General features: G+C 61.4%; 2 protein-coding genes across 3 annotated transcripts; both read left to right on the top strand.

Moving 5' to 3' along the window:
- Positions 1-13,891: 13,891 nt before the first annotated feature.
- Positions 13,892-32,522, top strand: ARHGEF19 (Rho guanine nucleotide exchange factor 19). Its single transcript, XM_039508575.1, has 15 exons — positions 13,892-14,520; positions 17,763-18,155; positions 18,818-18,914; positions 19,820-19,896; positions 20,409-20,659; positions 22,512-22,672; positions 23,138-23,290; positions 24,662-24,791; positions 26,593-26,667; positions 27,266-27,355; positions 28,116-28,279; positions 29,590-29,748; positions 30,426-30,505; positions 30,961-31,065; positions 31,172-32,522. The coding sequence occupies exons 1-15, from the start codon at positions 13,896-13,898 to the stop codon at positions 31,327-31,329; spliced, it is 2,718 nt and encodes a 905-aa protein (XP_039364509.1). The 5' UTR covers positions 13,892-13,895; the 3' UTR covers positions 31,330-32,522.
- Positions 32,523-38,046: 5,524 nt separating this feature from the next.
- LOC120387946 (rho guanine nucleotide exchange factor 19-like) lies at positions 38,047-50,889 on the top strand. 2 transcript variants are annotated; one of them, XM_039509371.1, is made up of 13 exons: positions 38,047-38,173; positions 38,737-39,017; positions 39,978-40,179; positions 41,664-41,740; positions 42,765-42,949; positions 44,574-44,734; positions 44,906-45,058; positions 45,957-46,086; positions 46,374-46,448; positions 47,965-48,057; positions 48,403-48,563; positions 49,051-49,212; positions 49,979-50,889. In XM_039509371.1, exons 2-13 carry the CDS (start codon positions 38,753-38,755, stop codon positions 50,076-50,078), a joined length of 1,764 nt encoding a protein of 587 aa, XP_039365305.1. In that variant the 5' UTR covers positions 38,047-38,173; positions 38,737-38,752; the 3' UTR covers positions 50,079-50,889. The 2 variants fall into 2 exon arrangements, with proteins under 2 accessions (XP_039365305.1, XP_039365304.1); XM_039509370.1 differs by having other exon boundaries at positions 42,765-43,006.
- Positions 50,890-67,922: the final 17,033 nt, after the last annotated feature.

Genomic DNA, 67,922 nt, shown 5'->3' with positions numbered 1-67,922 from the left:
GGTGGTAGAGCTGGGCCAGGACTCAGGCGTCCCCCGGAGCACCCTGGCTCGGCAGCTCTCCTGGCCTGGCGCTGCCCGAGCCTGCTGCCGTTTGGCTTTAGCGAGCTGCCCCTACCCTGCCGTGGGGCGAGCGCCGGGCTGCCTGTGGGAACGCGCGGCTCAGAGCCAGCTCCGGATCATGCAGGGCCTGGCTGTACCCAGCGCATGATCTTTTTCGCGGGTGTCCCTGGGCTCCCAATCCTGTTCTCCACCGTGCCGGGGCCGGCAGACGTGATCCAGCCCCAGGGCCGGAGAAAAGCAGTGAGCAGCCCCCCAGGGTGGCAGAGAACCCGGCAGCGCAGCTCCAAGCTGGGACCTGCGGGGACGGGGCTGGAAGGGCGCCCACAGCCTCAGCAAACAGGCCCCCCGCTGAGCAGCGTCCGTGGGCCGCGGGGGCTGCAGGATGTGCCTGGCCACGCAGCACCACCGAGGAGCTGATGTTTGCGCGGCGCTGTGCTGATCCCGCAGGGTGGCTGGGGACAGGGGCGGCTGCCCCGTCCTCTCCCCATGGCTCTGCAGGAGGCCAGATGGGCTGGCAGCGAGGGAACAGGACCCAAAGGGACATGATCCCAAGCAGCCCTTTGTCCCTGGAGTCCCCCTCCCGCCCCCCCCCATGGTGCTCCCAGCTCCTCCCTGCAGGGTTCCAGGAGCGCCCCCCCCCCTTGGGCCCGGTGGACAGCACATGTGCTGGCTGGGAGCCTGGGGCCGAGCCTGCTGCTCCCCGTGTTTCATGTCCTGAAAATATCCTGATGCCACTAGCTAAATCTCTGGCATGCCACAGCCCCCCCACCCCGGGGAACACTAATGGGGGGCTAGGATAGAGGGCTATGAAATCATGACAGGTTTGGAGAAAGTGGGGATCACCAATGAAATGACTAGGCAGCAGGTATAAAACAAACACAAGGAAGTATTTCTTCACACAACACCCAGTCAACCTGTGGAACTCCTTGCTGGGGGATGCTGTGGAGGCCAAAAGTATAACTGGGTTCAAAACAGAACTAGAGAAGTTCCAGGAGGATGAGTCCATCAATGGCTCTTAGCCAAGAGGGGTCGCAACCCCATGCTCTGGGCGTCCCTAAGCCTTTGACTGCCCGAAATTGGGCCTGGACAACAGGGGATGGATCACTCGATAACTGTCCTGGTCTGTTCATTCCCTCTGGGGCACCTGGCATAGGCCACTGTCAGAAGACAGGATACGGGGCTAGATGGACCATTGGTCTGACCCAGTCTAGCCATTCTTATGTGCCCCACGCAATGGTGGTGGCCACCCAGCTGTCCCCACAGTGAGATCCTGGACTCTGCAGCATCTCACCTCACTGTACCCTGCTGGGAGAGGGCCATTTTCTCTCCAAAGCCCAGTGACTGACCACCGCAGAACCACCTCCCCCAGCACAAGAGACGATCCCAGCTGAGCCTGCCAGACCCAGCTCACCCACCGCCCCGGGCTGAATTCAGAGCTCCCGGCATGGAGCTCCCCTGGAAGCCCAGGGCCAGAAATCTCCTTTGTAGCAGTGCCCCACCCCCACTCCCAGCCCAATCATGGAGGCGCGTCTCTCCCTCTCCCCAGTGCCCGGGCCGGTGCTGCCATCACCTCCGTCCCGAGGCCCACGTTAACCCTGCTCGGCTATTCCAGAGTGGGCGACAGGGAGGCGCTTTCAGGAGCACGTCCGTGTTCTGGCTTGGGGGCAGGACCTCGCCTCTTGGCTCGCCAGCCAGGCCCGAGCACCGTTAGCACTGGAAGCAGAGAGGCCTTTACCGCTCTGCACTCCAGGAATAACAGTCGGGTGGCAACTCAAACCTCCAGCACGTCCCTCTTTGGCATTTGCCATGATGATGGCAAATAACTCCCTTAGCTGGCGCTAAGAGGCTGGTATCCTTCCTCGTCTCGGAAACAGCTCGTTACTGTAGCGCCTGGAGAGCCTGGCTGAGATCCAGGGCCCCGACGTGCCAGCTGCTGCACAGGTAACCCACACACCTCCTGGGTGTGGTGTGTGTCCCAGCTACTGGCACCCAGACCACTTAGAGAGATTGATGAGTCTGGTCTACACCCTTAGCTAACAGCCCCTTGGCTATTCGCTCACAGAATCATAGACTCTCAGGGTTGGAAGGGACCTCAGGAGGTACCTAGTCCAACCCCCTGCTCAAAGCAGGACCAACCCCCAGACAGATTTTTGCCCCAGATCCCTAAATGGGCCCCTCAAGGATTGAACTCACAGCCCTGGGGTTAGCAGGCCAATGCTCAAACCACTGAAGCTCCTGCACTGAGGTCCCAGAGTCGATCCCGCCCACGGATGGCTGGGGTCTGTGGGTGTTACACACAGACAGAGTGAGAGCCAGTCCCTGCCCCAGAGCCCTGACAATCTAACTAGCCACGGCGGATGCAGGCAGGAATATCACTGCCGTTAAATAGCTGGAACTGAGGCCGGCCAGGATCCACAGAGAGATTTAGGCGCCTATCTCTCATTGACTTCAATGGGAGTTAGGCCCCCAAATACCTTTGAGGATCTGGGCCCAGGGAATTGAATAGAACGTATCTCCTGAGTCCCAATCCAGTGCTTCATCCACAGCCCAGTTCTCTCGCAAGCCTCTCCTGTGAGCCAGCCACTAGCGAGAGGGACGTCAGACTCTGAACCAGTGGGGAATAGCCAGGCTGCCCCCCAACGGGCCCCGTACAGAGCTGACAGGGGAGTTGAGCCTCTTTGCCCAGATCTACCCCCCAGCAGTTGCTGCCAGGGGTGGTTTTGTGGCCTGGGAACTCATTTCGCAGCCAGTCTGTCGCAGGAGGCTGTGGGGCAATGCAGTGCTCTGCCAGGGGAGCCGTGGCACCATCCGTGGGTGCAGTGACCCGCTTTGCAGGGCACAGGGCCACGGCTCCGTGCCACACAGGGCAGGCTGTGGGCTGCGCCTGTCGGGACATGGCCCCGGGGATGCCAGTTGCACCCACACAGCCCGGCTTGTTGGCAGGCCCTTGTATTCCCTGGCTGCATCGCTGGGCTCTGGGGGGAGGGGGGGCTGGCTATCTCCAGCGGGGCCAGGCTGTAAGAAACTTGCAGGCTGGGATTTTGCGGGTGGGGGGACTGCAATCTTAACATGCTGCAGTGGGTGCTGCAAACTTGAGCGGTGCAGCAACCCTGTGCGTGACCAGGTCACAACGCGCTGTGTGTGTGTGTGTGTGTGTGTGTGTGTGTGTGTACACAACGACCAAGAGAAGACGGCTGACTTTGTAAGTAGTGACTGTTCAGTTTGGCAACTGATCTTTCACTGCCCTTTTGCGTGTTCTGCATTACAGGTGGTGCAGTGATTTTTCGCTGCGTTTTGTGACAGTAACGCAAGGTGTGGAGAATGCTCCGTTGCAAGCGATGACTTGCCAGACAGCGATAGAGGGACTTGTTTGAATCCCACAAATGCACTAGGAAATTATTTGCATGTCCCCCCCCCCCCACCCCCCGTGTGTTTGAACAGATGCTGGGAATCCATCTGGAAAGCAGGGATCCAGTAGCAAGCCCTGGCGAGTTTGTTTGTGTGTTTGTGTGTATGGTACGTGAACCGACTGCACCAAATCCACAACGTAAACAAACCGTGGCCACAATTTCTGAACCCCCCAAATCGCTACTTCCTCCCAGCGTTCCCCTGGGGAATCCCAGAGGGCCTCTTCACTAGCTCAGTTACTCTGTGATTTCAAGGGCATCTGTTAAAGGGAACAAAGGCTTTCCCAGAGATTCCCATTGTGGTGTATTGAAAACTGTGTCAAAATTACAGGCTGCTGTCACTTTAAATCCTAAGTTTTTTTCCTAGCCTGACTTGCGGGTGAGGGGGCTCTGCAGGGAAGCCTGCCATCTGGTTTTGGAAGTCAGTCTGCAGAGAGCCAGCCTAAAGGAAGGTGGGGTGAATTGTGCCTCTCTTGGGGAGCAGCCTGCTTCGTCTCTCTCTGGTTTGGGGTTCTTGTGCGTTAGCGATCCGGATTCTAGGAAATAAAGCGAAGTGACATCGAACCCTTCCAGCTACAGTGTTTTGATGTTTTCATCTAACTTCGCTGTGTGCTGTGAATGTGACATCATGGCCCACCGGAGAGCCGCAGAGCTCCAGAGTGAGCACCCAGCAGGTCACGGTTGTTTGATGAGGGGCTCACACACGACTCCTCCAGGTGCTGTGTTGGGAAGCTGCCCCCTGTCCCTGCTACTGCCCATGGAGCTCACCTGGGCTTGGGCTCAAACACCCCCCTCTGTGTCTGCACCAGGTGCTGCTGGTGGTGATGGTGGGGGGTGTTCCGATGATGACGTGTTAATTACAACATGTCAGTTCACACAGCTCATTTCCTGGTGCAGACCCAGCGGTGGGGAGATGGGAAAGGCCTGGTTTCCAGGCGCTTGGGGGGAAGGGGTTGGCACGGGTGGTGGTGGGGATTGCAGAAGTGGTGTTTGGCGGGTGGGTGTTTAATTCACACTCCCCCATGTAAACACAAGAAGGACTAAAGCCAGGTCTGGAGTCAGACTCCAGTCAGTGCAGGGAAGAGACATGTCCCTGGCCAAGGGACCAGGGGCCTGGCTCTGAGTCAGTCGTCCCTGGCCATCCTCCTTGGGATTCGGAAGGGCCCATCACCCCGGGATCGGGGCTGTCCGTTGCGACCGCTCCATAACGTGTTTGTGGGTGACACCCACGCACTTTTTGCAATGGAAAGTTTTTTCTCAAGGAACCAACCTGCCCGGCTAATGACCCTCCACCGGGTGCATCTCCGAGAATGACGGCAGTGGTGGTGTGGCCATGTTGGGCCCAGGATAGTCCAGAGACCAGATCTTTTCCCTACGTTTGCTCGCCAGGCAGTGAAATTGTTAACTCCGGTGCCTTTCACGCTGGCATCATTAGGGCGTGAGTTACCACCCAGAATCAGTTCACACCTCTCGGATGTGGCTGGTTTCCAGGACCGGCACTTGCATATTTTGGAAGTTATTTCTCCCCAGGGCAACCCCCCGGTTCTTATCTAGCGCTTTCTACCGGCTGAGCTCAGAGTGCTTTGCCAAGGCGGGCGGGAGCATTATCCTCCTATTGCAGGCGGGAAACTGAGGCACGAGGGGGGAGTGACCTGTCTGAGGTCACCCAGCGGGCTAATGACAGAGCTGGGACTAGAACTCGGGATCGACCCCCGGCCCTGAGGACTCCGGGTCACCGAGCCCCTGCCCGGCTGTCGGCTGCCGGCTCTGGCTACCCGGGGGCAGGCTGCAGGCTCTCCCTCTCCGGAGCCTGCCCGGAGCACAGGGCAGCTATTGTGCCGCTCGCCCGCTCCCGCCCCACCGCTGGCACCGTTCCCGGCTCCGTCTGCCTCCTGCCTCGCTACCGGCCAAACCTGTTTGCTTGGCTGCGAGGTCCTGTCCCCCGGGGAGCGGGGAGGGCGCGGCGGGGAGCGGAGAAGCCAGCGGGCAAGTCAGCGCAGCCCCACGCCCCGCCGGTGCCTCCCCCTCCGCCTGGCTCCAGCGCCCGCGCAGCGAGGGAGTCACACGCACACGCCAGCGGTGGCCCCCGGCTACCCAGCGCCACCCCCGGCGCAGGCGGCTCCAGCAGGTGCCGGAGATGAAGCGAAGGAATCTCTCGGCGCGGGGGGAGCTTCGGGGCGGCTCCAGGCTGGCGCAGGGCCGCTGAGGAGCCCTCTGCTCCCGGCGTGGCGGGCGGGCCGGGGCCGCTCGGGGGGCGGCCCAGGGAGCCCCGGGGGAACAGCTGCTGGGCTGAGGATGGACCCCGGGCGGCGGGGAGCTGCGGTGACACCTGAGGCCGGGAGCCGGAGCGCAGCCGAGGTACCGTTTCGGGCCGGTCCCCTTCTCCCCTCCCCGGCCCCCGCAGCCGAGAGATGTGACCCTGGGCGGGGCGGGCGCCGGTCCCGGGGGGGGGGGCAGGTTCCCGTCCTTTGCTTCGGATGCCAGGCGCGGCCAGCGGGCGGGTGGCGAGCGGGGCCGGGGGGCTGCACCGCGGGCTCCTAACTGAGCGCAGGGCAGCGGCGGGGGAGGCGGTCCCGGGGGGCACAGACGGTCCCTGGCTCAGGGAGGGGACAGCGAAGGGGGAGCCGCGGGCCGGGCTGGGCGGCTCAATCGGCTCCCACTCGCCCGGGTCCGCAGCCCTGCCCCCGGGGCAAGCCGGGAACGGGGCCCGGGCGCTGTGTGGCGGGGGCCAGCTGACCCCGGAGCGGCGCTCCCCTCCCGGCCGGTGCTGATCCGGGCTGCTGGGCAGCCGCGGGAGCCATTAGCGACCCCCGGGCCCGTTTCCCAAGAGCCGGGGCTAGCGGGGCGGCCTCGCTAACCTCCCGCCTGCACGTTCCCAGGGATACGGGCCACTTGCCGTCCTGCGCTCCCGTGCGGCCTCGCTGCGCGCCCGGGACAGCGGTGCTGCTCCACCCCAGAGCCAGCTGCACGTGCGGGGCGGACACCTCCCGCCTGGCAGGCTCTGCTTCCGAGCTCGCCGCCTCCCTTACAACGCTCTGACTCGGGGTACGGGCCCGGCTGAGCCTTGGCCCGAGGGGTCAGCAGCGGGGGGAGGGGACATCGAGTCTGCAATGAACCCCCCGTGGCTGGCCCGTGTCAGCTGCCTCGGGCTGCGGGGTAGACGCTGGGGCTCAGGCCGGAGCCAGAGCTCTGGGTCCCCGCCGGGTGCCGCCCCCCTCCCCTCTCAAATGAGGCGATTTGGGGCAGCCCCCCCCCAGGGAGAGTCTGGAGCCCAGGGAGCCCCCCCAGCGTATGGACATGAGACATCCAGGTCAGTGGAGTTATGCCTGGGATCCGTCTGGCTCAGGTCCCTCCATGGACAGCTGGCAGGGTGGAGTGGGAGCTCCCATCCGAGACCTCCGAGACCTGGACCTGGTGGGACCCAGGAGTCCTAGCCCTGGGCCAGAGGTTGGCATCGAACCCCTATAAGAACCCGGCCATACTGGGTCAGATCACTGTATGCCCAGGGGGCTGCTGGATCTTCCCCCCAGACCCGGCGTGGGTGGCAGAACTTGGCAGGTCGGAAACGCAGAATTGTTCCCTGATTCCACTTCAGGGGAACCCGCAACTCCATTCCAGGATTTCCCCGTGTCCCACATGCTGCTGCCTGCACTAAAGCCAGCTGGGAGGGGATCCTGTGCCCGGCTGGAATATATTTTGCTTCCAATCCCCTCCCCGGAGAGGTGAAGAACCCGGGCTGGAGTTGTGTGGCTGATGGAAGAACAGGAATGGGTTGAGAGCCTTAATTCCAAGATTGGGCCCTGTGAGCACCTTAGTTCTTGGGAAGTCGCCCGCCATGCCCCTCTCCTCTGTTAAATAACAGGGATCTCAGGTTGCCCAGCACTGCCTCCTGCCCTTCTGGAACAGGGATAAACTTAGCCCTCTGAAAACTGGGAAATACAGAGTTAAGGACACCCTACCCCATCATTCACCTTAACTCTGCCCCCTGGAGCTGGCAACAGCAGCTGGGAATAGCTCAATAGGGGTGGTGCCATCAGGAGACTTGAGGAAGGACTTGGAGAAGGTGGTTGTGTTGGGTTCCACTGATTTGAATCCCAGCATTTATTTGCATGTAATTGCCCTGCACGGTTTGGTGCAGCGGAACAGGGGAGGGATTGGCTGGCAGGGAGCACACATACTGGCACGGTTCCCCTAGAGACGCAACAGTAGAACCGAGCCCACAAGCCCTGCAGAACAACACCGAGCTCCTTCTGCTTGCTGCTGCAAAACCCTGCTTCAGGTCAGAAACCCTCAAAGGCCAGGCTGATGGGCTGGGAACCTTCTGCAAGTCTGCCCCGAGCCCCAGCGCAGGGCGCACTGGGGTTTCCATTTTAACAGGGTGGAAAAGGTCTTCGGAAATGCTGCCTTTGGGACTAGAGGATTGTTTTTAAATGCTTAGTTTGTGCCCTGCTTAATTCAAGCAGTTCTATAGTCCTATTGTTTTATGTTCAATAGCCTGGGGGCGAGTGAGGTTTGCCAGGACTGTTTTAATAAGGGCCGGGTAAGGAACATTTTCCCAGCATCTGACATTTCCTTTAGCCCCCTTTTCCCAAGGAACAACAGCTCCTGGAGGGGTGGACGGGACAGGGGACATCCCTTGGTTTGTGTAGATTGGTGTTAACAGTTGGATTTTTGCTTTCTGCCTTGATTTCTCATGGGAAAAATAACTTGCTGTTTGACTGAAGCCAGAATCCTGACACCACGTTGGTCAAGGTGGGCACCATGCCAGTCTTGACAACAGGGCTTTCTGCGACGGGTGCATTTCCTGGTGCACGGCGACCCCTTTGATCAGGCTGCCGCTGAGAGTTGCAGATATTTGCTTTTCTTTGATCACACTCAGTCCCATTGTTCAGGAAACCCGGGATTACGTTACGGGAATGATGCTGCAAGCTACTGTCTTTCATCTTCCCTTGAGTTTAACACTCTGCTCCTTGATAATGCTGCTGCCATAAAACCGGAGTCTGCCCACGGATTTTTGGAGCACTTTGGAACATCAGCTCTTAACGTGGAAGCTTTGTTCTGAGGGCAAAACTCTGAACAGGAGCCTCTGCAGAATGCAGCCAATGTGAAAAGCTGGACATCAGCTGACAAAGCGTGCATGGGTCTCAGGGTTAATGACCCCAGCACGGCAGCATGCTCTGACAGCTGGCTTTCTGCAGGTCCCCTGCCTTGCATCAGATCAGAGCCCTGGTCTTTGCTCTGTTCGGTGCCATAGTTCCACACGTTACCCCGATTCGCTTCTTCAATGTCGCTTCCCCAGAGGGGCAGGAAGTGCCAGCACCGGCCGGGCTCAGCCCTGAGCAGGCCTCAGAGTGGGGCGGGTCAGAGCCAGGGATGGAGCCCACGTGTTAGAAGAGCTGTCACATTTGGGGAGTGTGTGATCTTTGTAGGGGGCTTGGATCTCAGGAACGCCTTACTCAAACAACCCCAAATTTGGCCTCCCCTCCCCTGAGCCCTGATGAGGCAAACTGAGTCACCCCACCCCCCCGTTCCTGCAGCACAGCACCCCCTACTACGGTGTTGGGACACTGGCTCTGAGTCCCCCCTACTGAGTAACTTCCCGCAGTGCCCTGGATTTTTGGTGGTGGACTCACCTCCGAGTACCGATCGCTGCCGATCTGGTGAGATCTGCCCCTGAGGATGCTGGGGGCTGGATAAAAAGCCTTTGCAAACTTCTGCCGTGTCGCATGGCTCAGTCTCCCCTTCCCACTCCCTCGCTGTGCCCAGCTCCGGCTTCTCTGGTGCTCCCTGAACTGCCTTCCTGATCTTCCCTTTATCCCTCTCTCCTCTCCTTTTCCCATCCCTCCCTCTCCTTCCCTGGGCTTTCCCCTCCTCTTCATTCTCTCCTGCTGCCTGTCCCCTTTTCACCTTCCCCTCTGACTCTCCCTCCTCTTCCAGCCCTGACACAACCTGCCTGGAGTTACATCTGGACCACACACCTGCCTCTGGGGTGGGCTCTGGCTGTGTGCCTGGGCCCAGCGCCACTGCGAGTCCTGGGGAAGCAGGTGGCGTTCCACTGCCAAGGTCTTTACTGTTCAGTGCTTTGATCTGCACCTGGGATCCGTTTCTGGCTGGGCAGTAAACTCTACTCCAGCCTTTCCCTATGACTGTGGCAGGTGAAAAGTGCTCCTGCCAGCCAAGCCCAGGCTGGGGGCAGACAGGCAGCCGAGGCAGGGTTCTGGGATGAGCTTTCTGGTCTTAGCCCCGAAGCTGGGCCCGTCCTGGCCTCCCCAGCCTCCTCATCCACATCTTTTAAGTTTCTCTAGCACCTCTCGTCACAGTGCTGTGGAAATGCAGCCAGGTCTGGGGGAGGGCACAGACAGCATGTGCACAGCTTGGGGAAGGAGTGATATTGGCAAAGGCCATCTCGGCAAACCCCATGGCTTATCCGCTGCAAGGAGAGAGGACCTCGGTCTGGGGGTCTCTCCTGAAAGCTCCCCACTCAGCAGACTGCCTGGAACTCCCTGTATCTACAGGGCAGGTGGAAGGGCCGGGTCAGATGTGCCGGTGTTGAAGGTCGGGGGCCAGGCGCTGGTGAGTACCAGTGAGTCACCCGCTACATCCTCGTGACCCCGTTGAAATGGGCGCTTGGTCGTTGGAAGGGTTTGAACCACTGGGCCCTGCGCATGCTCCAGCATTAACTGAATATGGAACCAGTTAGTGAAGGGGGCTGGATCTAACCATGGCCGGTCTCCACCTGTGCGCCATGCGCTGCAGAGGCTTTGGCTGGCTCAGGGCTGTCCCTGGCAGATGGGATCCCCTGGCACTCTGTGTGAGGGGGGATCCCCGAGCGGGTTGTGTCAGGGACTCAGCGGCCTCCGGGCTCGGCTGCCCAGTGAGCTTGGCTGGGACGATAAACCCTCGCTAAGTCCCTGTGCTCCTGGACTGGGCGGCAAAGCCACGGGATCCCCCTTGGAGCCCTGTAGCAACAGCCACCTGCTTCCCGCCCAGCCTCCTCCACCCTGCCCCTAGCGAGGTCCAAAGCTGTAGCCAGCGCGATCGGTGCGGCGGTGTGTGGACACAGCTCACCGCACTGGCTGTAACAGAGCCAGGGGTGGCCGGTTGTACTGACCGTGTGAACAGGCCTCGTGCTGAATTCTCTGCCGCCCACTCCCCGACTCCCACGCAGTCCCCGTGGCCATGGGGCGAGGGTTCTCGGCCAGTCTGTGACGGGTGTGACCTGGGCAGCCATGCGGCGGTTTCACCGGCCGAGCAGGGGGGAAGGCGACCAATCAAACAGCCGCCGCGGGGAGCAGCCCTTTAGGTTTTCCAAGGGCCTTCGGTGTCGCCGAACGCAGGGCGAGCGCTGGTACCATGAGCTCGCCCGGAGCAGTGTCTCATTGTTCATGCAGAGGAGTCACCGCTTCCCTCCTGAAAGTACCAGTGTCGTGTGTGAAGTGAGCCAGGGCGCTGCTGGGTTCCCTTGGGCAAGTCACCTCCCCTCTCCAGGCCTCAGTTTCCCTGGCCCCGGTTGTCCAGTTAGAATTGTACAGCGCTTGCCACAATGGGGGCCTGGTCTCAGCTGGGGGCTCCAGGTTCTACTGTCGTACAAAGAATAAATCACAGCATCTTGCCCACTGAAAGGCCCAACGCCAGGGGGACCTGCCCCATTGACCATAGCGAACTCAGACACTGGTCCCTTGAAAAAAGGGATCTGGTCTTAACCCGCCCAGGGGCCATTCCCTGCAGAGTACGGGGGGTAGCTCAGTGGTTTGAGCATTGGCCTGCTAAACCCAGGGTTGTGAGTTCAATCCTTGAGGGGGCCATTTAGGGACCTGGGGCAGAACACTTGAGCTGGGGGTTGGACTAGATGATCTCCTGAGGTGCCTTCCAACCCTGATATTCTAGGGCGGCTCTGCCCCTGAGTTTGTTACCACGAGAGGCAGATGCCAGGCACATCCTGTAGGATCCTTCATCAGGATCTTGCAAGGCTCCCAGGCCAGCGGTGAGGTTGAGAACCCAGAGGTGGGAGCCCTGTTTGGTGCCATTGGCTCTAACCCGACTCTGTGGCCCCCTGTGCCATCAGGAATGGTGGGCCTGGAAGGGGGTGGATGTTCCTCCAGGCTTTGTGGTGGGCTGGCACCACCATGGAGGGAAGCTCCAGCTCTTAATGACAGGTGCCCCCCAGGGTTGGCTGGCTGGGATAGGCAGCACCCATGGACCTGACCCCCTCCCCACCTCCGGAGGCCCTCAGCAAAGCCCCGAGGCGCTGGCTCTGGCAGGAGTGGGAGGGCACCTGGGGAACGCCCGCTGGCTTGGCTCCAGCTCTGGAAGCCTGCCCTGTTTCCTTACCCCCGGGGACAGTGGAGATCGAAGGGCGGGAAAGGGAGCACCCGGCTGGCGGGGGCCGGGGCCCATCCCGGGGCGCTGTGTGGATTAAAGCGAGCCCGGGAATCACACTGGGCAGCGCCTGGCATGCAGGCGCCCTGTGCCCGCAGGGGCACCTCATGGCCCTCCGGGCTCTGGTACATTCTGACCGGCTGCCCCCCCCCCCCCCCTGGAGAACAGCCCGGCTCAGCCCGTGTAGCGACGGCGAGGTCCGTGTCCCTAGCCAGCGTGCTATGGGGGGGGATTGTAGGGTGGCCACCCGCCGGGCTGTGAGCTGGGACCGCCGGGCCCTGCAGGAGACTCCTGCCTCCTGCGCCTCAGGCGCACACGGGAGAGCGGGTTACACTGGCCCTTAGCCACCTGGGCACCTAGAAGCCGCTGGGGCTTCTTACAGACCCCTTAGACTGCAACCCCCCTTGGCAAAGGGTGGGTGCCCCCCCCTCGTCCCCACCAGCACCTCGTCCATCTCCTCTGGGGTAGGGTCAGTCAACTCCTCCCCTCCCCTGCTCCTAGCATGGCCATGCGATGGGACAGCAGGGCGGGCCTGATGGAGGAGCAACCAGGACTGCTGGCACTGCCACCCCTGCGGCTTCATGAGCCAGAGGGGACCCTGCGAACACAGGAGAGACCTTGGTCCGACGCCGCCCTCTGGGCCTGGCCTGGCAGGGAAGGTCCCATGTGGGCAGCCCTGCCATAGAGCGCTGCACCCCAGCATTTCAAGGTCGGGTCATTAGCCCCATTTTATTGATGGGAGGTGGCTGGCTCAGGAAGCGAATCCAGCTCCTCCGTCCCTGAGCTCCACCCGCAGCTGTGTCCTGCCCCGGGACTATGATCACAGCTGGGGAACGCCACTGGCTCCCATGGAGCTACAGTGAATGACTCCCGGCGAGATCTGGCCCATTGGCTTCAATGGTGGTAGGCCGAGTTACACCAGCTGAGGATCTGGCCTTCTCCTACAGCCCCTCTTAGGGAGCAGATCACGGGGAGACACGTCCGTGTTCCCTGAGCTCGGCCCCCTGAACCAGCTGATCTGCTGCCCCCCCCCCCAGCGGGCGAGCCCCGAACCCAAACCAACTGCAGGAGTTTGTGACTTGGGAGCCCTCCCGGGGGCCAGCGAGGGCTTGGAGCTGGCAGGGAGCGGGAGGCTCCGAGGTTCCCGGGGGGCAGGGGAGGAGTTTGGCAGAGGAGAGCCGGGCAGCTGCAAATGCTGGCAGGAGGTTTTGTTCCATAGCTGTTTGCCTGTTGGCAGGGCTCAGAGCCCCGGTCTGCCAGGCAGGGCTCTGTCTGGGCGGCAGCGAGGGCGGGACAGGACGAGGGGTGCAGCGGGGGGTGTCTCTGTACCGATTGCAGCCCATGCCCCTGGGTCCCCTGTCCTGAGCCCAGGCTCTCCCAGGAGGAGTCACCGTGATGGGGAACAGGTGCTGGGGGAGCACGGACACGCCAGCCCCAGCTTCTCCCAGCAGGAGGCGCTGTGGGAAATGGGGCAGGAGCACTGGCCGTGCCGGCATTCCCAGCTCCTCCAGCCCCAGCAGGAGGCGCTGCAGGGAATGAGGCAAGAGCAGCAGGTCTCATGGGGGACCCGAGTGTCCTGCTCGAGCCCACACGGCCGAGGAGGATCTCGAACCCAAGTCTGCTGCCTTGCAGGGCTGCCGGGCATGTGCTGATGTGCGCAGTGGCCAGGCCGCATCTTGGGAGCCGACAGGGAGTGGGGATGAAGGGTGACATCTGGAGACGGGTTCTGAGATCCACTTGCAGAACGGGCAGACGGGTGCCCTGTTCCCCTTCCCCTCGGGCTGGCCAGGCCCAGGCCAGCTGGGAGAACTGGGCGATTTAATGGTTGCTGCAGACGCTACCCTCTAATGGGGGGTGGGAGACTGATCCCATTCAGAGACACACCCCCCCACTGACCCAATTAGCTCCCCACTCGCTCCCAGCCAGATCTTGGGGGGCATTTCTGGCCCTGGCGTCACCTCAGAGTGGGCCCTGGCCCGTGGCCTGCCTGTGCCTGATGCGGTCCCGTTGTTTCTCCCCTCCAGGTCTAGGGCAGGCCGGCCCTCAGTGATGGAATACCGCCCCCGGCCGGACTTCCAGCCCCACCTGACGTCGCTGCCGTACCGAGCGGGGAGCCAGCGGATGGGGATCCTCACCGTGGGCGGGTCCCAGGCCCTGGGGGACAGGCCTTGCCGAGCGAGGCACCATGTGGCCGTCTGCAAGCAGGAGAGTTTGTCCTTCGTGGAGCTCCCCAACCTCCAGCCTCCTAGTCAGGGGGACTTTAGTCTCGTCCCGTGCTCCTCGGAGGGCTGGGGGCTCCTCAGCTCCCCCAGCAGCCCCACGGATGGGTGGGGAGGCCTGCAGCTGAGCCCCGAAGGCTGGCCCCCCTGCCATCACAGCTACCCAGACTTCCGCCCCAGGCTGGGCTGGATCCCGGACTCCGGGGTCCCCTTGGGAGGTGATGCTGCGAGCGGGAGCTCCGGGACTCACCCAGGGGCAGCAGGGATCGCTGCCCCCCAGGGACGGCAGGGGGTGGGGAAGGCGGACAGCTGGCCTCACGGCACCACCTTTGAGCCACGCTCGCCCCACAGCGACTCTTCTCTCCACAGCGTCGTCAGCGGGCCCACGAGCCCCCTGCTGCTGCCCGAGTCCCAGGGGCGAGGATCCCACGGGGTGGAGAAGGAGAAGCTGGCCTGTGAGTATTGCGTGCCGGGAAAAGGCTGGTCTCATGGGGGAGCCTGGACAGGAAGGGCAGGCAGAGGGGGTCTGGCCACATCTTGGGGGTGGGAGCCCTGCCCACCCTGGATGCCCCTTCATGAGTACCACACAAGCTGGGGGTCTCCGAGAGGGGGCGTCTGGCAAGGCATGCCAGGGAGGAGGCACAGAGCTGCAGGCCAGAAGGGAACGTTTATGATCTTCCAGTCTCCCCTCCGGCCATGCTCCTCCAGCACAGGGGTGAGGCCTGTGGGGTTCGAACAGGAGCAGGGGTCTGGTCCCAGGTCCCCAGCTGCAGGTGGCCCCAGCTGCCCTGCAGTGGCGTAAGCGCCAACCTCCGGGCGGAGCCTTAGGGCAGAACCCCCGACTGGTTGTGAGTTCAATACGTTGATTTCACCAACCAAGGAGCAAGAGCAAACTCCTGTCACTGCCCTAACCATGGAGTCCCAGCCAGTCCCCCTGGGCCCCCTGATCTGTCTCGCCCCCCGGGTGAGCCTGCCTTTGTGATGGATGGATGGCCCCTTACACCAAGGATCACAGAATATTCTGATTACTTCCTGTCCCACAGCACCGGTCGCTTACCCCAGGTCAATAGCACGTTAGAGCCTACACCAAAGACAACGTTTGTAGCCAATCCTGTAATAAACAATCTGAAGGTTTATTCTAGAGCAGCAGTTTTCAACCTTTTCCCATCTGTGGAGCCCTAACGCGTCTCGAATGGAGGCCCGGACCCCTTTGGGAATCGTAGACACGGTCTGCGGACCCCTTTGGGTCTGCGGCCCACAGGCTGAAGGGCAAAGACGCCCCTCAGGGCTAACCCAGGCGAAGCCCTGGGGATCTTTTGCTTCTGCCTAATAATCCTTGTCCTCCTTCCCCCCACATCCAGGCAGCATAAAGATGCCGTTCCTTCCATTTAGGGCTTTTCATTCCCTTCCCCTCTTCTGCTCTGAGCTGCAAACTCAGCTAATGGGAGGAATTCACCCGCATGCCTCATCTTCATTGGGGAGAAAGTCTTTTGTCCTCTTTAATGTTCCAGGCTAGTCCGCCTGGCGCGATGGGCCTTCCTTGCTGGGCAGACAACCCCTGCCGTGGGGGCCCAGCATTTCACATGACTAAGGCCTTGGCTAGACTTGCGAGTTACAGAGCACTGTACCTCATTCCCCGTCCACACTGGCAAGGCACGTACAGCACTGTGTCTCCACAGCTGCAGCGCTGCTGGTACTCCACCTCCCCGAGAGGAATAACAGCTGTTGCGTAGCGGCTGAGACGCTGCTGTCCAGTGTAAATGGGGAGTAACGTTACTACGTGGTGATTGACCTCCGGAAACTCCCCATAATCCTTTTAACTGGAGCGGCCTCTCTTGTTTTGTTGTGATCTCTGGAGGAGGAAGTGCCCTTTCAAAGCTCTGTTTTGGGGGTTGCTTATCAAAAAACCAAAGACAGCTACTGCATGAGTGAGAGGCAGGCAGGGGGCTCTGTTTGGAGTGCTGACAGCTAATGTTTGCTTGAAGAGAGGTGGTGGTTGGGGTCTGTTTTGGTGAGTGGCTGCTTATTTTTTATTTTATTTTTTTATAATTGGAGACATACCAATCTCCTAGAACTGGAAGGGACCTTGAAAGGTCATCGAGTCCAGCCCCCTGCCTTCACTAGCAGGACCAATTTTTGCCCCAGATCCCTAAGTGGCCTCCTCAAGGATTGAACTCACAACCCTGGGTTTAGCAGGCCAATGCTCAAACCACTGAGCTATCCCTCCTCCCTTTTTTCTTATCTGGTCTATGAGAAAAAAAGAAACAGCTGCTGTTTGCTTTCAGTGAGTGAGAAGGGGTGGCGGAGGGAGGAGGATCTGAACTTACAAGGCAGGGAGCTGACACACTCTCAGCATCCCAAAAACCCACTCTCTCCCCCCACGCTCCCTATCACTCCACCCCAAAACCCACTTGAAAAGCACGTTGAACGCTGGGATAGCTGCCCATAATGCACCACTCCCAATGCCGCTGCAGATGCTGCAAATGTGGCCACGCCAGTGCGCTGGCAGCTGGCAGTGTGGCCAGGCTGCAGCACGTTCCCTGCTGCGCTCTCCGAAGGCGGGTTTAACTCCCAGCGCTGTACAGCTGCAAGTGCAGCAGAGGCCTAAGTGTCTCTCTCCTCTCTGGCGATTGACACGGTCCCAGAGGCTCACAAGGCAAACGCTCAAACGTTGCCCTACAATCCGGGCTGCGGGCGTTACACGTGAGACGAACGCCGGCGCCACGCACCAACAGGCCGTCGGGTCAGAACGCTAAGCACACTCGGATAATTCTAGTGCCTGTTTCCACAATCCCAACACCCAGCTGTGTAGTTATCCGTAGTCAGCGGGGGCAGGGGGACCGTGGCATGAGCTGGCACCTGGTCTGCCAGTGTCACACCAGCGCTGGAATTTACCTCCCGCCAGAGCCTGGATTTGGGACCCCGCCAGGGATGCCAGTTTTGGTTGGACGTATTCCTGGAAGTTTCATTGCATGACTCCCATGGGCCCAGCTAATTCCATCTGGAAACACGTCTGCAAACAGTACCGTGCAAACACGAGCCCACAACTTTGTTTGCTGATGCAACTGCACGTTGGCTGCTCATGCTGCACCTAGAGGGAGGAGGGCCTGGTGGCTGGGAGTGAGGAGGCCCAGATTCTATTTCAGGATCAGCCTTTGGCTTCCTCTGTGCCTCAGTTTCCCCCTCTGTAGAACAGGGAACATCCCATCTCACAATGGGGGCAGAGGGGGGTGCAGCTGTGGGGCTTGATTTGCTGCGACCCCGTGGCCAGAAGCTGCTGTAAAGGTCGGGCGTTGTTGTGAAAACAGGTAGGGACGGGCAGAGATGGGCTCAGCATTCTGGGGTCCCGGGGGTGGAAGGTTATGCACATGCCTTGTGGGTGTCATGTCCCCTACTGGTGATTAAGCCACAGAGAGGATAATAGCCTTCTGCTGCTGCTAGCGGGTGGAGCTCCTCCTTCAGCTCAAGTGGCAGAGGTCTGTGCTAGCACTCCTGGGCTTAAGCCCTACTGATGCCCCGTGTGGCGGTAGCACCGTGAGAGGGTGGCAGGCCCTGAGTTCCAGGGGATGGAGCAGCCCCATGTGCTGTCTCCCCCGGGCAGCTCCGCTCCGTTGGGCCCAAGCAGCCCTGCTCCCACATGCACCACTTCCCTGCTAGCTGGGGCCTAATCATCACCGTGGCTCCTCTCTCCTTCCAGGGAGGAAGATCAGGGTCTACTCCCCCGAGACCCTCAGCGACACGTCCCCCAGCCTGGATGGAGACGCCGTTTTCCCGGGGTCCCCAGTCCACGAGGACGGCAGGCGTGCGGGGGAGCTCGCGCTGCGGGGGATGGAGCTGCTGGACCCGAGGCCGGCTCCTGAGGGGCCTCCGCACGCGGTGCCCGAGACACTGGACCTGGCGCTGCCCCCGTGCTCGGCTGGCCGGAGCACCAAGGGCTCGGCAGAGCAGGAGAGGCGGCGCTTCTCGGCCTCGGAGCTCATGAACAAGCTGCAGCTGGCTCAGCGCAGGGCCACCTTCTCCCTCAAGCTGGGCAAGTCCCTCTCCGCCAGGAGTGCTTCCAAGGAGAAAGGGGCTTGGGCGAGCCAGGAAGGTACTGGGATTCTCACACTGGGCTTACTGGTCACACTGGTATGGTCGGTTTGGGGCCTGCCTTTCTTTCTTTCTTTCTTTCTTTCTTTCTTTCTTTCTTTCTTTCTTTCTTTCCGTTGATTCCAACGCCCTTTGCATCAGATGCTCCATCTCGCCTTAGCGGCAGGTTAGCGGCTTTCACGCTATGGCGTACGGGCCTGTGGTCCTTGGTGCCCATCCTGGGGGACCTCCCTCCCGGTGGCGAGGTCTGGGAGTGGTGATGGTGGTCCACAAGGCCTCTCTCGTCGAGTGGTCCCCCCGAATGGAGACGGTGGAGAACCGCGTTCCTGGGAGGAGACGCGGGGGGAAGGGGCACATCTGTAATGCCAGCTCCGTCCCCCGACCCATGTGCCTTCTCTCGGACTGGCAGGGAAAGCGTGAGAAGGGGGTGGAGTCGCCATGGCCGTGGCGAAGGGATGGGGTGGAATCCTGGACCGCTTTCCCTCTCTGCCCCCATCATCGCACAGGTGCATGATGGGATTCTCCCTCTTCCCCTGAGCTGTTAGGTCTGTTCGAGGCAGGTTAGCGATGGACCAGTGGAGGCAGGGGAGGAAGGGTGCCCTGACACAGATGCCAGCCCAGCTCCTCCCTGATCGGCTGTGAAGCTGCCGTCCATCCTTGCAGGTAAACCGAATGGAAGGGAGCAGAGCCGCAGGAGCACGGGCAGCGATGGCCTCCCATCCCCAGAGTTGCCCAGCGAGCCAGGGAACGTCTGGCCCAGGTAAGGCCAGCGGGGAGAACCCACGACCCTAGGGGGGTGTTCCCAGCCCACCAGAAGGCCCAGGCGAGGGGGCAGGCTGCAGGGATCTGGACCGTCGAGAGAGGGGGGATGGAGGAAGGTGACGCCGAGTTCCTCAGAGCAGCTGGATTTCCCAGGACATGGGCTGGTGGGGACTGGGCTGCAAACCCAGTTATCGGTGAGCGCTGTGAACTGGACCGCAGAAACCCAGCGCCGCCCAGAAACCCAGCGCCGCCCAGAAACCCAGCATCCCGATGGAGAAGGGGGTGAGCCCCTGGAATCCACCCTGTGGGCCCGAGCCCGGCCCCACAGTGTGGGGAGTGTGTTCCCCATTTCACCCACTGCAGCTCCCCAGGCACGTCTGAGCCAAGGGGAGAGGCACACGAGAGGCGTTTCTCAGCCCCTCTGGTTTCTAATTGTCTTTTCTCGCTCCTTGTTATTTAATTTTGATTTTTTAAAGATCCTAAAATAACCAGTAAATGATCCGCTCAGTGTTCAGCTGGCGCTAACAGCTGGCCAGGCAGGCGGGCTCTGGCCACGCTGGTGTTTGGAAGGGGGAGGGACACCCAGCCCCACGGCCCCACCCTCCTCGCAACATGCTGATGGCCTTGCAAGGTGCATGTCACCCTCCGGGGCTGGTGCGATGCCTGTGCCAGGCGCAGGCGATGGAGGAGCAGGGCCGTGCCCATAGGGCTGGGTGGGGCGGTGAATGTAGTGAGAGCCCCTGGTCCCGCTGTCACTCCTGATCGGCACTGGGATGAGCGAGCTCAGGATCAGGCCCCATGGCGTGACTCAGCCCCCAGGCCCTGATCCTCCACCCTACAAGTCAGTGTGGGGGGTGCAGACTCCAGCCCTCACCCCCCACCCCCGTGTGTTCCCCTCTGTAGGAGCGAGGCGGAGCCGGGTGGGAGCCCGAGCGCTTTGGTCCAGCACGAGAGGCGGCAGTCGAGGTTCCTCCTGAACTGTAAGCAGCCGGCTCGCCCCTCCCGGGGGATTTCCCCCCCCCCGCCTTTAGGAGCCCACGTCCCAGCTGGCGGGACAGCCGTGCCGAGCCCTTTAACGCCGGGGCAGGGATCACGTGCCCCCCCCCCCAGCCAGCCACTGTGCCCCTATCCCTGGGCGTCTGCTGCCTGGTCCAGAGCCAGCTGGCAGCACAGGGCACAGACGCCAGAGAGACGTGCCTGCCTGAAATGGGCACAGAGGGAAGGAGCTGCCGGCCTGTGCCCCTGGCCTGGCTAGATGGCAGAGAGCAAAGCCGGCATGGACCCTCCCCCCTGCTCTTACAGCCAGTCCCCTTCTCCCCACCCCGGCCCCTAGCCATAGTGCCAGCCAGTGCCCCACCCAGGCTCTGCCCGCCTGGGGTTACGCTGGGGCCCCACGAGGGTGCCCCCTTCACCCTGGGGATGGCATCTCGGTCCCTGCTGAAGGGCCCCTCGGCCCAGTGCCTGGACGCTGACCCCCCCCCGACCCCCGTAGCCGTCCTGTACCAGGAATACAGCGACGCCGCCATCACCCGGGAGATCCAGCGGCAGCAGCGGGAGGACGCCCTGGCGGAGGAGGAGGAGGCTGCCCTGGCGCCGCCCAAGACCAACCTGTCGCCCAGCAGCTCGTTCCGCTCGCAGCGCTCGTCCCGCGGCTCCACCTTCTCGCTGTGGCAGGACATCCCGGACGTGCGGGGCAGCGGGCTGCTCGGCACCATCAGCCTCCAGGAGTGCAAGCTGCAGGAGGTGAGGGGCCTGGGCACCGGGACGCAAAGTGTTTCCCAGCGCCCGGTCAGCCGTCACCCACACAGAGCCGGGCCTGGCATCAGCCCCATCCCGGGACCCCAGGGCTGGCAGGACCCTCCTGGGCCGGCGGGTTCCTGCCATTGGTGCCATTGTTCCTAGGCCCACATTGGCCGTTAGCTTCAGTCGCTCTTTCTCCTCCCTGCCCCCCCCAATGCATTCATAGGGCCATCACCAGCACTGGGCTAGCGGGGGGCTGCGGGTCGGGACTGAGGGGCACCGGGAGCTGGGGGAGGGGGAGCCCAGGGCTGGGATATCAGGGGGCTGCGGGTCAGGGCTGAGGGGCACTGGCTGGGGGAGGGGGACCCCAGGGCGGGAATAGCAGTGGGCTGCGGGTCAGGGCTGAGGGGCACTGGCAGAGCTGGGGGAGGGGGGACCCCAGGGCGGGGATAGCAGGGGGCTGCGGGTCAGGGCTGAGGGGCACCGGCTGGGGAACTGGGGAGCCCAGGGCTGGGATATCAGGGGGCTGCGGGTCAGGACTGAGGGGCACCGGGAGCTGGGCAGTAGGTGAGGGTGGCAGACCCAGCAAAGCAGTAGAAAAGCTGATGAGGATCGTGCACCTTGGCAGAGCTGCAGGGCCCAGGAGGTCGAGCTGCACTGGGGAAGCACCGGGCTCCGGCAGGGAGGCTGCTGCTCAGATCCCGGGATCACCAGGTTTGGGTTGGGGAGTGTGGGCAGCACCTGCCCGTGCTGGGTCCGGCTCTCGCCAGGGCTGCCAGGCTAGGACTTTGGGGAGCCCCCGGATCTGTGATTCAGGAAATGCTGAGACGCCCCCAGGAGGGCGAGGGGGCAGGGGAGGGGCTCAGGCTCTGCCTCCTAACAGCTGATCTCTGCAGCGCCTGCTGCTTGCACTGATCGCTGGTGCTGCACGCCCCGTCCCAGAACCAGCGCCCCCGCTACAGCGGCCAACTTTCTCCCCCACCCACTGCTCCGCCTCTGCCCTGAGGCCCCGCCCCTTGCTCCGCCTCTTTCTCTTGAGGCCCCCGCTACCCTCTCTCCCCCTGCCAGCTGAGCATGGCTCTAGGGGGGAGGGGTGATTAGGGGAGGGAGAGACAGGCTCCGGGACTGGGGGGGTGAGTGGGGCAGGGTGGGGGAGGAGAGACAGGCTCCGGGACTGGGGGTGAGTGGGGCAGGGTGGGGAGGAGAGACAGGCTCCGGGATTGGGGGTGAGTGGGGCAGGGTGGGGAGGAGAGACAGGCTCCGGGATTGGGGGTGAGTGGGGCAGGGTGGGGAGGAGAGACAGGCTCCGGGACTGGGGGTGAGTGGGGCAGGGTGGGGAGGAGAGACAGGCTCCGGGACTGGGGGTGAGTGGGGCAGGGTGGGGAGGAGAGACAGGCTCCGGGACTGGGGGTGAGTGGGGCAGGGTGGGGAGGAGAGACAGGCTCCGGGACTGGGGGTGATTGGGGCAGGGTGGGGAGGAGAGACAGGCTCCGGGATTGGGGGTGAGTGGGGCAGGGTGGGGAGGAGAGACAGGCTTGGACTGGGGGTGAGTGGGGCAGGGTGGGGAGGAGAGACAGGCTCCGGGACTGGGGGGGTGAGTGGGGCAGGGTGGGGCAGCCGCTGGGACCCCTCTCCACCAGAGCCATTCCCGAGTGCTCGGCTGCCCCTCCAGGCTCCGGCAGCAGCTGCTGCTCTTCCCACCCCCCAGTGGCGGAGGCCGGTTACTGCAGGTAACTGGACTTTCACTGTCCGGTTGGTACTGCTGACCGGACACTGCCAGGTTCCCTTTCCGAGCAGACTTTCTGGTTGAAAACCAGACACCCGCCCCCCCGCCCCCTCGCTCTCGCCCCGGCAGGCCAAGTTTGAGCTGATCACCTCGGAGGCCTCCTACATCCACAGCCTCTCCATCGCGGTGCAGCACTTCATGGGCTCGCGGGAGCTGAGCGACTGCCTGGGGGCCCAGGAGAAGCAGTGGCTCTTCTCCAAGCTGCCCGAAGTGAAGGACGTCAGTGAAAGGTCAGCGCCTCCCAGGGGACGGGGCCTTCTGGTGCTGCTGGGGGGCGGGGGGGTGAGGCAGGAGTGAGCCGAGGGGCCGTTTCAGGTGACCTGGGAAGCTGGTTCAGGCCCTTGTCCCTGCAGCTCTGCGCAGCGCCCTGGTCCAGGTGGGCCCAGGGTCTGGAGATGCTGGAGCTCAGTGCACCATGGGGTTGTGGGGCAGACGGGTGGCGCTCTCGGGCGCTCTCTTGTGGCCCCGTCTCAGGGTCTAACACCTTAATCCAGGGCTGGGGGGAGCTGAAGACCCTTCTCCAGACAGGAGGGAGACCAGTCCCAACGGTGCCTCGAGCGTCCCCGGGCGTGGCCAGGGCATTGGCATAGTGCCCCCGCCCAGTGCTGGGAAAGGCGGGTGGTTTCCTCGGGGCCGGCTGGGCCGGGATTCGCCTGCCCGCTAAGGCCCCGTCTCGGCCCCTGGCTCCCCGGCAGGTTCCTGCTGGAGCTGGAGGAGCGGCTGGAGGGCAACATCCTGCGCTTCGACATCTGCGACATCGTGCTGGGCCACTGCCCGGCCTTCCGCCGGGTCTACCTGCCCTACGTCACCAACCAGGCCTACCAGGAGCAGACCTACCAGCGCCTGCTGTGCGTGAGCCCCCCGCCCCGCGCGCTGAGTGCCCCTCGCTGCCTCACAGCGCCGCCCCTGGGGGGCCACGCACGGGAGAGCTGGGCGGGGGGATCTGGGCTGGGGGCGGTGAGCAGGCGGGGGGGCTCTGGGCTGGGGGCGGGTGAGCAGGCAGGGGGCTCTGGGCTGGGGCGGTGAGCAGGCAGGGGGCTCTGGGCTGGGGGCCGGTGAGCAGGCGGGGGCTCTGGGCTGGGGGCCGGTGAGCAGGCGGGGGCTCTGGGCTGGGGGGTGAGCAGGCGGGGGCTCTGGGCTGGGGCGGTGAGCAGGCTCTGGGCTGGGGGCTCTTGGCTGGGGCGGTGAGCAGGCGGGGCTCTGGGCTGGGGCGGTGAGCAGGTGGGGGCTCTGGGCTGGGGCGGTGAGCAGGCGGGGAAGCTCTGGGCTGGGGCGGTGAGCAGGCGGGGGCTCTGGGCTGGGGCGGTGAGCAGGCTCTGGGCTGGGGGCGGTGAGCAGGCAGCAGGGAGCTCTGGGCTGGGGCAGTGAGCAGGCGGGGGCTCTGGGCTGGGGGCCAGTGAGCAGGCGGGAGGGCTCTGGGCTGGGGCGGTGAGCAGGCGGGGGCTCTGGGCTGGGGGCCGTGAGCAGGCGGGGGTGTTCTGGGCTGGGGCGGTGAGCAGGCGGGGGCTCTGGGCTGGGGCCGTGAGCAGGCGGGGGTTCTGGGCTGGGGGCCGTGAACAGGCGGGGGCTCTGGGCTGGGGCGGTGAGCAGGCGGAGCGGTTCTGGGCTGGGCGGTGAGCAGGGGGCTCTGGGCTGGGGAGCTGGTGAGCAGGCGGGGAGCTCTGGGCTGGGGGCCGGTGAGCAGGCGGGGTCTCTGGGCTGGGGGCTGGTGAACAGGCACGGGGGGATCTCAGGATGGGGGCCGGTGAGCAGGTCGGGGGAGCTGTGGGCTTGGGAAGGGGGGGTCCCCTGTGTTCCCCACAGCCTCCTTCAACCTTTCCCCCATCTCTGTGTCCAGCCCTGTCTCCTCTGAGCTCTTCAGGGATTTGGTCCATCAGGGATGCTGGACGGTTCTCACCAGCTTCCCCTTCCCACTACCTCCGCCCCGGCCTGTTCGAAGGCTCCTGTCCTGCCCTGTCCGGGATCCTGCTCGTTCCTGCGGGGATGTCTCCCGGGGGGGAGGGGGGGGCAGGGCTGACAGCTCCTGGAGGAGCCCCCGGGTGCTGCGGTGGAGAGCTCCGGGTGCCGCAGCGCTTGCTTGCGGCCGGATCCCACAGCCCACTCATGTCAGTGGAAAGACCTCCGCCGACCCGGGTGGGCTTTGGGGCCCTGGCCGGATGTGCTGCCCCTGGCACCCCAGCTCTGGGGACTCGCTAACGTTCCTGTCCACGTTTCTCCAGGCAGGACAATCCTAAATTCCCAGGGATCCTGGCAAAGCTGGAAGAGGGACCAGTGTGTCAGCGCTTACCTCTCACCTCCTTCCTCATCCTGCCCTTCCAGAGGGTCATGCGCTTGCAGATGCTGGTGGAGGTGAGCTCGGGGGGGGGGGGGGGCAGAGGTGTAGCTGGAAAGTATCAGTCCGGCCAGAGCCGGCCAGGCATTAAAGGGAAATGCCCTGAATTATAGGGCACCAAATGCAATCTAAGGCCTCTCTCTGCCACTGACTCACTGTTCGTCCCTGGGCACATCGCGTCCCTTCCCCGTGCCTCAGTTTCCCCGTCCCATGCGGATACCCCACCTTTGTGAAGTGCTTGGAGAGCTGCAGCTGAGGAGGGCTCAGTGTTACTACACGGCCCGTTGTTTGGATTCTGTTTGTTTTGTTATTACTTGGGCCGAATTCCCGATGGGCTCCCTGGGGGCTGCGCCCGAGTGACAAGCAGAGTGAAGCCATTGTCAAAATGGCGGGATGTCCCCCGGAGATTGTTAAAACCCATGTCACATTTCACCACCCACCAACGCCCTTTCTCTCGGTGACGCTACACTGGTCAGTCTGAGGCGCTTTCACTTTCCATCTCTCATGCCGAGCCCAGGCCTGTGGTGTTAGCAACCAACGACTCAGGGCTTGCTTAAAACCTGGTTGCAGGGCATTCAGGCATTTCTGCTGGCTAACTCTCTCTGTAGCTCAGAGATCAGGTCCCACCAAACTGCCAGGTAGGGGTGTTTTAAGTGCCTTACAAGGGCAGCAAGTGCCATTTTACGGATGGGGAAACTGAGGCACAGAGGGGCGACGTGGCTTGTCCGGTGACCTGCTACCACCCTTGCCTCTTCCTTATACCCCACTCGATCCACACACCCTTTCTTTGGTACCCGGCGCCTAACTCTGCGTCCGGAAACAAACTCCCTGCACTGGCTGCCGCCGCGGTGCTTAGGGGAACCAAGGGCGGCAGCGTGGCCTGGTGGATAGAGCCAGACCTGAGTGTTATGCCCAGCTCTGCTACTGGCTTGTTAGGCAACCTCGGGCAAGTCATAGCCTCTTCGTGCCTCAGTTTCCCAGCTGGAAAATGGGGGTGAAGATCCTGATCTCCTTTGGGCTGTGCTTTGAGATGATAACAGAGCTGTCTGAGAGCTGGCTATTATTGTTATTTAATGTGCAGGAGAGACCAAAGCCGCCATGGAAAGCTACCGATTGGCACTGACACTCTAAGTTGCCCTGAGATTTCCCCAGCTGCCTGGAGCTCCCAGTACAGGGTGGGAGGGCTCAATATACACCCCTCCCCATACTGTAAGTGTTACCCCCACGGCCAGGTACTGTGCCCGGGACCAGGACTGTTATTAACTAGCTCGAGTGTCCTAAGTTGTTTTTTAGGACACACTGGACGCCGTTCCTCGTGGCTCTGGACGGGGCGACAGTCCCTGGCACCAGAGAGGGCGGAATGGATTTGGCAGCTTTTGCCGTCACTTTGCCCTGGTCTGTGTTAGCCAGGAGGCCAGAGCAGAGCGCGAAGGGCCCTGTAAAGGTTTGCCCCAGGGGCAGGGTCACAGTGCATCAGGCTCAGCCTACACCAGCCACGTCCCTGGCCACGGAGAGCTCACAATCGTTGGGCTACCGAGCGCCCGTGCTGAGATCAGCAAAGTCCCCCTGGCTTCACAGGGCGCCAGCCGAATTCGACCTCGAACACGCTACAGGTCTGAGTCTGTAGCTCCGGCATCAGCCGGTGCCGTTGACCCGTTCTGCTCCTGGGGCACTTTGCGTTGGGTTCATGCTACTGATCTGTGAGGCCGGTACCGGTCAGGGCTGCTGATCTCTGGTGCTGAGGGGTTCGGCTTGGGACTGACACCTGGGGCGTCGGACGCTTCTTAAGTCGATGCGTTTTCTGCCTCCTGCTTGCAGAACATCCTGAAACGCACGTTGCAGGGCTCCCGGGACGAGGCCACGGCCACCAAGGCCTTCAACCAGCTGAAGAAGGTAACTGGCGAAGGCCAGGACAGGCTATCAGAATGGGATAACATCTCTCCTGTGGTTCTGTCCACGTGGGCTGCGAGGACCAGGCCGGTGGGACAGCAGGCTGGGCACTGCTTCGTCTCTGTGACTGGAGCTGTGTGTGTGTGGAGAGGGGAGGGTGTACCTTGGGGCCTTTCTGATTTGGGGGGGTGTGTGACTGGGGCAGGTGTCCTTGCAGGGAGAGTTGTGGCCTCTCTGTCGTCTTGGCCCAGATTCTCCATGGCACTGAGTAGCAATGCCATGCGGCAAAGAGGGGACTGTCAGGGAATCGCTTACACCTCGGCAACACCCTGGGTGTTGGCATAGGTTAGAGCAGCTATGGGGCAGCTCTAACTTCCACCAGCTGGCAACAATGCTCCCCGTGTCCCCAGAGGACTGTATGCCAGCCAGGACTGTCTGGAGCACAGGGCTCTCTGGGGATGATGCCGGGGCCAGTTCTGCTGGCTCTGTGCCATCTGGTGGAGATTCTCAGCTGGCCGGCCCTGAGGGCTTTCTGGCCCCTCTGCACTGGCTGAGCGGAGATTCGGCGTGGTGGCGGCTAACGGCTCCCTTGCCTCCCCAGCTCGTGAAGGAATGCAACGCCAGCGTCCAGTCCATGAAGAGAACCGAGGAGCTCATTCACCTGAACAAGAAAATCCACTTTGAAAGTAAGGTGAGCGCGGGGACTCGTGTGGCAGGAAGCGGACGGGGGGCAGAGTCCTTGGAAGGTCGGTTTCCCCCAGAAAGCAGTGAACCCAGAGAACACAGACCGAGACTGGATCTCCCCTAGAGAAAATACAGCCAGGGTGTGTGTGTCTTGGGCCGTGTGCATCTTGGGCCAACTCCAGGGACTGCAGGAGATCCCACGGGGCGAATCAACCAGATCCTCAGCTGGTGCCAATCTGTGTGTCCAGTGGAGAGCGACAGACGTACGCCCCGTGGGGATCTGGCCCTGGGCTCTGCACAGGGTGTGCCCCCACCCAAAGGTGTTCTAGCCACAGACACATCTGGGGTCGACACTGTGTGAGTTCGACAGGGTGACGCTCGGTCGGCCCTGCCTCAGAACCCAGGCTCCAGTGGGGTTTGAAGTCCAATCTCGTAGCATGCAGGTGATGGGCTCTGAGTTCACACGCTGATCTGGGCTCTGGATGCCTTGTCCATATGGCCACATACTCCTTCGCGCTCTGTATCTTTCACTGATCACCCAGCCACCCCACCCCAACCACAGCCAGAATAAAATCCTTACTGAGCCCCAGGCTGCAGCTGAGCCCCTGGGCTCCAGCAGCCAAGCCCCTGGTGCAGCTACATCATAGGAGGTTCACGTTGGACCATTGATGTGTCCTGGTCTGGTGATCCTCGTGTCTTTGGGATGGAGCCTTGCATGCCCTCCCGGCTCTGACGTCTCCTCCTTTCTGGGCCGGGGCCCTGGGCAGATCTTCCCACTGATCTCGCAGTCGCGCTGGCTCGTGAAGCATGGGGAGCTGGCGGAAGTGGACATGCAGCTCAGCAGCACCCTCGCCGCCAAGTTCAAGCTCTCCACCAAGACGGTGTATCTCCACCTCTTCAACGACTGCCTCCTGCTCTCCAGGAGGAAGGAGTGAGTGGCGGGGCAGGGCGGGGCGAGCTGCGTGGGACGGATGGGATAGTCCTGCGGCGCGTGGGTCTAGCCGGCCTGGCTCTCCTCCGCTGGAGTTCACGTGCTGGCCCCCTCGGACTCACGGGGCCGGAGGAGCAGGAGGAGGCGGTGGGACGAGACCCTGGGCTAACAGGCTGTAGATAGCTCTCCTGCCCACTCACGCTTGCCCCGGTGCTGGGAGGAGAAAGGGTCACAGCTCGGGAGCAGGTGCTCGAGGCTCCACATTCACCCTGAAGTTGGTGCTCTGAGCCCAGACAACTTTGTGGTGGTTTCTGGCCCGCAGGGGTGAGGTCCCGGCGGCGTCTGGGGGATGCGCAGCCTGTAGGGTGTCACGGAGTCCCCGGGTGATGCTCTGGAACTGCTCCCCACCAAGCCAGGCAGGACTCTGGAGAGCCTCCTCTCCCTTGGAGCAGACTGTCTGCAGGGCAAGAAGCTCACACGGCTTCACCTCCTGGGTCTCTCCTTGGAGCATTCAGCATCCTCTGCCCCTCCGTGTGCTTCCCACAGCGAGTCCCCCCAGCGGGGTCCTGGGGGAGCCACAGGGTCCTGCACCCCCACTTCGCAGTCAGATGTGACTCAGCCAGCCAGTAACACAGAGGTTTATTCGATGACAGGAACAGGGTCTAAAACAGAGCTTGTAGGTACAGCGAACGGGACCCCTCAGCCGGGTCCATTCTGGGGAGCAGTGAGCCAGACCCCCCCTGTCTGCACTTCACTCCTCATCCCCAGCCAGGTCCCAACTGAAACCCCCTCCAGCCCCTCCTCTCTGCTCAGCTCCTTTCCTGGGCCAGGAGGTCACCTGACCTCTTTGTTCTCCCCCACCTTTAGCATCCCCTGGCAGGGGGGAAGGTCCCTGGCCATTAGTTGCCAGGAGACAGAGTGTTGGCCAGAAACTGAGGCCCCCACACAGTATTCAGGGGAAACATTAAGAACAATCCCACTTCGTCACATCGGGTGACCAGACAGCAAATGTGAAAAATTGGGACAGGAGGTGGGGGGTAATAGGAGCCTATATAAGAAAAAGACTGAAAAATCGGGACTGTCCCTATAAAATCGGGACATCTGGTCACCCTAGCAGCCTGGGCCCGTCTGTCATCTGGGCAGGCCCCAGAGTGGAAGCCGATCCTGCCCGTACCTCGTTTCCCAGTTCCCTCCTGCACAGGAGCAGCGTGTCCCGCTCCCCAGGCGTCGGCGCCTGCCACGCGCCGGTGCTGAGCACCGGGAGCTGCTGCCCCTCGGTCACCATCTCTCCCTTTGCCCGTCTCACCCAGGACGGGGAAATTCGCTGTCTTTGTTCACGCCAAGATGCCGGAGCTGAAAGTGACCGACCTGAGCAGGAGGCTTCACGGGGTCCCGGGACAAATCTTCCACCTCCAGCTCTTCGACAGCCAGCGGCTGAAGCACCAGGTCTTGCTGCGGGCACAGACCGAGTGAGTGCCCAGTGGGGCAGGGCCGTCTCCATGGGACACTCAGCTCCCCAGGGGAGGGGGAGAGGAGGCTCCTGCCCGCTGTCACCTGGCTCGGGTGAGGGTTACGCACCAGCCTGGGACGGGAGCCCTTCTTGCTGGCCGGCTGGTGGGGACCTGGCCAGCGGAGAGCCAGCATTTCTGGGAGCTGCGGCTGAGCGATGGCCGGGGACTCCACCAGCAGGGGGCCTGCTGAGCCCTTGAGCAGCGCCAGTGTCCCAGCAGCGGGCACAGCTGACATGGGCACCAAGCCCGCCTGTGGCAGGGCATGACACGCGTCCCCCAAGCCACCAGGCTGCCGGGTAGGGAGGGACCCAGCTGGCCCCGGAGGCGGGCTCACCGGCGTGGGGACCATAGAGAGCTCGTCGGGGCGGCTCCACCAGACTCCAGCCAGGACCAGAGCTGGTCCACAGGCTGCCAGCTTTGGCCCTGCCCCCGGGGCTGGATCAGAACCGTCCCGGAGTTCTGGGGCATCTGGGGCTGGGATTTGGGTTTGGCCTGTGGAGCTCGGTGACCCGCTGCCGATCACGGCTCTCCCCAGTTCTGAGCCTGTTCAGGTCAGGGGGTCGGGCTGGGTGGCTCTGTGGGAGCCTCGCCTGTCCTGGCAGGACTGTGCTGACCAGCTCCGTCTGGCCCCGCAGGAGCGAGAAGCAGCGGTGGATCTCGGCAATGGTCCCCTCCAGCCCCCAGACGGACAGGGAGCATGTCACTGAGAATGCAGGTACCCCTGAGAACGCGCCCGCCCGCCTCCTAGAACCCAGCAGGGGACCAGCCTGGTCGCACATCACTAGGGAGATTTTGTCCCCGGTGGAACCTTGAGGGTCCCAGCGTGGGTAGGAGCAGCCGGCCACAGGCTCCGTGCTCTTCCCCCTGCTGGCGCTCCAAAAGCAGCACCTCCATTTCCCTCTGCCGGGGGCTGCACGTGTCGGCCGATCCTCGCTCGGCACGTGGCCCGAACGGCTCCGACCGGCAAAAGGCAGCAGCAGAATCCCAGCTGCAGAGGCTTCTGCTCCTGCTGCAGCCCAGGCCGCTCCAAGCGAAGGCGATAATAACCGGAGCATGACAATCGCTGCGTTTCCCTCAGCACCTTCCCTCGGATCCCAAACCCCGCTCACAAGGGCCCTGTCTGGGGTCCCGGACGGCGCGTGACCCTCTGTGTCTTGCTGCTGCTTCCAGATACCGCCCAGGTCCAGTGCATCAAGGCATACAAGGCCCAGGAGCACGACGAGCTGAGCTTGGAGAAGGCGGACATCCTGGGGGTCAAGACGAGGACCAGCGACGGTGAGGGGTCCTGGCTTCGTCGCTCTTCTCCCTCAAGCCCCCGAAGTGGCTGGCAGGCCAGGCAGTGCCACCCGCCCTCCCTAATGTTTCCTTCTCTCCCGCCCAGGCTGGCTCGAGGGGATCCGCCTGTCGGACGGGGAGAGGGGCTGGGTCCCTCAGGGGCACGTGGAGGAGATCACCAGCTGGGGTGCCCGGCTGCGCAACCTGCGTGAGAACGACCGGCTCAAGCGCGCCACGTGCAAGCTGGAGGAGGAGCAGGCGTGAGCCGGCCGGGGGAGACCCTGGGAACACAGCCGGAGCCCTGCAGCGTGGGCAGGACCATGTACCCAATGCTGGGGGCAGGGCTGCCAAGCCAGCGCCCTGGGCACACCCACTGAACTGCACCGGGCGACGGTAGCAACAGGTGGACGATCTCCTACGGCCTCCGCGCTCCCCACTGCTGACTCAGGCTCCAGGGAGGGAACGAGGCCCCGGGAACCCTCTCCACAAACAGACCTGCTGTTCCGTGCTCCCTACGTGGTTTCCTGGCTGCTCTGGGTGGGATCCTGGCCTGCTCCCCGCGGGCACGGCCAGCCGGGGGGAACCATCTGGCAATGAATTCTCTGCCCTGGCCCCTGTCTGAAACAGGATACTGGGCGAGGGGGACCCAGTGCGGCCGTTCGCGTGTTCAGGCAGCACACACTCAGAGCATCATCTGCCTGGAGGGCAGGGACCAGCCAGGCAAGCGTCTCCCCAGCTGGGATGGGCCCCTCGCGGGGGGAGCAGTGCGCCACCTCCACGGCCCCCAGGCTTCTCAGGGGCAGGGTGGGGGCACGTTCCCACTGCTGCCAGCCTGGGCCAGCATCACTCCAGGGAGGAGGGACCCCGTTAGTGATCCCCAGAGCTGCCATTCTTTGAGGGGGGCTGCAAGGCAGGGGGTCGCCTCCCAAACAGCATCGCCAAAGCCGGGCTTCAGGCCCCTCCCCTTCCCTGGAGGTTGTACTGCTCTGCCAGCCTGGGCACCGCTGGCCTGGCACCCTGCCCCTGGCGCTCCCCCGCGATGGCCTGGGGGGCTGGATCTGCCTCGTTGTCATGGCAGGGGCCAGCCACGGCTCCCTCCACCACTGCCCGGCCCAGCTCAGCTCCTGTCTTGGCCCGGACGGGGTGGGGGGCCAGGATCCTCTGCCCACGGCTGGGGGGTCTGCAAAGGAGCCAGGGCGGGACCAGCCCCTGCTGCCGTCTCACCCGCTGTTCCAGCCTGAGCCGAAAGAGGGAGACGCCGGGGCAGGGGCTGGGTTTGCACGGACTCCGCGTCAGTAAAGGCCTTAATTCGCTGCTGGGGGACGGGTGTTTCTTTCACTGGTTCCATTGGGCCATGCCCACTGCTGGGCTGTTCCCCTCCTGAGCTGCCCCCCCCCCAGCTCCGCTGGTGCCCCTCAATCCTGACCTGCAGCCCCCTGCTATTCCCCTCCTGAACTGCCCCCCCCAGCTCCGCTGGTGCCCCTCAATCCTGACCTGCAGCCCCCTGCTATTCCCCTCCTGAGCCGCCGCCCCCAGCTCCGCTGGTGCCCCTCAATCCTGACCTGCAGCCCCCTGCTATTCCCCTCCTGAGCCGCCCCCCCGCCCTGCTGGTGCCCCTCAATCCTGACCCGCAGCCCCCTGCTATTCCCCTCCTGAGCCGCCCCCCCGCCCTGCTGGTGCCCCTCAATCCTGACCCGCAGCCCCCTGCTATTCCCCTCCTGAACTGCCCCCCCCACCCAGCTCCGCTGGTGCCCCTCAGTGGACAGGGATTCTCCATTGCTATGGCAACGCACCTCAGTCCTGTCCTGCTACCTCAGCCCAGGGCTCCTCCTAGCTCTGCCACTGCCCCTCAGTCTTTCTCCCCTGCATCCGCTGCTGTCCCAGCTGTGGCTGGGCTGTTCCCGACTGGTGCCCTGCGCAGCTTGCAGGTCACTCGCTTCTGCCCATTGGCCCCCCACATGAGCGTGGCCTGCTTGGTTATTTAGCACATGCTTAGCCCAGGCCCGGCAATCACCCACCGCCGAGGGGAACCAGGGAGGTGTGTTGTTGGGAAGAAGAAGAAGATCAGGGTTGGAAGGGACCTCAGGAGGTATCTAATCCAACCCCCTGCTCAAAGCAGGACCAATCCCCAACTAAATCATCCCAGCCAGGGCTTTGCCAAGCCTGACCTTAAAAACCTCTAAGGAAGGAGATTTCACTACCTCCCTAGGTAACCCATTCCAGTGCTTCACCACCCTCCTAGTGAAATAGTGTTTCCTAATATCCCACCTAGACCTCCCCCACTGCCACTTGAGACCATTGCTCCTTGTTCTGCCATCTTCTACCACTGAGAACAGCCGAGCTCCACCCTCTTTGGAACCCCCCTTCAGATAGTTGAAGGTTGCTATCAAATCCCCCCTCATTCTTTTCTTCTGCAGACTAAATAAGCCCAGTTCCCTCAGCCTCTCCTCATAAGTCGTGCTCCAGCCCCCTAATTATTTTCATTACCTCCACTGGACTCTCTCCAATTTGTCCACATCCTTTCTGTAGTGTGGGGCCCAAAACTGGACACAGTACTCCAGATGTGGCCTCACCAGTGCTGAATCGAGGAGAATAATCACTTCCCTCGATCTGCTGGCAATGCCCCTACTTATACAACCCAAAATGCTGTTAGCCTTCTTGGCAACAAGGGCAACAAGGGCACACTGCAGACTCATAACCAGTTTCTCGTCCAATGTAACCCCCAGGTCCTTTTCTGCAGAACTGCTTCTTAGCCATTCGGTCCCTAGTCTGTAGCAGTGCATGGGATTCTTCTGTCCTAAGTGCAGGACTCTGCACTTGTCCTTGTTGAACCTCATCAGGTTTCTTTTGGCCCAATCCTCCAATTTGTCTAAGTCCCTCTGTATCCTATCCCTACCCTCCAGCATATCTACCACTCCTCCCAGTTTAGTGTCATCTGCAAACTCGCTGAGGGTGCAGTCCACACCATTCTCCAGATCATTAATGAAGATACTGAACAAAACCGGCCCCAGGACCGACCCTCGGGGCACTCCACTTGATACCAGCTGCCAGCTAGACATGGAACCATTGATCACTACCCGTTGAGCCCGACGATCTAGCCAGCTTTCTATCCACCTTACTTCTTTAACTTGCCGGCAAGAACACTGTGGGAGACGGTATCAAAAGCTTTCCAAAGTGAAGATAAAGTCAACGACCCCCCGACCCTGGGGGTAGGGCGAGGGGCTGGATCCAAACCTAGACCCAGATCCAAACTTTGCCAGAGGCCCCTGATGAACGGCAGAACCAACCAGCTGGACGTGACCAACCCAGACCTTTGGATCGGGCCTGTCTCCAGCCCAGCACGGGCCTGAGCTGAGCGCTGCTGGGGGGAAGCGCTGGACAGCAGCGCAGTGTGCAAGCCCCGACCCCAGGGCAGGAGCCATCGGGGCTGGGCTGGGGGAGGCGAATGGCTGGGAGGTGCACCCCAGGGCTCTCCGTGGCACAGGATTAGCAGGAAGGAGCCAGGTGTCCTGGGGGAGCGGGTACCGTGTTACTGGCTGACGGGCTGGGCCGTCTCTGGCAGGGGCGAACCTGGGCCCTCAGTGGAGCTCCCCTGTTCCCAGCGCCTGGGCCAAGGGGTTCTGTGACTTTGCTCTGCTGGGTGACCTGGGCCCTGCTGCAGACTGCGGGTGCCCTCTCCGTCCGGGGGCAGCAGGACCAAGGCTGGCGCTGGTGCCAGCCCTGGGCTCGGGCCAGGGTGGTAGCGAAAGAATCAAAGACAGGTTGTCACGGAGTGCGGGGGAGTCAGGGCCCTGCACCCCCAGCTTCCTGCGGTTCACCAGGATTCTCAGCCAGCCAGTAAAGCAGAAGGTTTATTCAGATGACGGGAACACAGTCCCAGACAGGCCTTGCAGGCACAGACAACAGGATCCTCCCCAATTAGGTCCATCTTGGGGTCCCGGGAGCATCACAGCCCCCTTGGGGGGGTCAGAGCCCCGTCTGTCCTTCCCTCCGCTCCCCAGCCAGCTCCTGAAACTCCTCTCACTCCAGCGTCTCCTCCCCCCCCAGCCTTTGTTCAGCTTCCCGGGCAGAGGTGTCACCTGGCCTCTAACCCCTTCCTGGAGTCTCACTGCTCAGCTTTTCTCCCTCCAGCCAATCTCCCAGATCGTCCTCCCAGGCCAACACTCCCCACTCAGCATTCACAGGCCACAGTAAGAACAGTCCCAGTTCCTCACGCAGGCCCTCTTGTGTGCTGCAAAAGAGGCGGCTCTGGGGGCCCAGGCCGGAACCAGCCCCCCCTGCCCCCAGTGCTGCAGGTGGGGAGAGCATCAGACGTAAACAGAGGGGCCAGACTCACGTGCTGGAGTAAATCGGGGTGTCTCCTTGCTGCCAGTGGGGTTATGCTGGTGTAAGCGATGGGAGTGTGGCCCCAGCAAGCATCTGAGCTCAGGGGGGCCCATGGGACTGGGCCACTACAGCGTCCCTCTCCGGCACCGGGACCAGGGGAGGAGGCACCTCGCAGCCCGGCCCCCCAACCTCGCCCAGCAACTCCCCGCCCAGTGCCAAGCCCAGCCTGGGTGCTGCAGAGAGACAGGCCTGGCCGGGGCAGGCCAAAGTCAAAGCAAGGGAAGGTCCCTGCCAGCCCTCAGCCAGCCCCGCAGTGATGCCAACTCCATCCCCATAGCCGGAAGTCACCAGACAAATCCTGAATGCAGCTGTTTAAGCTCTCAAAAGGAATCACAAATGTCACCAAACAGAACTGCGCGCGCACACGCAGCCGGCTCCAGACCCCAGCGCGCCAAGCACGCGCTTGGGGCGGCATTTTGCCGGCAGGGCGGCAGGCGGCTCCGGCGGACCTTCCGCAGTCATGCCTGGTCCCGCGGTCGGGTAGACCTCCCGCAGGCATGACTGCAGATGCTCCACCGGAGCCGCGGGACCAGCGGACCCTCCGCAGGCACGTCTGCAAGAGGTCCCCCGGAGCTGCGGGACCGGCGACCGTCAGAGCGCGCCCTGCGGCGCGCCGCCCTACTTGGGGTGCTGGGATTCCTAGAGCTGCCCCTGCGCGCACACACACACACACACGCGCACACACACACACACACACACACACACACACTCTCTCTCTCTCTCTCTCTCTCTCTCTCTCTCTCCATTCCACGCTCTTCTCACTACGTTCTGTTCGACACCAGGACGCTGTCATCATCAGGAGGGCGCCCCCTGCTCTTTGGGACGGGCGCTCGGTACAGGGCAGCCCAGCCCGGCTGGGGTTGGTTCATTTCGGCCGAGCCTCCCTTTCTTGCCAGCCTGGATCTGAGCCGACGGGTGAGTGAAAGGAAGAGCCCAGAGCCACGGGGAAGGGGGAATTCACCTGACCTGAGCTCGGCGCTGCAGGGAGCCAAGAAAGTAGATTTAAAAACAAAACTCTGCTAGCTGGACCCCTTCCCCCTGCTTCCAGGGGTTCATTTCTGAGCTGCGAACCCCAGGCCAAGCCAGGGGAAGGCGTAAAGGGGAACTGAAGTCAAGCCAGCTCCACCTTTGATCCTGTAGTAAGGGCTTCATCCCTGGGGGCACTGTGCCCTCGCTCCATTGGGGCACATGGCCTGTCTCATCCCACCCCACCTTCCATCCGTGCGGCTCTCCTCGCTGGCTAACCTGCCTCCTCCACCCTGCCCGCTTCATTAGCCATCTTCCCCTGCATCACAGGCTGTGCTGCCTACTACGGAGCAGCGAGAAAGAGCATCTGGGTAAAACCAAGCCCTGGCCAACGTGCTGCTTTCTCCAAAGTGCGCCTGGCTTTAGCAACGTATTTCATTAGCCCCCACAAACTTCTGTTCCTCGCCTGCAGATTAGTGATCCCAGCCCAATGCGATTCCTTCCGAGGACCCGCTCCGCCGAGACGGAATGACACTGACTTGGGGTGCAGCAGAACGTAGTGAGAGCATGGCATGGATTTTATGAACACTACTGAGCTGCTTGTGAATGGTTTGGTGACGTCTTTCTCTGAACATCATTGTCATTGGCAGTAGATTTGTCCCTGGTCAGTTGGACACTTATTTTCTCACTAGGGAACCAAAAAGTCACTAAATCTGGTGACAAAGACGCTAAGTTGGCAACACGACCGGCGGCACCTGCGAGCTCCGCGCCCTCCTGGGGCCATGCCCACCATGAGCCTAAGGCAAGGGGCGAGACCCGGAGGAGGCTGGGAAAGCCTTCGTTCGGATGGGGCAGTCGGCCAGAGGCCAGGCTCGTGCTGGGGAGGCAGGGGGGCACTGACTGAGGGGTCTGGCCTAGCCCCTTGCTAGCGGAGGCAGCCAGTCCTGGAGCTCCCGCCTGGGGCCTGCGTCCAGATCCCTGGTGCTCACTCGCACAAGGGAGGGATCTCTGCTCCCCTGCTCCGTTCGCTCACTCAGCCATTGCCGACCTCCTCCCCTGGGCAGTTCTGCCGGGACAGACGGCAGCACAAGCCGTGGGGTATCCCCATCACCCTCTCCTGCCCCATCCTCCTAACCAATCTCTGAGGGCTTCCCGGCCCCTGGCTCCGGGTGGAGACACCCGGGGCTCAGCCCACCCCTGAAGTGGACCCGTGTGCAACAGCACAACGTAGGAGGCAGAGCCATTTGGGCAGGCGGCCGGGACAGGACAGAGGGGGATTGGGGCCAGCCTCCAGGGTTAATCCCCCAGGGGCTCGGGGCCTCCTGTTTGCAGACTGGCCCTAGGGGGAAGCCTGCACCAGCTCCCCTCCCAAGCTTAGAAACCGGGAATGGGCTGGTGCTGGGAGAGCTCTCCACGTCCCGCCCTGGCCCTAGTTAGGATGGTAAATAGCCCCCACCTGGGGGAGCCAAGGACCCCCCCCCCCAGAACTGCCCTCATTGCCCCGCTGCCATCTGCTCCATTGGGTGCCCACCCTTGCTGACCTTGGCTAAGGATGCCCCTGGCGTGCTGCCCCTTTAAGGAGCCACTAACGAGGGAGCCCTGGAGGTTATTTATTTGCAGGTGGGAGCAGCTGTAGCTTCTTGCTCTCCCTGGCTGGGGGGGATCCTCCAGGTAAGAGGCTGCTTTAGCCCTGGGAGCTCTGGGCCTGGCCAGGAGCTATCGCCGAGGGCGGCGTGATACACCCAGGGCCGAGCAGGTGAGCAGCAGCGTGGCCTTCGCATTGCATCTCCCTGGCCATGGGTGGGAGGGGGCCAGCTGGCCCCTTGGGCCTGCCCAGCTCGGGCAGAGTTCCCCTTGGGTGCTGTGCCCCTGTTTGGCTGGTCCTGATCCCAGAGCACCGAGGGGCTTCCCTCCCCTCCCCTCCCAGAGGGGAGCTCAGGGTGGGGCATCTGCCCCCTAGCTGGATTCTGGCCTGTGGGCCGAGCCCAGACAGGTGGCTAGGGCTGCAGAGAGGGCCTGAGCGGAGTCCTGGGCTAGCAGCCTCCGAGCCAGGGTGCCGATGGAGCTGGGGGGAGCTGAGGGCACCCCGGCCCTCCCAGTGCCACCCAGGGACCTGCCCGGCGAGCCACGGCCCAGCTTATGTGCCTGGTGTTTGGGGCGTGGGTGCCGGGTGGCCCGGTGAGCATGGCAGGAGGGCACTTGACCCTGTCGGTGTCCCCGGGGGCCTTTCCGGGTGCCCAGCTGCCGAGAGAGGCCAGCCCCCGAAGTGGGAACGAGCCGCCTGGCCAGGACTGAGCCCCCTTCTCCTCCCTCCACCAGGCCTCTCGTTGCCCCCATGGATTTCTTCTGCCGGAAGCGCGCGCGGTCAGACTCGCCGCCCAGGGCCACGGCGCCGGTGAAGAGACACGGCTCCTGCCCGGTGACCCAGAGACCCCAGCCAGCCAGGCCGGAGAGCCGCCCCGAGCTCTGCCCCTTCCTGGCCGGTCTCTTCCGCCCCAGGAGCGCCAAGGCCGGCCTTCCCGCAGCCTGCCGGGGCAGCTCCCCGGAGCCAGGCTCGACGGCGGCGGAGAGGGTCCCGCTTCTGGCCGACAACTCCAAAGGTCTGTGCGCCCGTCTCCTCCCTCCTTCCCCCCACCCCGCCCCAGGTAAACGCCTCGATCTCTGCCTCCCTCTGGCCCCATTTCCAAAATCGTCCAGCTCCCATTGCAGACCAGTGACCCCCACCCATCCCACCACCGTCTTGGGACCCATGGGAGGGAGGGGGTGCTGAGCCCCCTTGAAAATCTGACCCGCCTCATTTGGGTGCTTAGATGGGGGCTGGGCTTGGTTGCTGGCTGCTGTCAGGACCCCGATGCCACCTGGCCTGGATCCCGAGGACCCAGGTGTCCTGCCTCCATCCACTCTGGCATGGCCCACTCGTCAGCAGCTTTCACTGAGACCTGATTGGCAGCATCCAGGGCCCAGCGCGTGACGGGGGCCGTGGAGAGACTGGCCCGAGTGCGCTTTGGCTTGGATGTGGGGTGAGGGCAGGGGGCTCTGATCCCAGCCCCTCTTCTTGGAGGGCGGGAGTGCCCTGGAGGGGGAGAATTTCAGTGCCCATAACCGGGACCAGGCAGGGTCCTGGGCCTGACTCCTGCTAACTCTGGAAATTCATCTCAGGCATGACCCACAGCACCCGCTATTCCAGCCCTGCCAGTGCCCCTCAGGCCTGACCTGCAGCCCCTGCTGTTGCAGACGTGTGCTCTCCCGTTATCCAGGTGACGGGCAGGTGGCGTCAGGCTTGCCATGCAGAGGCAGTTGCCAGGATCTCCAGCTCGCTCTGCCGGCGTCTGGCTCTGATTGGGCCCCATGAGGCTGGCAGCTCCCTGGGGGCGCTGGTGAGCTCAGCCCCGCGGCGATGGGGAGCAGAGGCGGGCACGGGTTTTGTTTTGACGACGTGGCTCCAGTGCAGCGTGGTGCCAGGCCGCCCCCTCTGCCCCTGCACCATCCTCATCCCTCGCTCCTGCTCTCCCTAGGGGCTGACCCTTCCCCCCTCCGCTGCCAGCCCTCTCCTCCCACAGCCGAGCTGGCGGCCCTCGAGAGCATGGGCCCGGAGGAGCCGGTGGAGGAGCCCCCTAGCGCTGCAGGGCCAACGGGCGCCGCTGGCCTGCTGGAAATGGAGACAAAGCAGCCCACCCCGGTCCCCGGGAGGAAGGTCCTGCATGGCTCCCTGCAAGATCTCTCCAAAGCCACAGCTACGCAGATGCCAAGTCCGGAGCGCAGGTAACCCGCCTCCCCCCGGGGAGCTCCCCGCATCGCTGCCCTGGGGCTGGGAGGTTCTCTTAGTTGCAATGCAACTTGTGCATAGAGAGGGATTCTTGCTTCCTTTTCCTTGAAGCCACTGGCATATCCATGGCAATACCCAGTAATCATTCTGGGTGGGGTGCAGGGGTTGAATGGGAGGGTACCCAGCGATGCCCTCTAGTTCCCACCACAAACTAAGCTCTGCCCGTGAAGTGCCTGTCTTTGGGCAAATCTTTGTAATATGATTTCCAAGTTCTTTGGTGCTTTGGGCGTTGATGCTTTATGTGCCATCATTAGGTTTCAGAGTGAACAACTCATTGGATTAAGCAGAGGGCTGTTCCTGTCTGTTCTCCCATAGCTGTGGTTCCAGGCTGCCTGCAGACTTAGTGTGTTGTGCCCCCCTCAGTTCCCATTTTTATAGTTATCGTTGCAACCAAAGGTTCAATTCGACCCCTGCCCAGATCCTTACACTGCCCAGGCCCTGAAGCTGGCCTTTCCGGCTGGGACCTATTGCTATAATGGGATGATCCAAGCATCTGGAACTCTGGGGACATCTGGAGCAGAGCTGGGGTTTATAATTCAGGCCCGGCTCTGACGATGACCTTATTTCTCTGGTACCTTTCAGAGCGGAAGGATAGCCCAGGGGTAGACCACTAGCCCAGTACCGGGGAGAGCTGGATTCAAAGCCTTGTTTTGCTGCAGGTTTCCTGTGTGACCGGGGCAAGTCATGTGGGTTCTCCTGGCCTCAGTTTCCCATCTATAACATGGCCATAGGAGCACTTTCCTTCCTCACAGGGGTGTTGTGAGGATAGATACAAAGATTGAGGGGCATGGTCTTACACATCTCCTGTGTGGGAGATAATTAACACTATACATCACCCAATGTGCTGTTACTGTGGAACTCTCTGCCACATGATGTCGTCGGGCCCAGAACTTGGCAAGATCCAGAAATGGATTGAATGCTAATATGGATAATGAGAATACCCAGAGTTTCCATGGTTCAAGGTAACAGTTCTGTAGGGATGGCAAACCTCCCACTTCAGAGTTTTAAGCCAATCTCTAGCTATAAGAAATCAGGAAGAGACCTGATTGGAGGAGTGGCCTATTCTACACTGCTACTGTGCGTTCTCACACATCCTCTGAAGCAGCCGGTGCTGGCCACTGTCAGATACGGTCCACTAAGCCCAGTGTCCTTTATTTCTGATCCACCTGGCATATTCCTACGTATCCATTTTACACCTGTGTACATTGAGGCACAGAGAGGTTTTGATTTGCACAAGGACACAAATGAGTGACAAACCCACCAGCAGGTGGCGCTGTAGGGCATGAGGCAAACCCACCAGCAGGAGGCGCTGTAGGGCATGAGGCAAGAGCCAGAGTTATGGGGGAAAGTTCATGTTTGCTGTAGCATGGGGCTGTCCCGGTGGGACCCAGTTTAAAAGCTGCTTCTCGCTGCTGTTTAGACTGTTCCGCCGACCGCTGGGGAAAGGAGCCAAGGACACGGACAAGTGGAAGAGGGAATCTAAATACGTGCAAACACGTGAGTACTGACCCGCTCCTTGTGCGATGGCCGCAGGGTCTCAAGCATGGCGGGATGGAGGGAAATTTCTAGAAGGGCTTCTGGAGGCTGCTGCCACGAACAAGCCCTAATGCAGGCCACACAATGCTACTTCCACCAGCCCGGCCCTCGCCAGGGAGGGGAAACCGAGTCACTAAACATCACAAGCCTGTCCTGGAGCAGGCTGTCCCTTTAAGAGCCTACTGAATTGTGCTGTTGCAAAACCGTGATGTCTTTGTCTGTTGTGTGCTGGGCCTCAAATATCAGACCTCTCCTGGGCAGCAGAGGGGAAGCCCACACCCTGTGCTCTCTCCTGGGCGCGCCGCTCTTGTTCTTTCTAGTCTGGTTGTTTCCCTTCAGGTAAAGTTGGTGCAGTTGGAGTTACACGCATCACAGTGAAATCGGAGCCACGAGATGCTAAAACCCAGCTCTCTCTGCACTGAATTCCCTCTGAAGAGCGCGAGCTTTTCCTTGCGTGCAGATTGTGTAACGGTCTCCGGCAGTGGGGGGAGAAATGAGAGAACCACGGGGTTAGAACGGACCGCGAGGGTCAGCTGGTGTAACCCCCTGCCGAGATGCAGGGTTTCTTGTGTCTAAACCATGAGGCACAACACACAAACACCTGCGATCTGGTCAGGGCTGGTTTGAATGTGCCCAGGGCATCTCCAGGACCCAAGGGGTGGTTGGAACAGAGCTGGCTACTCCTTAGAGGTCCTTCAGTTCTCCAGCCGTTACCGGTGACGGCAGCACGCCGTGACCCGTCTGAGTGGGCTCCGGGCGCGCATTGGCCAGCCGTGCTCATGGGGATGCTGGGCCGGGCCCCCGAAATGGCTATGGGCACCCCGAAGAGCAGGAGAGGGTTTCCCAGTGTCCAGGGCCGTGTGCGGAGCAGGTGGGTTGTGTCATCAGACCTGGGGTTATATGACTCGTTGAAGGATGCAGTTACTCATGAAGCACTCTGGGAAGCCCCTGTGGCTAATGTCCTGCTCATTTCGCTCCCTCCCAGAGCCTCTCTACCAAGACTACTGGCTGAAGCGCCTCAAGGCGGCGGAGCGCAAGCCCAAGGAGCCGTCCTTCCGGGTGGACGCCAGCCTGTCCATCGCTGGCCTCCTCTCCTCCTCCCTGCTCGGCGCCGCCTCGCAGATCTCGTCCCGCGACTACAGCTTCTGCTTCTGGCAGGAGATCCCAGAGGTGAAGAGCCGGCGGCTCCTGGAGAGTCTCTCGCCCCGGCAGCACCGCCTGCAGGAGGTAGCGGAGGGCGGCCGCCTCTCGGGCTGGGAGGGAGGGGCTGATCGTTTGATTGTGCGGCTGGCTGGCGAGTAGGGGTGGGACGTTCCCACCCGCCAGAGACGGGTTCAGCCCAAGCAGAAGCTGCCCCGGCAGAGGAGCCCCCCACGAGGCGAGGTGAGGCGAGGGACAATGTTCTGCAGAGAGCTGCCATCTGCTGCAGCCACAGTCTGATCACTCTGGGGCACCGGCTGCAGTGTGGGGATGGCCCTGCAGAGTGGGCAGCAGGGGGAGGGGGGAAAGCGGGGTGCCCCCGCCCCCAGAGCCAGCAGTTCTGGTCCCTGCCCTGGTGAAAACAGAAGGGGGGGCATGGGGCAGTGCTGCGATGGGGCAGTGCCACCTCAGACAAAACCCTGCCCACTTGGGGGTCAACCATTAACATGCAACCTTGAAAACCGGGGCCAGGAGACCAATGGGCTCTATCAGCCTTGAGGGCAGAAGCTGGCCTGTGGCTTGCTCTGGGATGTGCAGCTCCCTCTGGTCTCCGGGGCTGGCAGCCTGGCACGCCCCTGCTCTCCTACTCCAAACAGGGCATTTGCCCCACCTCTGCCCCCAGCACCTTAGGGGATTCCCAGTGCTGTTGCTCTAATAGAAATAACCCCAGCATTGGAGAGCCTGGATTTCAGTGTGTTCCCAGCAGGGCTGGTTGCTGACGCCTGGTCTCCTAGCACACGGTGCCACCCTCGCCAGAGGATGGTGTGAAGGCCAAGACTCGAACAGGGTTCAGAAAGGAACTAGATAAGTTCAGGGAGGACAGGTCCATCAGTGCCCCTTAGCCAGGATAGGCAGGGAGGGTGTCCCTAGCGTCTGTTTGCCAGCAGCTGGGACCGGGCGATGGGATGGATCACTCGATAATGGCCCTGTTCTGTTCATTCCCTCTGGGGAACCTGGCATTGGCCACTGTCGGAAGACAGGATATGGGGCTAAATGGACCATTGGTCTGACCCAGTATCTATGGCCATTCTTATGTGCCTGCGTCAGTTGATTCAGCCGCAGGCCTGGAAGCTGGACTCCTGGGTTGTATTCCCGGCTCTGCCCTGTGCCGGTGCCCAGTAGGGATGCCAGCTTTGGTTGGATAGGATTCCTGGAGGCTCCAGGACAATCCTGGAGGGTTGGCAAACCCTACAGCGCCCAGAAGGGCCTTGGCTGTCTGGCTGCCGCTCCCTGCAGGAGTCCCCAGAGCAAGAGGCCTGTAATGGAAGGGAAGCGCTTCCTGTAGGCGGACCGGGGAAGGGGCATGGCTGAGGCATTCCCCTGTGCCAATGCGCTCTGGCTGCAGGAGCAGCCCACAGGGCTGGCACCAAGCTGCCCAGGCAGCTGTGCCCCTTCCCTGGTGGCTGTGCGCTGGCCCGACTTGGGTACTCATGTTTGCAAAGTGATTTAGACGCCTGGCTCCCAGTGAGGTGTCTAAGTCCCTTTAACCAGCTGGCCCGGCACCCCTTGGCGTGTCCCACGGCGCGGGGGGTTCCCAGGCCCTGCCGTGCTGGCTCGCTCGCCCCCGTCTCTTGACGCACGGTCTCCACTCCAGGCCATGTTTGAGATGATCACATCAGAGGCCTCCTACCTGCGCAGCCTCTCGGTGGCCACGAGCCACTTCAAGGGATCGCTGGTGCTGCGGGAGACGCTGACCAGGGCCGAGGTGCACCGGCTCTTCTCCAACCTGCAGCAGGTGAAGGACGTCAGCGAAAGGTAACTGCGGCCGGTGGGGAGCGCCCAGCGACGCCAGTCCCAGCCTCGCCCAGCGGGGGGCGCTGCAGGGAGGGGGGCAGGAGCGCTGGGCTGTGGAGGGAGCTCCCAGCTACTCCAGCCCGAACCTCGCTCAGTGGCAGGATCCTTTCCCTCAACTCCTGGTCTCTGCAGGTTTCTCCTGGAGCTCGAGGAGCACATGGACAAGGATGTCTTCCTGGCGGGGCTGGGGGCCGTGGTCCTGAAGCACTGCCCTGCCTTCCACAGGGTCTACATTCCCTACGTCACCAACCAGATGTACCAGGAACAGCTCATGCAGCAGCTGATGTGAGGAGCCACCGGGGCTCAGAGGGTGCAGCGGGGGGAGGAATAACCAGGGGGCGCTTGTGCCCCAATTGCTCCTCCCCACTGTCTGTGCCCCTTGGAACAGCCCATCTGCCCCTTCCCAGATGGCTCCCCTCTCAATGGGGACACTGAGGCTGAGCCTCAGGAAAACTTTCATGCCAGCGAGAGCTGAGAGTCTGCGGGGTGTCCCTGGGGGGTGCTTGGACTGTTTGGAACTAGACTGGGCACCGCCCAGGGGAGTGGACTGTCGGGGAAACCCCAGTAATGTCCCTTGGGGAGGATTCCATAACTCACTAAGTCTCTGTCCTCTCCGACGTCTCCATGGTGGAGGGGTGTTTCTGCTGAAAACGGTCACCAATTGTTACACTAAGTGGTTGTCATTAAGTTCCAGAGTTAACACATTATTTTGATGCCTGAGGGCAGCTGACCCCATTCCCCTGCTTGCGTACGGATTTGGGAAGGGAGGAAATCAGGACATGCTCCCAGCTGCAGGTTCTCTTTGGGGCTGATAGCAGCTTGCTGGCTCCTGGCCTAGGCAATGGGGAGCAGTGGGGACCAGGTCAGGTCCCTCCTGGGTTCAGGCAGGAGAGGTGAGCAGGGGCAGGAATTGATACGGGGCTGCATTTCATTTTTGTACCTTCCCAGCTTGGGGGAGGAGATCCTTCATCTCCCCCCCCCACCCCAGAAAAATAGCCCCCTCCCCACACCCCACTGCTCGGGAACTCCCAGCATCAGGCCTTGCCTGCACTCAACCGGGGTCTCTGGGCAGCGTTTGCCCTGGCGCCTGTAGCACAGTGAGGGAGGGAATTCAGGGCCACTCTACTGAGGTGGTTCTGGCCTCGGGCCCCCTCACCCGCCCCCTCTCTCCCGCACGCTGCAGGCGGGAGAACTGGCGCTTCCGGCAGGTCCTCAGGAAGCTGGAGGAGCAGCCGGTGTGCCAGCGGCAGCCCCTGAAATCCTTCCTGGTGCTGCCCTTCCAGAGGATCACCCGCCTGAAGATCCTGCTGGAGGTGAGGGGCCGTCTGGGATCTCACTCGGAGGGGTTAGCTGGGGCTGGCCTCCCAAGGATCCTGCCTCAGAGGGGCCCAGGCCAGCGTCCTCTGAGCTGCAGCCAAAGCGAAACGCTGGCGTGACCGAGGGGGCTTGTGTGCAGGAGGAGAGGGGTAGGGATGGGCGGGGAGAGAGGGGAAGGCTCTGTCCGCATATGGGGGCTGGGAGGGAGGGGGAAGGAGCTGTAGGGTGGCGGGAGGGAGACCCTCCCATGACAGATCCTCCTGCTCTCCCCTCTGCCCCACAGAACATCCTGAAGCTGGCCCCGGCGGGCTCCGAACTGGCCAGCTCCATTGGCATGGCCCTGACGGCCGTGGGAGAGGTAAGGGCACCATTGGGTGCTTGTGGGAGGCGGCCCCAGGCTGGCTGTGCCGGTCCCCGCGCCGTAGCAGTCCTCACGCCGCCTGCCTGGACCCGCCGTTCGCGCCCCCGCGGCTCTGCGAGGCAGCATGCGGAGATGGGCTATGCTCTGGGGCTTGCTCCTCGGCTCCCTGGCGGAGCTGGGGGAAGCGGTAGGAGAAGGTTCTGGTCCGAGTCTGTTCCTGGTTCTCTGCTCGTCCCGGCCCACGAGCTCACACCGCCCGGTGCGGACTCAGCCCCTGACCGCTTCCCGCACGTGCTGCGTCCTGCTGGCCTCTGTGCTCAGCGCCTCGCTGCCTTCTGTGCTTTGAAAACCTCTGGCATTGGGGCCTGTCTCTCGGCATTCCCGCCCCTCCCTGGTCAGACCTGAGCTTGCTGAGCCGTCTGGCCAGCGCACCGTGCCGCCTTCCTGGGACGTTACCGGGGGAGTGATTGTGCTTGTGGGTTTTTAGAGCTCCAGCCGAACGGTTTCCTTCCCCAAGGGAGGCCAGAATGCAGCACGTCCAGGGTCTCGCGTTCCCAGGCTCTGGGGAGTCCAAAAGGTGCCTGGACGGGGGCGATAAAACAGGCTTGGGCCGTTTTATGCCGCTGGCAATGCCGGGAAGGTGTTTTTAAATAGGGGTTTTTCCTGCTTGTTTGCTAGTGTGGTACTAGCTCATCTTCTCTTGGCTGACTTCCCCGGAGCCCTCCAGCGAGGGGGTGGGGTGAACTGGAGCTTCCTCCTCTATTAATTGGGGGCCTGGGTTGAATCTTTAAAAAGTGCTTTTCTCCCAACTGTTTCTTGGGCCTTTGAGTTAATTGTGTTCACAAACAGCCTGAGTTTAAAAACAAAAATCCCTCCCCGTCTGAATGAATCAGGCTTCGCTTCCTTGTCCTCAGACTCACACCGGTTTTCCCCGGAGTCTTCCCCAGGAGAAACAGGGGAGGCAGGAGTTGGGATTTCTTACCTAGAACCAGCAGAAGCGCTGGGGTGAGAAGAATCCTCCCCCCCACTTCAGATGCTCTAGCCGAGGTCTGTTCCCCAGTCAGAGCATCACCTGTGCACAGGGCCCTGGGGTGACAGCATCCCAGCAGGTCTCTGCAGGGTGGGACGCCTGAACGTCTGAGCCTCTGTCCCCGGCACCCAGGGACCTAATGCACCACCCCACAGCCCATCCCGAGCCTGGCTGGTGGCACCCCGGGGCGAGTGAGAACTAGGGCAAAGCCTGGGCACCTGCAGCAGATCCTGGGCTAGGAGGCGCCATGTGCACCCGACACTTCAATCGTCGGAGGGAGCAGGGCAATGTCCCATAATGCCCCAGACCAGCAGTGTCCAAGGGCTGGAAAACCTTCCTTCCCGTCCCCTGGGGTGCACCAAGTGTCCTGGATTCCCTGGTCTCTGCCCCCTCTGGTGGGTGGCAGGGGGTGGGGGGAGCCCTAGCCAGAGTGCCCAGCTCCCACCCCCCGCAGGGCCTGCAGCTTTCCTTGCCCTTCCTCAGATCGTGTGGGCCTGCAACGAGAACGTGCGGCACATGAAGCAGACCGAGGAGCTGGTGCTGCTGGAGAAGCAAGTCGAGTTCGTAAAGACGAAGGTGAGGCCTGGCTCTGCGCTGGGGCGGCTCTTGGTGCTCCAGCCCCACGGCAGGGGGCATGTGGGGGGAGGGCTGGGTTGGGACATGGGGGAGGATGCTGGAGTGGGTGGAGCAGGATATGGCGGGGACTGGAGTGATGTGTGAGATCCGGTGAGCTGCCATGATCACACCTCTCGGAGCTGAGCGCCCTGTGGGACCTCCTGCCGCCCAGCCTGGACTTGGATGCATTGCAGGTGGTGCCCTGCAGGGATCCAGTAGGGGGCGCTGGTGCATGGCTCGGGCCGGCACCGATCCTGCCCCTCGGGGTCTCTGCACAAGGTGATCTGTGTCTCTCTCTCCCCCCAGTCCATCCCGCTCATCAGCCGGGGCCGCTGGCTGGTCAGGGCGGGGGAGTTCTCCCAGGTCCTCATCCAGGAGGTGGGCGTGGGGTACAGACCCCGCCTGAGCACCAAGCCCATCCACCTGCACCTCCTCAGCGACCTGCTGCTTTTGTCCCGCCGGAGGGAGTAAGTCTGTGGGGCGCCCGGGCTCTCCCCTCTGCACCCTGGGGCCCTGCTGCCCTGGCCAGAGGCACCGAAACCTCCCGGGTGGGGGGTGCATCAACCTGCTGCTCCCGTGCCCACCGCATGTCAGGGTGCCCGCCTGCCATTCCCCTCTCCAGCTGGCAGGGAGAGCCAGCGGGGGGTTGCATTGGCTCCAGCCCTGGAAGAAGGAGCGGGCAGTGGGGCAGGGTACGATGGCAGTGCCCATATCGTAGACTCATAGAATCTCAGGGTTGGAAGGGACCTCAGGAGGTATCTAGTCCAACCCCCTGCTCAGAGCTCTCTCGAGGGGGGCGGGGAAGCTGGAGGTCCCAGGTGGGGATGCCCTGTCTGTGGGTACGGGAGCTCATGGCCTATTGCGGGAAGCCAGGAGCTGGGCGTTCGGGGCGGGGCGGGGGCTCCATCACCCAGCTCTACCCCACGAACCCCACCCCTCATGCTTCCCCCGCAGCGACGGCAGGTTTTCCGTCAAGGATTACGCCCAGACCTGCCACGTGAGAGCGGAGCTCCTCAGAGCCAAGCCGCTGGGGCTCCCCGACACGGCCTTCCTCCTGTGCCTCTCCCGCAACCACCGCGGGGCCAGCGCCGAATTCATCATCAAAGCAGCCAGCGAGTGAGTGCGGGGCTCCCGCTGGGGAGACTGGCTGCCGGGGGGTTCCTGGGCTGGCTGTGGGGGGTGGGTTGGGGGGGTTCCTGGGCTGGGGGGGGGGGTCCTGGGCTGGCTGCGGGGAGTGGGGCTGCTGCAGACCCAAAGCCGGGCTGGCTGCGGAGGGGGCGTTGGGCCTGCCAAAGTGGCACCATGGGGCAGGAAGGGGGTTGTGCAGGAGATGTTCAGTTGCTAGCACCTTATGGCTTGGCACATCTGGGGAGTGTCGTAGCCTCGTTTCTCCGAGTGCCGCTTGCGGGATCTTGGGGGAGGCCTCGAGGGGAAGGTGCAAGGGCTCGCAGACCCTCTCCCTGGCGGCTGGATGGGGAGGAAGCCAGAGCGCACAGGTGGGGACTGTGGCAAGGACCTGCCAACCCAACTCCTCCATCCCCGGAGCCCTGCAGTGTGTCCTGAGGCTCTGACAGATCCCACAAATGTCCTGCTCCCAGCCCCCTCCTGTGAGATCTCGGGGCCCTGAACTGGTGGGACGTGGCTGGGGGAGGTGGGAGTGGGCAACGGGGGGAGGATGAGGATGGCGGCGCTGGGGAGGGAGACAGTAGGGACGCCCAGCCCTAGAATTACCGTTCAGCCCCGGCCCTGGCTCGCGCTGGGACCTCACCCTCAAACTGAGGGGCAGCTGTGGCGCTCGGGGAGTTCCCCTTTTGGAGGGATACAGGGGTGTGGATTATTGGGGCTTGGTGTGTGACCCCCTCTTCTGTCCGACCTCTCGTAGGGCCCAGAGGCAGGAGTGGATCTCGCTGATAACCAGCCAGGCGTCCCCTCGGCCTGCGCCTGTGATCAAAGCCCTGAGAGAGGCCTGCGCTGGTATCTGACTCGCCGGGGCCCAGGCCAGCTGGACTCCATGCTTGGCCTTTCCAGAGGATGACCTCCCGCGAGCTGCACAAGGGGGTCTGCAGCCCCTCGCCTCTTTGGGGCCCTGTCCGGGGCCAGCGGTTCTTCCCAGGCCTGGGAGCTCGGCTTGGGGACCTTCGGCGCAGGCTGCGCCGGACTCAGCGGTGGGGCGGGGAGGGGCGGTGAACGGCCTGGCAAGCTGCTCTCTATGAAAGCCACACGCTCCTAGAAGCAAGGCAGGTCCAGGGGCGGGAGCCCATCTCTGTGTGCTGGGGTGTTTCTGGGGGATCTGCCCAAATGGGGTCCCCGCCAGGCCCCAGTGAGCGGGGTACAGATTCCTGGGGGTATATCCAAGGGGCGCCGAGCCTTGACGTGCGTCAGGCCATAGAGTGATCTGGGGGGGCGAGACCCTTTGCCAAGAAACCCTTTGGAAAACAGGCCGGGATCTGAGCCAGAAGCCTGGCTCTGGCCCTCGACCTGTGGGGGAGCCAGTGGGAACCACTAGGTGGTAGCAGGTACTAAGTGCTCGTGTCTGTCAAGCCAGTTCCCGGCTTCTCCGTGAAATCTCCGGCTCTTTGATCTGACTGTACCAGCCCGGAGAAGCCCAAAGCTCCCCAAATGGCCCAGCAAAGGGGAGGATGCTGCCCTTTGGGGGGAGGGGTGTCCCCTGCATGTGCCTAGTGCAGAGGACGTGATCCTGCGGAGGGCGCTGTGCGGGAGCTGGTCTCCATTGCTATAGCTGCCTGGCAGGATCTTTGAGCCTTGGTTGCTGAACGTCCTCTTGCCCATTGGTTTATTTTTTGCAAACGGAGCTTGTAGGTTCCCCCTGACTCAGGCTCATCTGGAATTTCGTGTGTGGGGGGGTGATTCCCACGGAGGCCATGCCGGCTGGACCAAGCGGTGTCTTGGGTCCATGTCTGTATGGGGCCATGGCGTGGGTTGGTGCTATTGGCACTAACCCCAGAGGCAGCTATGGGAATAGGCCCGGCCCGGCCATGTTCCCGGCCTGCATTGATCCAGGACTGGGGGGTTCTGGAGCAGGCCCACCCCAGGGTGCTGGCGCGTGGGTCCAGCTGTTTGCACTTCGGGGTGGTTGAGGGGGGATTTTCATTAGCTGGTGGTTGGGCTCTGGGGGCCTCCTTCCTCCTGGGAGGAGCAGCTGAGGGTACGAGCCCCCTGTCTGATGTCTCCTGCCCGGCCTGGGAAGTGGTGGCTTTAGTGGGGGCTGGCGCTCAGAGCTGCTCTCCCCCCAGCTGTGCCAGGGGTCAGGGCCCCTCAGCCCCCGCGCAGGGCCGGGAAGCGAGAGGTGTCCGGCTGCTTCTCCCCACCAGCTGGGCAATTAGCAGCTGCTGGGGAATGTTTCCTGGCCCAGCTGGGCAGGAAATGCCTGGCTGCAGAGCTGCAGGGGGCCACTGCTCAGAGATGGCGTGGGGAGGGCTGGGGGCTGGGGATGGAGGACTGAAGGAGGCTGGGGTGCTGTCCCCCTGCAAAGCCCCACAAGTCACGGCTACGCTGAGGGCTTGAGCCGGGCGCCACTGACGCAAGAGAAGGTGCTTGGCTGGGGAGGGGTCTCGACCCAGACCTTGGGGCTTGCGGCCCAGCCTCAGTTGGAGGGGTTGAGGGCTCCACCCCTCCGAGTCCAGCTGTGCCCTGCGTGTGGGGCAGCTCTCCTGGGATGGCTAGGGAGGCAAGGGGCGCCGTCCCTGCTGTCTGACCCTGCCACAGGGGATGGGCTCTAGCCGCGCGTTGTGTCCGAGGGGCTCACGCTTTTCAGTCTCTTGTTCTGAAATAAATCTTGACCTTGTCTTAAGGACCCGCCCTGCTCTTGTGTCTGCAGCAGCGTCCTTGGGGGGGGGGGGGGGGGACATGACCCCTTAACCTGCAGGCCGCCAGGCCACGTGTTTCCAGCAAAACCTGATTTAAAACAAGGCACCGAGGGCCAAGCTTTGGCCATGGGCTGGTCTGTGGCTGCTGATTCTCTCTCTCTGGTGGGACCAGCAACGGCCTCTGCATGAAAACTGAGATTCTGGCAGGTGGAGGGTTCGCTGCTCCAACGACTCATCCCTGGCGAGTGCCTGAGGCTGGCTCCGGCAGCGCATTATCTGCTCCTCCAGGTAAGGACTACGCCAGGGATCGGCAACCTTTGGCACACGCTGGAAGCGGCAGCCAGCACATCCCTTGGTCCATGCCGCTTCCCGCAGCCCCCATTGGCCTGGAGCAGCCGAACCCGCAGACACGGCAGGTAAACAAGTCCAGCTGTGCCCTGCATGTGGGGCAGGTCTCCTGGGATCGCTAGGGAGGCAAGGGGCACAGTCCCTGCTGGGTCTGACCCTGCCATAGGGGAGAGGGCCCAGGGCCTGGCTGGGCTCTAGCCACGCGTGGTGTCCGCGGGGCTGGAGCGGCGAACTGTGGCGAGGGGGAGCCGCGATCGGACGAACCTGCCGACGGGGCAGATAAATAAACCGGCCTGGCCCCTGGCAAGCCACATGCCAGAGGTTGCCAACCCCTGGACTACGCTGAGCTTCCAGAACCTAAGGTCTGAGTGTGTCTCTTCTCCCTTCCTCGTCCGTCCCTCCCCAAATGCCTTGGCTTAGAGCAAGCGCCTCTCTTGAGGTTAGAGGGGTGAGGCTGGGACTGGAGATGGGGTCACAGCCTGACTCTGCCATAGCCTCTCGGAGCCCTTGGGCAAGTCACTTAGTCACTCTGGGCCTCACTTTCCCTCAGCTGGAAGTGACAATCCCTGTGTAAGCTCCTTGGGGCAGGGACTCTTAAGCCAGGGCGTCTCTTGCTCTGTATGTACAGCACCAAGCACCGCAGGGCCCTGATCTCAGGTGTGGCCCCAGGGCATCACCCCAATACAATCAATAATTGGTTATAAAGAACTAGGGGCCTGAGTGCTGGGGGCAGGGAATCCAGCGGAGTGGGGGTTTCTAAACGGGCAATCTGGAGGAGGGCTGAGCTTTCCTAGCAGTAGAAAGAAGTGGAAAGTTTTTCAAGGGCTGAACAATTTTGATGCTGGCACCGGATTCTAATTTGTGAGATGGGCCCTTGAATTTTGCCCCCTTCGGGCCCTGCGCCTGTAGCAGGGATTGCCTCATGCACCCTGTCAATTGATGTTGGCAAGCAAAGCTCTGCCAAGGAGTCCTGCCCCCGGGACGTGCCCACTCTGTGTGGGGCAGAGGTCCCTCTCAGGGGTCCGCTGGTGCCGTGGCGGCCCCCCTGCTGCGCCGGCTGGCGCGCGCGGGCGCGCGCGCGCGGCGGCTGCATGCCTGCGCCGAGGCGCTGGGAGGTCCAGCGGAGCGGCGCGCGCTCCTCCCCTCGCGCATGCCTGCGCGGCGGTCCGTCCCCCGGGCCCCGTCGTGACCTCTCGCGGCATGGCCGCGGCGCCGGCGCGCGCAGCGCGCCGCCGCTAGAGATTTGCGCCCTCGGCACCAGCTTGTTTTGCTGGTGCCTAGAGCCGCCCCTGCCTCTCAGTCACCCGTCTGTGCCCAGCAGCCTGGGGAGCTGCGGATGGGGTGTGTGGGGGGAGGGAACGTGCTCTCCATTCAGTGCATGCTGCTTCCTGTGAGTTTGCATCTTTTGGTGTGTGTTTTGGGGTGGGGGGGAGTTGGACGATCCTTGATCTCCCTCCCTCCACCCAGCACTCCCCTCTCTGTGATTGGGAGCCCAGCTGTCAGGGGTTGCCACCCACTGGACCCCTCGTTCCGGACAGCAGGGGGCAGCAGAGCTCCGAGTCTGGTGCCCTGGCCTTAGGCTGGCCCTGTGCCTGTCTTCTCACCCCACAGCAGCCTCCTGGCAGGGCCTCAGCCACTCAGAAGGAAACAGAGTCGCAGGGCCAGGCCTTGCACATCGCTCCCTCGGGGCTGCTTCCCAGGCCCGGCTGGGGTCCCAGCCTGCAGTGTGGGATGGGCCATGCTAGGCATCGTTTCAGGGGTACATACCTTCCCGGGGAGGGGGGTAGTGACTGGAGGGCTTGGCCTCCATGGTCAGTGTCTATTGACTTGCATTGCAGTGGGGTCTCAGCTGCAGCCACGGCCCAAGCCCTCGTGCTAGGGGCTGTACGAACCCACAGCAGAAAGGACGTCGCTGCCGCAGGAGCTGACAGTCCGCGAGCCCAGCCGTGGCTACGGGGGAGCACGAGGCGAGAATGAGCAGGCACTGCTCTCGGCACACCAGCTGTCTGAGCATTGGCCCGTTTTCTGTCACCCGGCCCCAGGGGGCTGGCTGGAGGGAGAGCACATGGTGGGGTGGTGCAGCCATTCCAAGAGGCCTCCGGTGCATGGGGGTGAGCTCAGATGCCTCCCTGCAGCTCGGGGAGGACTGGTGGGTGGCTCCAGCCTGCCCCTTAGACTGTGAGATGCATGGGGGGAGGCGGGGGCTCTTTCCACTGAGACCTTAAAGCAAAACTCCCTTTGATGCCACCGGGAACAGGATCAGGCCTTCACAGCACAGTCCTGGGTGGGCTTCAGCCCTTATGGCCCATGTCATTCTCCTTCCAAAGATTTCTCCCCTGTTGGGCTGAGCCCTGCATGGGGGTGAGTGACTGTGCTCCACCCCAGAGATGGCTGCAGAGATATGAAATAGCAGCCCCCACGAGTGGTTGGTTAATGAACAGGGTCCTCTCCATGCAATTTGAAATGGTGATCCTGGCTTTTTTACCACCTGCCAGCTGCAGGCATGGTGCAAAACTGCCCTGGATGTGTGGTGGGTGCGTGTTGTCTAATTCTAGGCACCTGCAGTTTTCCCTGGATGGTTAAGTGCTGCAACTTCTGGTCTTCATCTTCCTTGTCCTCAATGTACCTTGGCCAGGGCTATGGCCCCTCTTCCTCACCCTCTAAAACATGATTCCAGCCCAAATGTTCAGGAGTCAGGCCCCTCAAACCCCCCAGGACTGGCGAAACGACCCCAGCAGATGTTGAAAAGCTCAGTGGGGGCTGGTGGTTCTTATTCGTTGTCTAACATGAGACTGGCCGTTAAACCAGGAGCACTGGCCAGAGCTGGCCTGGTCCTGTGTCACTCCCCGCTCTGTTGCTGGGCCAGCCAGCCTTTTCTTTTGGATCAAGTGAAAAAACAGGAGAAGAGTTCCCAGGCGTGAGAGCACGGGGGTTTGCAGGGTCTTGGCCGCTCCAGTCTGTGCTGCACTAAGCACACAGCGGCTGCTGTCTCGGCACAGGCCCAGGAGTTAGAGGGGGGAAGGCCTGGTACCCAGAAAGCAAAGGCAGTGTTGTTTCCTGGCTCCTTCCGCCCCGCTTCAGCGTTAGCACCACCTCCCAGGAATAAGGGAAGCTAAAGGACCATCAGTCCCCAGGAGTCACATAGGCAGGTACTACTCATTCACCCTGGAAGCAGGACTCTACGCCCATCTCTCTCCTCCGTCCGCAGCACGGTTTAGCAGGAAGAAGCATGTAATGCTGAGAGGAGAGAATAGCTCGCTCGCTCTTATGATCAGTAGCATTATCCCCATATTACAGGTGGGGAAACTGAGGCACAGGGCAGTGAAATGCCTTGCCCAAAGGTCAGTGACAAAGCAGGGCTAGCAGCCAGCTCTCCCCTCCATGTACTATCCACTAGGCCCCTGCAAGCTCCTCAGAACCAAGGCCCTTGGCTTGTGCTCGGTGCTGTACACACCTCTCTCCTGACACTTCGTGGTTTCCATCGCAGCAGAGACCCCCCAGGGTTCCTGCCCCCAGGCTGGGCTGCAGCGGGCCAGTCTTGGCTGTGGGTAGCGGTTCAAGCCCAGAGCTGCGTGTGCTGGCTGGCTCTGGGGAGTGCGGCTCTGGAATCCAACCTCCGCTCCTGCCCGTCCCCCTAGCAAGCTGCATGCTGGGCTCTAGCACTCCTCCACTGCCTGGGCCGGGCCACCTGCCTGCTGGGGCTTCAGGTTTTCACCTGCGAGTTGCCCTCCTGCACCTCATCAATCAGTGCAGCCTCTGATGGGCCAATCCAGGAGCCTGTGCAAGAAACCCCCTAGTGGAATAACTGGCTCCTAGGGCAAGCTCCTTCCTGACCCCCATTAGCAGGGGGCCGGCTGCTGCCCTGAAGGCATTTGTACAGCCCTTGGTAGTGGTTTAATTCTTACTATTAAAACCCTCAAACCTCTTGTTCTCCATAGAAATATCCCACCCTGCTAAGCTCTTGGCCTCCAGCCTGCCTTGTGGCAATGAGTTCCACAGGCTAACTGTGTCCCCACCCATCTTCACAGAGGGCAGGGGAAATTTTTGCCCTCCGGGAGCCAGGAATCTGAACCAGAGTCCCATGAGGAATGGCTGGTCTGCAGGCCCCGCAGCACGGTGGCCTTTTAGCAAAGCCTCCCTGAGGAAACTGCCTTTCTTTCCCCTGACGCTCGCTCGGCATATGGGGCTCTCCAGACCTTGTACTCCCCGGCACGTACTACAGGAAGTGAAGGCCGCTTTGCCGCCCACTGCTCGGGCCTACCTCGACCGGGTCCTGCGTGAGGGCACGCCCCGCCCACCCTCCACCCCGGGCCCTCCGGACCTTTTCATCGGGCCCCTGCCCCGTGGACCCGACCGGCCCCCCCCCGCCTCTTCTCCGCCAGCCAGCTGCACGATCTGCAGCCGGTCCGTTTCCAACCCGCGCCAAGGAAGCAGCTCTACACGCTCGTGCTCCACACCCTTCACGTCCTCACCCTCGTGTCCTGCCCCGACACCGAGTGGCGGGACCTCCTGCCACCTGTGGAGGGTGAGGAGCCCCGGTGGGCCAGCCTGTACTCCACCCTGGTCCCGAGGCCCGCCGGGGACATCAGCTGGCGGCTCCTCCATGGGGCCATGAGCACGGGCGTGTACTTGGCGCGGTTTACCCCTGTCCCAGACACCTGCCCCTTCTGCGGCGTGAGGGAGACCCTGGCGCATGTTTACTTAGAGTGCGCCAGGTTGCAGCCCCTCTACCAGCTCCTCACCAATATCCTGCTTCGTTTCTGGTTGCACTTTTCCCCTCACCTCCTTCTCTACGCACTCCCTATCCGTGGCCCCACAAAGCCGCGGGACCTCCTGGTCAACCTCCTCCTCGCCCTGGCTAAAATGGCCATCTACGCGACCAGGGAGAGGCGGTTGGCCAATGGAGACTCCTGCGACTGTGGGGCTTGTTTCCGATCCTTAGTTCGTTCACGTCTCCGGGCGGAGTTCCTCTGGGCGGTGTCTGCTGGCTCCCTTGACGCCTTCGAGGAGCGGTGGGCGCTGTCCGGGGTTCTCTGCTCGGTGTCCCCGTCAGGCTCCCTTCTTCTGACCCTCTGACCGCGCTCCTGTCCCTGTTCTTTTATTAGTTGTCCCCTGAACTCAGTTGGGTTTTGAGGTCCTGTAGATCCTCCCCTTAGGCTGGGGGGGGATCCTTTAGCAGTGGGTGGGCTTCTGGCCGCCCACTTCCCGGAAACCCAATAGGTACACTAATAATCTACACACTTCATAATTCACACTCAAAAATGGTGGTCTCTCCGTTCTTCTCAGGCAAGATTTTATGGTTAGGCTCCTCTGGTGGGGTCTATTACCATGTCTTCATTACTTTAACTGAATTTTATATAGTGTGTTTACTATGAAATTTCAAATAATCAAAACTAGACTTGCTGTTCAAATCCATCAGGTTGTACTATAATTTTCCCACAAGGGAGGGGGAACCTGCGTAAGGAGACCTGGGCAGGCTGCTCTGTAATTACCCTCGCAGGCCGGGAGAGGTCTCTGATGCAGCCGATAGATCGTACGGCTGCTCCCACCAAGTGGGCAGTGGATGTTTCCACGGGGCAGGGTCCTGAGATCGCTGCAGTGACACTTTGAGCCCCAGACGTGCGGGTGGGTTTATGCTCTCAGCAGGCAGAGCTGTGTTAACCTCATTTCACGGATGGGGAAGTGAGGCTCGGGCTAGTTTAAATGACTTGCCCGAGGTCACAGAGTCAGTAGCAGAGCCGGGAATTGACCCCTTCACCCTGCCATCCTTTTAAGTACAGTCATACACTGTCATCTTCTCCCATCCTGCCCCATTCCCGCCTTACGTAACCTTGCCGTTCCCACACCCACAGCTCCCTCCCACTGCTAATTACCTGGCGTTTGCAGGCTGCGAGGGGGTGGAGCCTGGTGCTCATCTGTCTCCCGAGAGTGGCGGGACTCTATGGCCCCTGTAGGTGGCGCTCTCGTGCATGCGGGATCATTTAGCCAGGGCCATGGGACTTTACGGCATCCCTGTCTGGAATGATGCTCCGTGGGATGCGGGGAGAGTGGCATTCACAGGGGAGGCGAGGCGGTCATTTGGCTTTGGTGTACTGTGCCTTTAAATATGGAGGCTTCGTCCTGCCTGCTGCCATTTTGGCATATTTTCACAGGCCGCATGGCAGAGTGAGGTGCACACACTGCGCTCACCCCGGCTGGGGCACAAACGCCGGCTCCATTGGGCCCTGGGCCTCGCCTGTCCCTGTCAGCCGGCCACCTGCATTGGTGTCCCGGGCACAGCATTACTGACACGGAGTGTTCCAGAAATCAGGAGTCAGGCCCCAACACGCTCATGAGATTTGTAGAGCCACGTTTGTAGAAGATTATAAGTTAGAGATGCTACCTCATAAGGGACAGTATTATGACCATAGGAATTTGGTGCTGTGCCCTGGAGGCGGGGGTTGGGAACACCGCCTGGCTGTGTGCAGTGGCTCACTCCCGAGGCTCACCAGTTTTTTATTAAAGTTTTATTCCTTTCTCATTCACTGGTTTATTATTGAATTAACCCCAAGATCGTTACATGGTGTCAGCAGCGGGATTTGAACCCACGGCTCCATACGAAGACCACAACTTGAGTCTGTCATGCACCCCGAGATTGGCTCTGGAAATGATGGGATTTTTAAAAGCCATCATAAAGTGAGCGGTTCTTATTTGTCTTCTGTTTTTCTGAGCTTTTTAAGGTTCCACTTTCCAAGTTTTCCTTTGCAGACACCAGGGCTTAAAAAGGAAAGCTGAGCGGCTCGGCCGATCACGTGACTCCGGGAGCTGAGGCTGTATGAAAAACCCTGAATTACTGCAAGACGCCTGAGAAAATGGTGACAGTTGCCTGTGCTGACTTTTTGCAGGCTGCCCCTGTAACTCACCGGTGTTAGTCCCCCCCCGGCTCAGTCCATAGAGGATATGAGTCAGTTACAGCCCCACGCAAGGATTCTTGGTGTCTTAGCTCATGCTTTTGGCTCTGGGGACCCCTGTGCCAGTCCCTGCAATTGGTATTCATGGAGCACCCGGGCCCTGCTGGGTGCTGGATAGAGAGGAGGAGGAAGCAATCAGCGCCACGCTCGAGGAGCTGATCACCTAGCAGCCGCTCCAGGGCTGGTTCGGCAAAGGCCAAGGCACTGCTGGGGCTGGGGAGTCAGCAGCGGGGCCGTGAGGCTAAGTACATTGAGAGGCTCGGCGAGTGTGGGGCTGGGGCCTGGAGCTGGCGACTGCACAGCCTTTGCGGGTGGGTGGGGCAGGGCTCCGTGGCCGCTGATGGGCAGCTGGGCTCCCGGCTCGGGGCTGGGAGCAGAAAGCAGCTTTCTTGCGAGGCAAGTCCTGCCCTCCAGTGATTATCGGACCAAGCGTCTCTCTGGCTGTGGGGGCTGAAATGCAGACAGCTCCCCCCCACAACCTCCCCCGCCTACCCCCCTGTGTGCCAGGGCTGGGGGAGGGGCAGCTGGGGGGCTGCTTTTCATTAGCAGCAGGTAGCTTCCCCAGGCATGTGTCCATCCTCTGTGCCTGGCTTATCCCTCAGTGACACACGATGGGCGTCTCCTCGCAGCCCTGGACTCTGCAGAAAGGCCAGGTCCATGCCAGACCTTGGGATCAGACCCTCCCAGGCTTGGAGGGAGCCGGGTTGGAGCTTCGGAGCCCCCTGGATCCATAAGTGCCATGCCCCCTTTTGGTGGGGCAATGCCGGGGGTCCTGGCAGGTGCCTGCTCCGGGGCTCAGACAGCGGACAGGCTGCACGCCTCTCCAACGGGTGAGTGTAACAGTCCGGCTGCAGGGATGGTGCTGGCAAGGGGCTTCCCACTTGCTCACCCTCAAGCCACAGGCAGCCGCAGGGGGCGAGTTAATAACTAGCCAGCTGCCCATCTCCGAGTGTTTTACCGGCCAGTCCAGCGAGCCCACCTGTCTCGTCTTGTCAGGCAGGGTGGAAGTGGTATTATTAAAATGCAGGACTGGCAGCTGCAGGCCCCAACCAACATTGGGGCCCTCCTGCGCTAGGCGCTGTACATACCATAGCGAGAGACAGCCCCTGCCTTCATGGGCGTATAATTATTATCCCCATTTTACAGATGAGGAAACTGAGGAACAGAGACGTTAGGCCCAGGTCCTCCAAGGTAGTTAGGCTCCGAACTCCCACTGATTCCAATGGAAACTGAGCCTAAATACCATGAGGCTCTGGCCCTTAATGACATGCCCAGAGTGAGTGCTATTGCTGGGAATAGTAGCCAAGAGTCCTGCATTGTAGCCCTCTGTTCTAACTGCTTGACAGAGCGCGGTGGGCGTGGGGCTGCTATTTGCTGATTGATTAACTGGGCCGAGGGCTGGGAGTTTTAGTACAACGTGCTACCAGCAGCACACGGCTAACTGATCTGCACTGGCGGTGAGTCGAAATGTGAAACTCCCTTCCCTCCTAAGAGCCTGGACCTCCCCTTCGGCTCGGGGAGCAGCGTCCCTTGATGTAAAGGTTCTGTGACTGGGGTGTTAGTGCTGACCCAGTGGGTTATGTACACAGCTGCGCATTTTCAGAGCAAACAATTACCCTGGCTTGTCCCCTTGGGGAGCAATCTGTCCCTGGGAGCCAGCTACTCCTGACCCTCTCATCCGTCTTCCTGCAAGTTTCATCAGAAGTTGACTAGAACAGTGGCTTCTGCTGACAAGCGGAGCGAATGCGACTGACAGCAGCGGGGTAACGGGGATTGATACATCCTCCCCGGCCGGGAAAGGGAGCCCGTCTTTGATCTTCGGCGGCTGCCTGGCCACAGGCCAGGAACACGAGGCAATTGCAGAGGAAGAGTGGTGCGTTTGGCTGGTGCAAGGGTCTCGTTAGCTGGGCCGTATTTCAGGAGAGAAGCATGTCCTCGTTAGCTCTGGTATGTTTTCCCACAGGGAACGCGGCCATGACTGTGGTTATTTCGAACTCGGAGCAAGCTCATCAGGGAGGGTATATTTCACTCCGGCAGCGTGCTGCTTAGGTCTGGTTAATTTCCCTCTGGGAACGCACGCCTGGGTGGCATACTTGGTAGCATTCGCCATGGGGTTCTCATGCATCCATGCCACGTACATTCTGTTCTCTAGCCAGTAAAAATACAATTCCCTTCCCCAGGGAGCTCCCTCCATCTTCCAGGCCGCTCTTCGAGTTCAGAGCCTTCCCTAAGACGCACTTCTCAGGGTTAACACGCCAAGGAAGCAAGCACATGGCTACATGTGATCCGTCGCTCTTGAGGCAGGGTCTGTCTATTCTGTCTGTACAGCCCCGAGCACAATGGGGTCCTGCTCCGGAACTTGGTTTCCTTAATTTGACCACAATATGGACTTGTCTTATCTCCAAATAAATTCTCATTTTCTGCTGATAATCCAAGCAGATTCTTTTTAAAAGGGACATTTTAGTAAATAAATAAAAGCAATCCAATGACACTTGGTATGAATTTAACTGGCAGAGCTTGAATTCAGATCTGCTGCTTCCCAGAATTCAGGGGAGGTCCGAGAAGGGCTTTTGATTCGACTACAACTCTTTATCATCAATACCGCCAGCTTTGTCTGGCACGCAGCTTCCCTCCCCGCTGTATTCAGAGCGGTGCTGTGTGAAGATTAGCCCAGTATTAGCTACTTCAGTAGAGCTGGTTGGGAATTAGGGGTTTTCTTCCCTGCAAAAAATGTTGAATTTTAGTCTAAAACCTCAAAACTGAACATTTTGCCCAAAAGGTGACATATTTTGGCTGAAAGTTTGGGGAGGGGGGAGCGTTGGTTTTTCCAAGGAAACATGGAAAATGTTGGAGAAAAGCCGATGCTTTCTCAGAAATGTCCATTTAATTGACACTCCAAGTTTTCCATTTAAAAAAAAAAAAGTTTCAGCAGAACATTTTCGAGCAGCCCTGTACTGTGCGTGCTGCGGTGAAGCTGTTTAGCACATACCATGTGGACAACCCCAAACTGCTGGGAGAGCGCTTAAAGCAACAGCTCAGAGATGAGTCAACTGTCCTAGTCCTGTGTGCCTTGCCTCATTGAACCTACGTACCTGATCCGTAGGACTGTTCTCCCCGTCCCTTGTGCCATGCACATGCACTTGGATGCATCTTGTCTAGCTGCGGTAAGGTGTGCCGGTGTTCACTCTGAAGTCTAACGATGGCATTTAAATGTGAGCATTGTTAAAAGTTTCACTGCTGCTCATTTTTGCAGAAACATCCAACTACGGCAGATCTACAGGTGGAGCTGGGGTCACCTTTCCCCTCTCCACCCCAGTCTGACTTGCTCACGTTAGAGCGCTGAGGCTGTAGGAGACTGGGGGAGCGTTGTTGTGTCATAGCAGAGGGAGCAGTGCCATCCGAGGTGAATACAGAGGGATGCGGTGCCGATGTAGGGAGTCCACTTCCAGGCTCATGCGACACTAACAGCGAGTATTTGGAGCCAGAGCATTTTATTAAATGGGGGGTACTGGTTGTGGGGGGCTGACTTGTTCTCATGGCGTTGCATCAGATCATGTGACACGCCTGCCCTCACCTGGCCACTGCTCTGTGCATTCTGCCCCCTAACCAGTAGACACAGGGGCCATTGACAATAGTGTGAACAGTTCTGTCCCGGGACAGAGAGGGTCATAAAGCAAAGCAGCGCCCACCCTGCGGGAGGCTGTTAAGAACTGTCTCACTCCTCAGACAAGGAAACAGAACAATCTGCTACTGGGATGGCAGGACGCTCCCGGAGGCGTGTCCCTCGCTGTACCACTCCGCCTGCCTCCATCACTGACCTATGTAAAAAGCAGAAGCCAGGCAGGCTCATCTGGGCCAGACAGCGTCAACGGGCCTTCGGCAAGTGGAAGGAAGCCCGGAGCACCAGCCCAGTTCTGGTAAGCCCAGACTTTGACCAGCCTTTCCTGGTGTTCGCAGGCACCTCAGGCACGGGGCTTGCTTGGGGCGGTGCTGATGCAAACGGACGACAAGGGGCGGAGACACCTCACAGTGCACCTGAGCAAGAAATTACGCAACGACACGGAAAGGTTTGGCCACGGCGTGGGCTGTCCGCAAACGACAGCCTTACCCGGCTGGGCTCCGTGGCCTGGTGTACACGCACCACTCCCCTGGCTACACCAGATTAAAGGAACTGGGGCCAAGCTGCTACGCTGGAGCTCAGTGCTCCCAGGTGATGCCATGGATTCATCACGCGAATGCCAGGTTAGTGGCTGGAGCTCTAGCCAGGAGACCCGGCTGTGGCACCCACTTCTTTAGGGGAGAGACGTGGCAGACCTGTAATATCCTGGACAAAGTGTATGGAATTGAGTTTAACATCTTTGGAGCCATTTATTAAAGTCCAAGGCCCTGCTGGGGTTGGGGAATCAGCAGGGGGGCCGTGAGGCTAAGTACATTGACGCCGGGGAGAGGCTCAGCGAGTGTGGGGCGTGTCTGTATTTCCAGGGACAGAGCCTATAGGAGACCAGCAGGCCGTGATCGGGCAGATCCCTCAGGTTGTAACATCCGCAGAGGAACACGGCCCCATGGAGAGGTCTGCGTATCCTAGGTCAGACTGGGTTCTCCAGGCAGGGCTGGCCAGAGGATTCCGGGGGCCCGGGGTCTTTGGCGGCGGGGGGCCCTTCCGTTCCGGGACCCGCCGCCGAAGTGCCCCGAAGACCCGCGGCGGGGGCCCCCCCGCCGCCGAATTACCGCCGAAGCCGGACCCGCCGCCGAAGTGCAGCCCGGTCTTCGGCGGTAATTCGGCAGAGGGGGGCCCCCGCCGCATGTCTTCGGGGCACTTCGGTGGCGGGTCCCGGAAGGGAAGGGTCCCCCGCTGCCGAATTACCGCCGAAGACTGGGCTGCACTTCGGTGGCGGGTCCCGCTCCGTCTTCGGCGGTAATTCGCCGCCCCTGAGCGGAAGGACCCCCCGCCGGCGAAGACCGGGAGCAGAAGAAGCTCCTGTGCCCGGCCCCGCAAGAGTTTTCCGGGCCCCCCTGGAGCGAGTGAAGGACCCCGCTCCAGGGGCCCTGAAAAACTCTGGTGGGGGCCCCTGTGGGGCTCGGGGCCTGGGGCAAATTGCCCCTCTTGCCCCCCCCTCTGGGCGGCCCTGTCTCCAGGGACAATGGACAAAGAAAGGGGGGTTGGATAAATAGCTCGGTTTTAACCTGGCTCGGGGCCTCGGTTCTGATCCGGCAAACGGCCAGCACCTCTGCTCCACGGTGAGCCCCAACCCTTAGGGGAGGGATGGAAGGAGGCTCCTACCGAGGGGCCTAGACTGAGTGCTTGTTCTGAGCTGAAGCTGTGATGAACTTCTGACCACAGGGATCACCCCCGGGTGGGTTTGAAGAGCTAGTCACCAATCAGAGCCCTTGTCGGAGGGAGGGGGTGAGCTCTGGTAGGCTTATTAGCAGGCATGTAGGTTCTCCGGTTGCTTTCGTATGTTTTCTCTGCAGTGCTTTTACCTTAAGAATAAGGGTGATTGCTTAGCAAGAGCTGGGTGGTACCTTCTCACTGGCAACTGCAGCATGCAGCGTCTCGGAGAAGAGACGTGAAACCGGCTGCTTAGGCAGTCGGTCTTTGGCTGGGAAAATCACAGTACAGTCAGGAAGCTGCTCAGCCTGGCCACACCCCGGTCAGGCAGGAGAGGGACGTGGGGTCTCTGCCCAGGAGAGGAGCGCGTGGGGCAGTGGAGGGGTGAGAGTGGTCGGGGTGGAACTACCGGGTTTAGTGAACACATCCCGCCTGGATCCAGGTTGACCCCCAGCCAATCCCTCGCCTCCCAAGTGCCCTGGCCCAGCATGCACTGGGTCTTGTGTTAAATCTGGGGAGGGGCTGTCGCTGCATCAGGGTGGCAGCATGGGGGGACCGTGCCGGGATGTGACAAGTATGTGCCTCAGGCCACTCGGACGTTCCATGCACATCTGGCTGGATGGGAAGGAAGGGGGCTCGAGAGGGAGAACTGGGGGTCTCCCAACTGCCCTAGCATGGGAAGCAGAGCCTGTGAGTTAACTGTACCGTCCCTCTTTGGTATCACGGTGACATTAGTCCCTTCCCCCTCCGCTTGCTCACCCAGAACACGGCGGGGGCTGCTGATCCCCAGCCTGCTGCCCTTGCCGGCTTTCCGCCGCTGATCTCAAAGGCAGGGCCAGACCTCGGTGTCTTGCTGTGACGGTATTGATATAATCTGGGACCCTGTAGAACATGGTGGCAACCAAGGTCCTGTAGTGGCACCAAATCTTAGGTAAAGGGGGTCATATAAGGTGTCTAAGACCAGGTTCTGGGTTGCTGGTTATAATTATGGTGTCTGGGTGCATGTGTCATTTTGTAGTTGAAGTTATGAGTATTGGCTCTGTACTGTCTGTATTTCAAATTTGTGCTGTGTTTCTGGTGGTGTTAGCCCTGCCTAGCCTGCTTGATGGCCCATTAAGGACCATCAGCTACACAACTGACCCATGGAGAGGAGGCAGATACGCCTTGTGACTCAGCAAAATGCAGGGACTTGCCCAGGTGACTCCAGACTCCATTTTGCTGTAATTTTCCACAGTAAGAACAAAGAGGTTCTTACACCTGGAAAAGCCTCTAAAAGGCTGATGCCTCATCTCCATCTGGTCTTCAATCCTGCTTCTTACCTCTGGAGGGACTTTGCTACAAACTGAAGCTCTGAACAAAGGACTGACTGACCCATCCCAGCGGGGGATGTTCCAGAGACTTGATTTAAACCTGCAGTTTACTCCATCACTGCTGCAAGCCTGAACCAAGAACTTTGCCGTCACTGTATGTGATTGATTCCATGTAACCACTTCTAGCTCTCATCTCTACCTTTTTCCCTTTATGAATAAACCCTTAGATTTTAGATTCTAAAGGATTAGCAACATCGTGATTTGTGGGTAAGATCTGATGTGTATATTGACCTGGGACTGGGGCTTGATTCTTTCGGATCGAGGGAACTTTTTTCTTTTACTGGGGTGTTGGTTTTCATAACCATTCATCCCCAGGACGAGTGGCACTGGTGGTGATACTGGGAGACTGGAGTGTCTAAGGGAATTGCTTGTGTGACTTGTGGTTAGCCAGTGGGGTGAAACTGAAGTCCTCTCTGTCTGGCTGGTTTGGTTTGCCTTAAAGGTGGAAAACCCCCAGCCTAGGGCTGTAACTGCCCTGTTTGAGCAATTGGTCCTGAATTGGCACTCGCAGTTGGGTCCCGCCAGAACCGCATCGTCACACTTGCCACCCAGGCCAGAAAACTTTTTTTGGTGCCTCCATGTCCCGGAGTGGCTGAGGAAAAAAAATGGCCGAGTGGAGCAGCTGAACCATGTGGGGGCCCCGCCCGTGGATATGGCACCTTCAGAAGTCGGCACCCAGGCACCAGCCCTGATCTCCCACCCCTAAGGCCTGCCCCGCTCAAAGCACTTTACAAACTTTCATGAAGTCTCAAAACACTACCCCTCCACCTGTGGGGCAGGTCAGTATCACCCCTATTGTGAAGGGGGGAAACTGAGGCACAGAGCAGGGAAGTGACTTGCAGCCAGTCACCATCAGGTCAGGAGGAGACAGAGGAAAGGGTCCCGGATGCAAAGGATTAGCACCCAGCTCCCAAACCCTGTGACACTAAAAAGCTGATGGAAGATTCAAAGCATACAGCAGCTTCACTGCCCTGCCTACAGGAAAAAGAACCAGGAAAATCCATTGCGCAACGGCAGCTCTGGCATGACCCCGAGCCCTGCTGCAACATTAATTAGCGCATATTAATTACTGCAAACACCGTGATCTAATTGTGCTGGCTTGTGAAATAACTCAGCCAGCAGGTGCTGCTTATTTGTATTAGGACTTGACACAGGCATGTGAGGCGTGTGTTGCAATCCTCCGATTGCAGCAGCGCCGGAGCCCCGAGGGGCGAACACGCAGGGCACTGTGTCTCCGGAGCCGCCCTGCCGCAATGGGGCTGCTGAGAAGTTGACGCTGATGGATGGAGAGAAGATCCCGCTGGGGGAAACTCAGCAGGAGGAGAAGCAGCTGAATGGAGGAGGCCCCCCGGGGATGAGAGAGAGGCCAAATCCGCCCTCCCTTTCCCAGTGTTAGTCAGACCAGAGGCAGGACAAAGTCACGCAGAGCCGAACGCCCTTTGTAAGGCTAGAGCTGAAGGGCGGCTCTGGCCCGGATCTCGCCCAGGCTCCAGCCGCGTTTGGAGCTGGGCTTCAGCCCCCAATCTGAGCAGGGTGGGTTTGGATCTGGCGCGACTTGAGCCGGCGACGCCACCCCTTTGTGACAGCGGCTTAGAAAGGCGGCTCTGCTGGATTCCGCCCACCGCTTTCGGGCGAGGGCCGGGCCTGCCATGGGGAAGCCGGCCTCGCCAGCCCTGCTCCCTTCCCCCTCCGCCCTCCTGCGGGCGTCACGCCCTGCCGGTGACTTGGCTGGCCCCAGGTGCCCCAGGTGCACACGGCGTCTTGGCTGCTACTTCCGCTTTCCCAGGCCAGGTCAGAGGGAGGGTTCGCCACCTTCGGCCTCTTCGTTTAGCTCGTAAAAGGCCTCGTTAATTGCAACGCTTGAGGCCTGTCCCATCCCTGCCCGGGAGCTGCCCATGCATGACTCGCGCATGGGCCCAGCTCCTGGAAACAGCAGTTGGCGCTCGGCTGTGCCCATAGGGGACCGATCCCCCCGGGCAGGCGGGGGCTGGGGCTAACACAG

This window comes from Mauremys reevesii, linkage group 21 (assembly GCF_016161935.1).
Source record: "Mauremys reevesii isolate NIE-2019 linkage group 21, ASM1616193v1, whole genome shotgun sequence".
NCBI classification, from domain to species: domain Eukaryota; kingdom Metazoa; phylum Chordata; order Testudines; family Geoemydidae; genus Mauremys; species Mauremys reevesii.
Note: the sequence above shows the minus strand (reverse complement) of the source record. Positions and strands in the feature narration are given on the sequence as shown.

Coding starts and splice junctions, on each gene's coding strand:
- ARHGEF19 (XM_039508575.1), top strand. CDS start 13,896: ATGGAATACCGCCCCCGGCCGGACTTCCAGCCCCACCTGACGTCGCTG. Junction 20,660..22,511: donor AGGAGTGCAAGCTGCAGGAG/GTGAGGGGCCTG, acceptor TCGCCCCGGCAG/GCCAAGTTTGAGCTGATCAC. Junction 22,673..23,137: donor GTGAAGGACGTCAGTGAAAG/GTCAGCGCCTCC, acceptor GCTCCCCGGCAG/GTTCCTGCTGGAGCTGGAGG.
- LOC120387946 (XM_039509370.1), top strand. CDS start 38,753: ATGGATTTCTTCTGCCGGAAGCGCGCGCGGTCAGACTCGCCGCCCAGG. Junction 41,741..42,764: donor ATCTAAATACGTGCAAACAC/GTGAGTACTGAC, acceptor GCTCCCTCCCAG/AGCCTCTCTACCAAGACTAC. Junction 45,059..45,956: donor CAGCTCATGCAGCAGCTGAT/GTGAGGAGCCAC, acceptor CGCACGCTGCAG/GCGGGAGAACTGGCGCTTCC.